The sequence below is a fragment of the Oncorhynchus mykiss genome, chromosome 18 (assembly GCF_013265735.2).
Source record: "Oncorhynchus mykiss isolate Arlee chromosome 18, USDA_OmykA_1.1, whole genome shotgun sequence".
NCBI classification, from domain to species: Eukaryota; Metazoa; Chordata; class Actinopteri; order Salmoniformes; family Salmonidae; genus Oncorhynchus; species Oncorhynchus mykiss.
This window is the reverse complement of record NC_048582.1, coordinates 33761179-33813532: the sequence shown is the minus strand read 5'-3', so window position 1 is coordinate 33813532 and position 52354 is coordinate 33761179. Positions and strand designations below refer to the sequence as shown.

The 52354-nt window shown below is 40.8% G+C and overlaps 1 protein-coding gene across 2 annotated transcripts; it reads left to right on the top strand.

The window, feature by feature from the left end:
• Nucleotides 1-231: 231 nt before the first annotated feature.
• Nucleotides 232-29599, top strand: vps72a (vacuolar protein sorting 72 homolog a). 2 transcript variants are annotated; one of them, XM_021571702.2, is made up of 6 exons: nt 232-532; nt 9557-9709; nt 11123-11237; nt 16934-17110; nt 17701-17845; nt 28482-29599. In XM_021571702.2, exons 1-6 carry the CDS (start codon nt 416-418, stop codon nt 28873-28875), a joined length of 1101 nt encoding a protein of 366 aa, XP_021427377.1. In that variant the 5' UTR covers nt 232-415; the 3' UTR covers nt 28876-29599. The 2 variants fall into 2 exon arrangements, with proteins under 2 accessions (XP_021427377.1, XP_021427375.1); XM_021571700.2 differs by lacking the exon at nt 232-532 and adding an exon at nt 1125-1539.
• The last annotated feature ends 22755 nt before the right edge of the window (nt 29600-52354 follow it).

Genomic DNA, 52354 nt, shown 5'->3' with positions numbered 1-52354 from the left:
CTTTCTCTAGGGACTCCATTTCCGCCGAGGCGTCCCGTATCGTCCTTGCCTAGGAACAAGCACAGCCTAGCTACGAGAGGTAATTCTCTGTTTTTTCAAATCACCGTCCGGATCTCATTTTGAACTTAGTTTGAATATGATGACGATGTATTTCATGGACGTCACTAATCCATCTGACTGACATCTGATTGACCAATAAACGCGACTTTGAAAAACCCATCTTGACACTTGGTCCCACCTACTAGGCTCACTTGCCTCCCATTGGAAACGACAGGATGTGCTATATTTTAGTAGAACATATTTGATATCGACGTCATTAGCTGCTGCATGGTCTTTTGTGGTAGCTAACAACAAACAAGTTATATTTTTCAGCTAGCTAGCACGTTCCCTATTAATCTAGCTGCGCTAGATCAACATGAGTTTAGCATTTAGCAAAGAGCCCCGTAAAACGGCGGGGAACCGCATGTCTAAGTTGTTAGATGCTGAAGAAGAAGATGAATTCTACAAGACCACATACGGCGGATTCAACGACGTAAGTAGCTAATTTAGCTAGCTGTCTTGGCAGATAGCTAGCTATTGAGTCGCAGTAGTGATTGGGAAACGAAGTTTCAAGTAATAATGTAGCTAGCGAACATTACACAGTACCCAGATCATAGGATTTGGAAGAGGTGGCCAGCTCTCTAAATTCAGGGGGTTTCTACTTTAGCTGCAGTGTTTTAATATCAAGGGAAAGAGAATAGAGTAGGGACGTCAAACGTTCAGCCTGCGCCTGGATAAGACCCCCAGGTTAAATTATGCTTAAAATATATATATTTTTTACATCTCTAAGTGGGTAAATTGAGTGCGGAATATGTGATTATTTAAAATAAATAAAAAATCGGGGTTGTCTTCATTTACTATCATAACATTTTCATTTCTGATTTTAAACTATTTAAGGATAGCTTCCTAAGATTGAGGTTAGTGGTGGGAGCTGCAGAGGGGCATTTGGGTGTGCGAGACTTCACATCAGAAGAGGTACAGGGTGTTAAGGGATGTCCCATCCTTTCAGGTTGTTGGCATGAGGTAGGACTAAATAGATTTAAATAGTGGAGTAGGGTGGTATTTTTATTTTTAGGGTAGTGTTAGATGGAATGGAATTTGTTTATTTATACATTTCTTTTTCAAGCAAAGTATAACGGAGTTGTACTCCAGTCTAGTAGGTGGCGGTAATGCAACATATTGGATGCCAACCGCCATTAAATCTCACCGAAGAAGGTTCTGTAGTGCCGTCAAACCTGAAGAAGAAAAAGCATGTCGCACCATATATACGTCATTAGCTGCCTGCATAGTATTTTGTGGTAGCTAAGGTTAACTAGAACTTGATTGTTGTTAGCTTTCAACAAGCTAGCACGTTCCCTATTAATCAAGCTGAGCTAGATCAACATGAGTTTAGCATTTAGCAAAGAGCCCCGTAAAACCGCGGGGAGCCGCATGTCTAAGTTGTTAGATGCTGAAGAGGAAGATGAATTCTACAAGACCACATACGGCGGATTCAACGACGTAAGTAGCTAATTTAGCGTCGCAGTAGTGTTTGGGAAACAAAGTGTACCGTAATAATGTAGTTAGCGAACAGTACCCAGATCTCTTCCAAGTCCTGTGGTGGTCAGCTCTCTAAATTCAGGGGGTTTCTACTTTAGCTGCAATGTTTTAATATCAAGGGACAGATAATAGAGTAGGTACGTCAAACGTTCAGCCTGCTGCTGCTGCACTGACCCCCTGGTTAAATTGTGCATAGGATCATTTTTTACATCTAAGTGATTCAATTTAGTGAGGAATATGTGATTATTGAAATCATCAGAGTTCTTTTTCATTTACTATAATCTTAAATTAAGATGATTAAATTATTTTTCAATTTCTGATTGAACAAAATTTAAGGACACCTTCCATTTTGCTGTCAGAACAGCCTCAATTCGTTGGAGTATAAATTACAAGGTGTTGAAAGTGTTCCACAGGGATGCTGGCCCATGTTTATTCCAGTGCTTTCCTCAGTAGTGTGAAGTTGGCTGGTGGACCGTTCTTGATCCACATGGGAAACTGTTGTGCAGTTGCAGCTCTTGACACAAACCGGTGCACCTACTACATACTCTGTTCAAACAAAGGCACTTAAAATAACGGTAAACAATGTATTTCTATCAGATAAGTTGACTGACACACTTTCTCAGTTACAGCAACGACCTGGGAAATAGAGGAGAGGAATGAGACAATTGGAAGCTGGGAATGATAAGGTGGCCATAATGGTATGAGGGCTGGATTGGGAATTTAGCTTCCAATTGGAGTGGGTTGTGTGTGAGAGATTTGGCATCTGACTAGGATGTCTATGTTGAAGACTCAAACTGAAGTTGAAACAACAATGTAAATAGCCAAGAAGCATGAGGACAGTCTCACTTTGTAGACTTTCGAGTAAATTAGACCAACTTTTAGGCCTGTGCCAAGTGCCTCAAAATTAATTTCAGCACTTTACTCATTGCACACAGCTCCCATGCCAGGCAGTGTTGCTGCGCTAAGTGGGATATGTATTTCTTTGTGCAATTAGCAGCTATGAAACAAAACTACAAAAAAAAAAACAGATTCTGCAGCATTTCTCTAACCAAAACTCACACATGTGCTCATACTTGACTTATCACTATTTGCAAATGTAATGCTCGCACCGTAGAGCCTTGCAAGTTGACCACATGCCAACGTGGCTGGTGAAATAGACATTCTTACCCACCAGTACCTAAATTGAACTGCATTTGGTGGGTGGCTGGTGTTAATTTTATGCCCTGTTTAGTGAACACAGAAAGTCAGGACACCTGTCTAACAATTCCATCTGAAAGACGGCACCCTACACAGGGAAATGTTGGGATTGGGATATATTTTTTTTTAGACCAGAGGAAAGAGTGCTTCCTACTGGCCTGCCATCACCACTTACAGCAGCATCTGGTCTCCCATCTAGGGACTGACCAAGACCAACCCTGCTTAGCTTCAGAGGCAAGCCAGCAGTGGGATCCAGGGTGCTATGCTGCACTGAATGGCACATACACAATCCTTGTCTTAAGGCTTAAATTCGGTCTCCATCCCTTCATCTACACGATTTGAAGTGGATTTACCAAGTGATATCAATAATGGATCATAGCTTTCACTTGGATTTACCTGGTCATATCTAAAGTGTCATCTAAAATAACCCTAATTTATAAGACAGTTCTTATTTGATTAATGGTGGTTGGACCCATCTATGTGAAGCTAGCCACAATAGTGGACTTTGCGGTTAGCCTTTAGAATTAAAGTAGACTTTTGGAATGTTATATAAAATCAGCAAAATACCATTTGTTAATTTGACAAAAAATCTGTTGAAATCACACTGGATGGATTATACTTTTGAATTGCATTGGGTGCGTACCTATTTCACTGTACAGCCTTACCTATGGATTGTGGATCAATGACATGGGGTATCAGTCTACTCAGTGACACCCAGAGAACATTAGCTCTTATTGCTGGACTCTGAAACAACTATGAATTGAGCCACATTTATTGTCAACCTATGTGTATTGAACATTATTCCAGCGTAAAAACAATGTTTTGGATGTTTTGGAGTCTAACTCTAAATATATTTGGTATTGAGCAGACAGATACCCCATTTCATTGATCCACAATCCTTAGGTAAAGCTGTACAGTGCAATATGAATGTCAATAGGCTGACTGGGGAGGTGATTTCACACAGTCACAGTCCCGCGATACGAGCTACAACACTAATATTTGCGTAAACTCTAAACAACTGTGTTCTGTGGGTGTCACCGAGTAGACTCATACCCCATTTCATTGCTTCACATTCCAACCTTGTTTAACATTATCTAGTCTAAATATGGCATGATTCTACCAATTGTAACCTTCTGCATCACTTTCAAAGAGGTACTTTGCCTTCAAAATAAAACTTCAAATTCCGCTATTGTGCCTAATCCTTATTGTGGCTAACTTCATAGCACATAACCCAGTCTGGTCGAGCGTCACTAGACAGATGAAGCTAGCTGGCTGCTTATAACGTTAGCTCTGAAGTTCAATTTCAATAAGCGAACAACAAGTGGCTACCTAGCTAATACTTACTCACAAGGATACTTACTCACAAGGATTGCTAAGAATAGTGAAAATGACTGCAGTTTCTACTGGTCATTGTTTTCATGCTGGTTGTATTGGTGCTAGCTAGGTACCAAGCTAAAGCTAACTAGCTACCCCTGAAGTTGCGGTCGAACAAATAATGCTTCATTACCAGCGCGGTATTGTATACACGTCTTGAGTGGCCGGTGGTTGCTTGTTTGCAGACTTTTTTGTACAGCTCTGACACTGATAGTAGTGGTGGTGCTTGGCTTGCACGTGCAAACTCAGAACACACATCATTCTATAATGGAACTGTGTTTGTGTCAAATTAAAAGATAATGTGTCAAATAGTGTTATTTGACACGTGTTTTTTGACACACAAAGACTCTGGCGATGCCATATGGCTGTGGGCTACACTCATTTAGCAGACAAGATTTGCTTAGAATTGCGTGGCATTGGGGCCTCCCGGGTGGCGCAGTGGTTAAGGGCGCAGTACTGCAGCGCCAGCTGTGCCATCAGAGTCCTGGGTTCGCGCCCAGGCTCTGTCGTAACCGGCCGCGACCGGGAGGTCCGTGGGGCGACGCATAATTGGCCTAGCGTCGCCCGGGTTAGGGAGGGCTTGGTCGGTAGGGGTGTCCCTGTCTCATCGCGCACCAGCGACTCCTGTGGCGGGCTGGGCGCAGTGTACGCTAGCCAAGGTGGCCAGGGCACAGTGTTTCCTCCGGCGCATTGGTGCGGCTGGCTTCCGGGTTGGATGTGCGCTGTGTTAAAGAAGCAGCGGCTTGGTTGGTTGTGTATCGGAGGACGCATGACTTTCAACCTTCGTCTCTCCCGAGCCCGTACGGGAGTTGTAGCGATGAGACAAGATAGTAGCTACTACAACAATTGGATAAAAAGGGGTAAAATTCAAAAAAAATATATATATAAGAATTGCGAGGCATTATTTTATAGTATGAAGAATACAATTTAACAAAGCTGATTTAAAATAGAAAGGATATTTTCTCCAAATAACTTTTGTGCTTATGCTTAATTTTAATTTTAATTTTAGTTATTTATGTAACTTTAGTTGTGATACGAACATTGGGCTATATGTTTTGATTTTTAATACATTCTACGGCTGCATGAAGTGATGATTTGAAAAAAGTTGCATAAAGTGTACACACTTCATCAGTTTCTCATTCACAATTTGACAAGCACTTGATAATGCCTTGAATTTCACGGTGGCATAATGTGTGGCCGTAATGCCCCCTAAAAAATCCATGCCTTTTGCAGACAGTGGCAGTTGTGCCCTTTGGCAGAAAATAATCATTTTAATTCCCTTCTCCCTGCATGCTGCGTGCTCAGAAGCACCTCTGTCACATGGCTCTCTGTCACGTGATTGGGTCTTTCTCACTGGCTACAAGTGAAGACAACTGCGGGGATGTAATTCCGAGGCGCATATTGAAGATATTGGAAGAACTGTCCACATTTATTTTTAGTCAGCCAACAAGATGAGTAGACCTAACGAACAGTAAAAGCACACGCCTATGTCAATCTACTATCCACCATAGTACAAAAGTTGTCTGGGACATTTGTGGGATGCGATAGATTGCAAATTAATACAACCACTAGCATCAAAAAAAAGTTTTTACACAATGAGGCTATGGATCAAGCAGTCAACAAGTCGAGACAACTCAAAAGGCAAAATCCATTAAAACCAAGATATTGGAATTCATTACCCTTAACAATCAACTGCTCTTTGTCATGGGTTATGTTGGCTTTCGCCGACTGGTTGAAGACCAGTACACACTACCAAGTGTGTTATTTTTCAGATGTTGCCCTACCGGAGTTACACAGTAATAGCTTCACGACATGAATATTATGGAACGCAAACACCGGCCACGTACGATGTGTTTACAATACCGTGTTGGTGATAAAGCATCATTTGTTCAACCGCAACTTCTGGGTTAGCTAGCTTTAGCTTGGTACCTAGCCAGCACCAATACAACCAGCCTGAAAACAATGACCAGTAGAAACTGCAGTCATTTTCATTATTCTTAGCAATGATTTAGTAATCCTTGTGAGTAAGTATTAGCTAGGTTTCCCCTTGTTGTTTGCCTATTGTAATTGAACTTCAGTTCATGAAAATAAATAGCTAGCCAGCTACTTAACCCTGTTGCCCAAAGCTAACATTATAAGCAGTCAGCTAGCTGTCATGTTGTCAAGCTAGCCACAATAAGGGTTAGGCACAATAGTGGAATTTGCGGTGTGCCTTCAAAATAAAAGTATGTCATTTGTATTTATTATGGATCCCCATTAGCTGCTTCCAAAGCAACAGCTACTCTTCTTGGGGTCCAGCGAAATGTAAGGCAGTTTATACAATTTTAAAAACATCACAATACATTCACAGATTTCCCAACACACTGTGTTCCCTCAGCCCGCTACTCGACCACTACCACATAACGTGTGTGTATGCATGTGTCTGTGCCCATGTTTGCGTTGCTTCACAGTCCCCGCTGTGTTTTAAAAAAATGTTCTGTTTTTTTAATCCAATTTTACTGCTTGTGTAAGTTACTTGATTTTGAATAGAGCTCCATGTATTCATGGTTCTATGTAGTACTGTGTGCCTCTCATAGTATGTTCTGGACTTGGGGACTGTGAAGAGACCTCTTGTGGCATGTCTTGTGGGGTATGCATGGGTGTCCCAGCTGTGTGCCAGTAGTTTAGCCAGACCGCTCGGTGCATTCAACATGTCAATACCTCTCATAAATACAAGTAGTGATGAAGTCTATCTCTCCTCCACTTTCAGCCAGGAGAGATTCACATGCATATTATTAATTTTAGGGCTAGCCCTTAGATGGACACAGAGCTAAGTCCCTCTTTGTGTCACCTGACCACATGACTGAACAGTAGTCAAGGTGTGACAACTAGAGCCTGTAGTACCTGCCTTGTTGATCGGGTTAGAAGGCAGAGCATCGCTTTTATTATAGACTTCTCCCCATCTTAACTACTACTGCATCAATATGTTTTGACCAGGACAGTTTACAATCTAGGGTTACTCCAAGCAATTTAGTCATCTCAATTTCCACATTATTTATTACAAGTTTTAGTTGAGTTTTAGGGTTTAGTGAGTGTTTTGTTCCAAATACAATGCTTAGAGCTTAAAAAATATTTAGTGCTAACCTATTCATTGCCACCCACTCTGAAACTAACTGTAGCTCTTTGTTGATTTGTTGCAGTCATTTCAGTCTCTGTAGTAGCTGACGTGTTGAGTCATCCGCATACATAGACACTCTGGCTGTACTCAAAGTCAGTGGTATGTCATTAGTAAAAATGGAATAAAGCAAGGGACCTAAACAGCTACTCTGGGGGATTCCTGATTCTAACTGGATTAAATGTGAGAGGCATCCATTAAAGAACACTGTGTAATAAATTAAATCCAAAAATACCGATTTCCGATTGGTATATGAACTTGAAATCGGCCCTAATTAATCGGCCATTCCGATTCATCGGTCGACCTCTAAACTGAATGCCTCGACGCCTTCTGTATATAGCAAGCCACGCCCATGTGACTCACTGTCTGTAGGAGCTATCTATTTTCATGAACAGGGTAGTGTACCTTTATAAACTGCCGTGTGTGTGATTATTTGTAATTATTTTTGTCGAACGAACAGCTGACTGAATGACCACAGTGCAGCAGCACACAGGCCAGGAACCTCTAACCCTGGCAATTTGTCTGGTAAACTCATGGTTACGCACTCAGTGGCTGACTGGTATTGTGATACAGTAATTTCCATGGTAATATAGAATGTTCATTCAAATGATAACTGATTTAGCTCATATATTTTTTGTAATGTGAATCAAGAAATCACAGCACATATTTTAGCACATTTTACTCCCTGTTTTGCTGTTATGGACACTCTCGCAAATGGCAAATTCTACACAGGGACACTCAAAGTCGATCTTAAATTAATAATTCTTTATTATCAGCGCCCTGGAGAGGTTCCAACCAACTCAATGCACCAAGTACACATGTCGATCAGGAGCTCTCCCAGGCCAGTCCAGTTCTCTTATATACTGCAGACAAGTTATATTTGCATGATTTAGCTTATTCGTCGTTCATAATTAATTTAGCATTAATGTTTGCTTCATGCATGTGACAGACCAATACCTCGCGAGGCTTCTTCTCTCTAAGCTGAGACGTTGAAACTGAGATCTTTCATTCTCAAATCAAGGGTCTGGGTGTATTGCCTAATTGCAGATACTGATAGTGAGGATTCGTTCAATCAGTCACTTGCATGAACACCGAAATTGGTTATTAGAAAAGCACAAACATTTTCCATCACACCATCATTGACGTGAGTGGGGAAGCCCGTTCTATTTCTATGACTGCAGATGCCGTCAGGAGAGGAGAACATTTCAAATAAATAAAAAATGCTATTTCGAAAGGTTTTTACGGTGACGTGGTCATTTTGCTGGCCAATTACATCATCCAAAATGCCATGACCGTCACAGCCCTACCTATTAAGATACTTTGTTGGTTTGTCCTTTATTTCAAAAAAAAATTCTGGTTGTTTATCAACGTTAGCCAACTAACTCCCCCCCCCCCCCCCCCCCCCCCATTGAGTCCTGCACGGCTTGTGTGCTTCATTATGCTTGTGTTCCTTGGAGTTTTAGCTTTTAAGAATAGCTAATAGCTCCAAACGTTCAAAAGTTAGACCCAAATTTGTAGGACCAAAACAGAAACTGCTCTTTGTCCCCACCGCGAATAGCAGATATCAAAGCTTACTCAAGTAAATGTGGTTCTATAACTAAGCTATGACCCCATTTTCAAATCAGGAAACTTTGTGTTTGTGAACCCTAATTTGGGAAATGCTGAAGTAGAGAAAATAAAGAGATTGGCAGATTTTTGTGTGTCCCCCACCATTTTAAAGTATATCGGGTTTGCCCAATTATTATTAAAAAATAATAATAATAATAATTGTAATGGATCAGTTTTACAATCAAATTGGCCTGTATCTTTGACTCTTCACTGTGTAGTCTTATGAGTAGGTACATTGCTGGCTCACATTTTCACACCACACTAAAAGTATTATTCGAACAGAAATCCCCATTCAAGTCCATGTTCTGTGGGGGACGGTGTTGTAGGGGCTACTAGCATTGAGTTAGTGATATTTCTCTCTTGAGCTTATTTCTACTAGCTGGCATGCATAAAGATGGCGGCTTCATTGCAGTTACTTGTTTGCTAACTTTGCCGGATTGTAGCTTGTCCTTTGGTTCTCTGTTTTTGAATTAGCAAAGTATGCATGGTCCCAATTCTAACTCCTGGACACCAGCAATTTTTATAAAGTAGACTGTGTTGCTTTATGGGTTTATTTGTTCCTTGTAAATAAAACATGTATTTGGCCATGCCCATTTGCTATTGACCATTATTAATATGTATGTTTGATTTGGACTCTCCCTCAAGGAATCAGGAGATGATGAGTACAGAGGGGAGCACTCAGACACAGAGGACGAGGTCGACAGTGACTTTGACATAGATGAGGGTGACGAGCCTGATAGTGACCAGGAGGATGATGCTCCTCGCAGGAAGAGTCGAGTTGTCACCAAAGCTTATAAGGTAACTTAATGAACTTGCATCCTCACTACTTCTACCAACAACCACAATGTGCACCCCTGGGGGACCGCGAACATAGGCGATCAACCACTAGACTACAACTCAGTTAATACTGGGTCATTCTATATTGAATTAATCACCCTTTTTGATTTGAAGAAAAAGTACCATGCACATTTACCCATGAGAGAACTGTTTTTATCAGGGCCACGTATATGCCTAACAGATTTTGGCAAACACATTGAAAGAACATCATCTTGGCACAACTCGCGTATGACCATCCATTCAAGAGCAGAAGGTGCTCAAAGTTAACCCATATTGGACCCCCTACCATGCGACATTGATATCCTCATTAATATGCATAATTAGATTTTGGTATCGTTTTTAGAGCCGACCCCATTTAGTCGACTGGTTGATTGTTTGGTCGATAGGCTATTGGTCGACCAAGATTTATTTTAGGTGAGCAGTAGCAACACAAAAAAACGAAATATCATGGTGTACAACACACCTGTCTGATGCGCGCCTGACTGTGTGGACTGATCCGTTGTGGAGGCTGTGGGGATGGCACATATTCAGACATCTTCTCTTTTTACACATTTTGTTATGTTCGACTTATTCTAAAATTGTTTACATGTTTTTCTCATCAATCTACACACAATAATGACAAGGCGCAAACATTATTTTTTTTAAACAAATGTATTAATAAAAAATGTTACAAAAAATAACATTTACAGAAGTATTCAGACCCTTTACTCAGTAATTTGTTGAAGGACCTTTTGGCAGTGATTACAACCTCGAGTCTTCTTGGGTATGATGCTATTTGCAGATCCTCTCAAGCTCTGTCAGATTGTCGCTGCACAACTATTTTCAGGTCTCTCCAGAGATGTTTGATCGGGTTCAAGTCCAGGCTCTGACTGGGCCACTCAAGGACATTCAGAGACTTGTCCCGAAGCCACACCTTCGTTGTCTTGGCTGTTTTCTTAGGGTCGTTGTCCTGTTGGAAGGTAAAACCTTCGCCCCAGTCTGAGGTCCTGAGCGCTAGTTTAGAAAGAATTCTAACGTTGCCATTATAGGGTATAGTATTTAGATTGATGAGAAATGTTTTATGTAATCCATTTTAGAATAAGGCTGTAACGTATCAAAATGTGGAAAAAGTGAAAGGGTCTGAATATTTTCCGAATGCACTGTATATGGAAAAATACAGGTTTTACTATTTGGCTAAAAGAAAAGACTCTTGGTCGACCAAGTTTTTTTTCTGTCCGGGACAGCCCTAATTGTTTTAGATAATGCCATTTATGAAAAGGGACATTTATCAAAGTATGAACTTCCAAGGTGTATGAATAAATCATGTGCGTTTTGCATGTGTTTTTCATACTGTATGCACATTTTTCACGCACATGTTGATTGTTTTATTCCAAGGAACCTCTGAAGGTGACCAAGCCTAAACCAAAGAGGCCTTCAGAGGAGCTGAAGAAGACGGAGAAAGCCAAAATGGAGAGGAGGGTGCCGCAGGAGTTTCAGGAGTTTGGAGAGAGTAAGGGGCCTCTATCTATACGGGCTCTATTTTCATCAAAGTATCTTATTGCCCAAACGCAAGTGGGTTTACAGTATTGGCTGTGGTATTTTCATACCATAACGTAAGGATTGGAAATTTAACATTAGCAAGCTTAGGCTGAGGTGGGAGCGGTGGCAATATCTGAGATGTGTCCTTTCAAATGCCCATATGCCCAGGGAAAATTGCACATTTCATTGAATATCTCATGTTTAAACGGAATTCTCTGTAAACAAACATGGGCGTTGCAGATATGCATGGTGGAAAGAGTCAATTAAAATAACTACGTCTAGGCTATCTCGTTGGAAAGCCTTTTTCTGATGACCGCATGGTAGGAATGTAATTTTGAGACCAAATTCTGAATCATTTTGGGCAAACATTTTGAGACACAGTAGCGATGAGTAATATCGCAACAATCGCAATTTAGTTTTTACTGTCAGAAGTTGCTTATTAAGCTAAAGTAGTCGTCAACTCCTAGTGCTGATACACACACGCTCAGCCTTCCTCATAATAACTGGATTCAAATTTGGGTGTCACCACCTGCACCATAGCTGGATCTACACAACCGATGTCTCAGAGATATTTATATATGGTATCATTTTTTATATATTTGTGTGTGTATGTGTGTATATATAGTTGAAGTTGGAAGTTACATACACTTAGGTTGGAGTCATTAAAACTCATTTTTCAGCCACTCCACAAGTTTCTTGTTAACAAACTATAGTTTTGGCAAGTGGGTTAGGACATTACTTTTGTGCATGACACAAGTAATATTACCAATAATTCTTTACAGACTTAACTTATAATTCACTGTATCACAATTCCAGTGGGTCAGAAGTTTACATACACTAATTTGACTGTGCCGTTAAACAGCTTAAAACATTTCAGAAAATTATGTCATGCCTTTAGAAGCTTCAGATAGGCTATTGACACAATTTGAGTCAATTGGAGGTGTACCTGTGGATATATTTCAAGGCCTACCTTCAAACTCAGTGCCTCTTTGCTTGACATCATGGGAAAATCAAAAGAAATCAGCCAAGACCTCAGCAAAAAAATTGTAGACCTTCACAAGTCTGGTTCATCCTTGGGAGCAATTTCCAAACGCCTGAAGGTACCACGTTCATCTGTACAAACAATAGTACCCAAGTATAAACACCATGGAACCACCCAGCTGTCCAACCACTTAGGAAGGAGACACGTTGTCTCCTAGAGATGAACGACTTTGCGAAAAGTGCAAATCAATCCTAGAACAACAGCAAAGGACCGTGTGACGATGCTGGAGGTAACAGGTACAAAAGTATCTATATCCACAGTAAAAACGAGTCCTATATCGACAACCTGAAAGGCCGCTCAGCAAGGAAGAAGCCACTGTTCCAAAACCGTCATAAAAAAAGCCAGACTATGGTTTGCAACTGCACATGGGGACAAAGATCATACTTTTTGGAGAAGTGTCCTCTGGTCTGAATAGAACTGTTTGGTCATAATGACCATCATTATGTTTGGAGGAAAAAGGGGGGTGCTTGCAAGCCGAAGAACACCATCCCAACCGTGAAGCACAATCCTATATAAAATTTGTGGGCAGAACTGAGAAAGTGTGTGCGAGCATGGAGGCCTTACAAACCTGACTTAGTTACACCAGCTGTCAGGAGAAATGGGCCACAATTCACCCAATGTGGGAAGCTTGTGGAAGGCTACCTGAAGCGTTTGAACCAAGTTAAACAATTTAAAGGCAATGCTACCAAATACTAATTGAGTGTATGTAAACTTCTGACCAACTGGAATGTGATGAAAGAAATACAAGCTGAAATAAATCATTCTCTCTACTATTATTCTGACATTTCACATTCTTAAAATAGTGGTGATCCTAATTTGACATAAAACAGAGAAATTTTACTCTGATTAAATGTCAGGAACTGTGAAACTGAGTTTAAATATATTTGGCTAAGTTGTACTTAAACTTCTTACTTCAACTGTGTGTGTGTGTGTGTGTGTGTATATGAGTCGAGTTATCACCAAAGCTTATAAGGTAACTTAACTTCTTGCTCCTACTTGAGACGCAGACGTCTCAAGTAGGCACCTGGAAATGCAAATGCGCTACGCTAAATGCTAAATGTACTCGTTAAAACTCAAACGTTCTTTAAAACACACATACAGGGTATTGAATTAAAGCTACACTCGTTGTGAATCTAGCCAACAAGTCAGATTTTTAAAATGCTTTTCGGCGAAAGCATGAGAAGCTATTATCTGATAGCATGCAACACCCCAAAATGCCTGAAGGCGACGTAAACAAAAGAATTAGCGTAGCCGGCGCTACACAAAAACGCAGAAATAAAATATAAAACATTCATTACCTTTGATGATATTCTTTGTTGGCACTCCTATATGTCCCATAAACATCACAAATTGGTCTTTTTCCCGATTAAATTCGTCCATGAATGCCCAAAATATCCATTTGTATAGCCTGTCTGCATCACGAAAAAAGCTCTCTTCCAACACGCAACGTCATGTTTAAAAATTATATAAGTTGCCTATATTCTTTTACAAAACACTTCAACCTACTTTTATAACCCAACTTTAGGTATTTGTAAACGTTAATAAGCGATCAAATTGATCACTGGGCGATCTGTATTCAATAGCAGCTACAAAAGAAGTGTCCATTTTTCAATCTTCCAAAATCGATTGAGGTAGGCTGGATGGAATCATGGATCTATTTGTAATGTCTCAAAGGATTTTTGTCAATGAAAATGACGTTTTTGGCGACATCGTGTGGAAGCTGTAGGAATTGCATCCGTCTCCATATTAAATTTGGTTTCCTTTTAAATAATCCATGAAAGGGGCGCATGGATACTTTTTTCAGATTTCAGTGACCAGTTTTTCTTGCGCTTTTCGATGAAACACACGCTCTGTTATAGTCACAGCCGTGATTTAACCAGTTTTAGAAACTTCAGAGTGTTTTCTATCCACACATACTAATCATATGCATATACTATATTCCTGGCATGAGTAGCAGGACGCTGAAATGTTGCGCGATTTTTAACAGAATGTTCAAAAAGGAGGGGGTAGGATAAAGAGGTTAATGAACTTGCATCCTCACTACTTCTACCCAACAACCACAATGTGCACCCCTGGGGGACCGCGAACATAGGCGATCAACCACTCGACTACAACTAAAAGTTGGGGGGGGGCCTCCCTCTCCTTTCTATTCTGGTTAGCGCCAGTTTGCCCTGTTCAGTGAAGGGAGTAGTACACAGCATTGTACGAGATCTTCAGTTTCTTGGCAATTTCTCACATTGAATAGCTTTCATTTCTCAGAACAAGAATAGACTGACAAGTTTCAGAAGAAAGTACTTTGTTTCGGGCCATTTTGAGCCTGTAATCAAAACCACAAATGCTAATGATTCTGATACTCAACCAGTCCATAGGCCAGTTTTATTGCTTCTTTAATCAGAACAACAGTTTTCAGCTGTGCAAACATAATTTGCAAAAGAGTTTTCTATTGATCAATTCTAGGGCATAAACTTGGATTAGCTAACACAGCGTGCTAATTGGAACACAGGAGTGATGGTTGCTGATAATGGGCATCTATACGCCTATGTAGATATTCCATAATAAATCAGCTGTTTCCAGCTACAATAGTAATTTACAACATTAACAATGTCTACACTGTATTTCTGATCCATTTTATGTTATTTTAATGGACAAAAAAATATGTGTATATATGTCTGTGCATTCGGAAAGTATACCAACCCCTTGACTTTTCCACATTTTATTACATTAACACCTTATTATAAAATGTATTTAAATATTTTCCTCATCAATCGACACACAATACACCATAAAAACAGTTTTTTCCCCCTAATTTTTGCAAATGTATTAAAATAAAAATTCGGTCCCTTTGCTATGAGACTCGAAATTGAGCTCCGGTTCATTCTGTTTCCATTGATCATCCTTGAGATGTTTCTGTAACTTGGAGTCCACCTGTGGTAATTTCAATTGATTGGACATGATTTGGAAAGGCACACACCTGTCTATATAAGGTCCCACAGTTGGCAGTGCATGTCAGAGCAAAAACCAACCCATGAGGTTGAAGGAATTGACCGTAGAGCTCTGAGACAGAATTGTGTCGCGGCACAGATCTGGAGAAGGGTACCAAAACATTTCTTCAGAATTGAAGGTCCCAAAGAACAGTGGCCTCCATCATTCTTAAATGAAAGAAGTTTGGCACCGCCAACTCTCTTCCTAGAGCTGGCCGCCTGACCAAACTGAGCAATCATTGGAGAACGGCCTTGGTCAGGGAGGTGAACAAGAACCCGATGGTCACTGACAGTTCTCCAGAGTTCCTCTGTGGAAATGGGGGAACCTTGCAGAAGGACAATCATCTCTGCAGCACTCCACCAATCAGGCCTTTATGGTAGAGTGGCCAGACGGATGCCACTCCTCAGTAAAAGGCACATGACAGCCCGCTTGGAGTTTGCCAAAAGGCACACAAAGGATTCTGACCATGAGAAACAATATTCTCTGGTCTGATGAAACCACAATTCAACTTGTTGACCTGAATGCCAAGCGTCACGTCTGGAGGAAACCTGGCACCATCTCTATGGTGAAGCATGGTAGTGGTAGCATCATGCTGTGGTCATGTTTTTCAGCGGCAGGGACTGGGAGACTAATCAGGATCGTGGGGAAAGATGAACGGAGCGAAGTACTGAAAGATTCTTAATGAATGCCTGCTCCAGAGCGCTCAGGACCTGACTGGGGCAACGGTTCACCTTCCAACAGGACAACAACCCTAAGCACACAGTCAAGACAAGGCAGGAGTGGCTTCGGGACAAGCATCAATGTCCTTGAGTGGCCCAGCCAGAGCCCGGACTTGAACCTGACCAAATATCTCTGGAGAGACCTGAAAATAGCTTTGCAGCGATGCTCCCAATCCAACCTGACAGAGCTTGAGAGGGTCTGCAGAGAAGAATGGCAGGAACTCCCCAAATACAGATGTGCCAAACTTGTAGCGTCATACCCAAGAAGACTCGCGTCTGTAATCGCTGCCAAAGGTGCTTCCACAAAGTACTCAGTAAACGGTCTGAATACTTATGTAAATGTTATATTTCCATTTATTTTTTATTTTTACATACATTAGCAAAGATTTTTTTTTTTTTAACAGTTTTTAATTGTATTACCATATGGCCCAAGGCCTAACAAACAGTCCAGTCCAACTTGTATTACAAAAGTATCCCTTTCTGAAAAATGTGCCAACATTACATTTGTGAAAATAGTTTATGTAAGAACACGTAGTATGAAAAGGTACAGGGCACACTGTTCAAATAACTTGCAACTGGGCAATGGGGATCACATAATTCCATCCAGGAGGGAACTACCAGTTAATTATACGCCTGAGCAACAGTCCAGGAAATCATTAACTTTGGCTTAATGCCCATTGAAACCCCAATTAACAACATTAAAAGGGAGATACCCACCCACAAGGTTACACATGCTGTCACAGAAGTGATTAATGGCAAAGATGGGAAGTGTCCTCTACCTTTTTTTTTTTTTTTACTCTGATTTAGCCAATAGTGTAAAATCTAATGCAGACACGTATTGGGGAATTGACTAGTTTAGTAATGTTATTGTATTTTGAGTGGACCATCCCTGTAAGCCTTGTCACTAACTGGCAACTTTCCCAGCTCGGAAGTCTGTGCGCCAGTCGACCAGCGAGCATACGCGGAAGACCAACCTGCGACTGCAAGAAAGACAGGATGCCCCCCGACGGCGGAGGGGAGCCCACCACGACCGACCCCTGACCCAGGAAGAGTTGCTGGCTGAGGCCAAAATAACTGCTGAGGTCAACCTCCGATCCCTAGGTAAGACGAAAGGGGGAATCTAAATGGTGAAGAGTTGCCCTGTTAATTCCCAACAACGACGACGTGGTTCAAGTTCAATTAAGTTTACTGATTCATAACATCACCGTCCACATAGGCACAGTGAAACGGTAACAAGAAACTTCAAAAATACGAGGGAATGCACACCATAATTGCAGGTGTTTAAACTACCTGAATCGTAATTACAGACATAGTGGCACTTGAATATACAAGTTAACAGCTCATGTTACCTGAATGGATTGCAATGAGTTCCTATTAGTCCCTATTACATGAGTTGATATTAATGAAGTTGGTGGGAAATAAACTGTCTAAACTCTATTTAGAATGGAGGTTTAAGGACAAAAGCAGGGAAAGAAAAATAAATGTCGCTCAGAATGAGACGGAGCGGAGATTTGTCCATGCACAAAGCCTTTTTATGGGTCTCTTGCCCATCCAGAATAATTGACAGAAAAAATACCTAGCGCTAAAAGATATGACACATGGCAGTGCATACTGAACAATGTGAGAAAATATGTCCAGAGCTTGGCCAGGGTCGTGTTAATTGACCATTTCTGTGTGTTCTTATTTTAAAGAGAACTACGAACGTCTTGAGGCTGACAAGAAAAAACAGGTCCATAAGAAGCGCCGATTTGAGGGCCCCACCATCCGCTACCACTCTGTCCTCATGCCCCTGGTGCCTCACTCCGTCTTAAAAGAAGAAAATGTGGATGTGGAAGGGTAAGGAGACACATTTTTAGGTGGAAGAGTTTTGTTTTGCTGAAAAAAATTGCTACATCTGCATTGAGTTTCAGAATTTTTTACAAGAATGTAGCAATGCTATTGGAAACGGTTTGTTAAAAGCCTTCTAGTATCTGGATAAATGCAGGGCCGGCAGCAAAATGAATCAGTTGGACAGGCATTTGATTTCCATAGACCGGCACGTTTTTTTCAAGGGTGTTGTCCAAAAGACAGGCAGTCATTGTCATGTGGTTAATCATAAAAATCAGAATAGAAAATTATACAAATCTGAACATTCTAATTCTAAGGCGAGAGCACCAGCCTCTGCCATATGGACACATTGATAGCCTACACTGTGATCCATTGGCGGCTAAAGAAATGAGCACATGGAACTCAGAGAAAGCCAATGCAGCAGTCTTCAACTAAATAAAATACATATGCCTAAAGCCGACAAATAAAAACACAACCTGATGAAAATGTTCCAATACCAACATGTTTCAAGCAGACCACCATAGTCCCTGTGCCCAAGAATGCTAAGGTAACCTTCCTAAATGACTACCGGCCCGTGCACGTCTGTGGCCATGAAGTGCTTTGAAAGGCTGGTCATGGCTCACATCAACACCATCATCCCAGAAGGAACACCTACGTGAGAAAGCTGTTCATTGACTACAGCTCAGGTTTCAACGCCATAGTGCCCTCAAAGCTCATTACTAAGCTAATAACCCTGGGACTAAACACTTCCCTTTGCAAATGGATCCTGGACTTCCTGACAGGCCTCCCCCAGGTGGTAAGGGTAGGTAAGAACTCTCTGATCCTCAATACGGGGGCGTGTGCTCAGTCCACTCCTGTACGCTCTGTTCACCCATGACTGCATGGCCAAGCACGATTCCAACACCATCATTAAGTTTGTCGACGACACAACATTGTTAGGTCTGATCACCGACAACGATGAGACGGCCTATAGGGAGGAGGTCCGAGACCTGGCCGTGTGGTGCCAGGTAAAATAGATGGTGTCATGAGGAAGGAAAATTTTGTGGATATATTGAAGCAATAATGTTTATAATATAAAACACACAAAAATACGAGCCTTAGGTCATTAATGTGGTTAAATCCGGAAACTATCATTTCAAATACAAAACGTTTATTCTTTCAGTGAAATACGGAATCGTTCCGTATTTTATCGAACGGGTGGCAACCTTAAGTCTAGTGCTGTTAGATGTCAGAATTATGTCAAATTCTGGCTAATTAATTACGGTCTTTGTTAGGAAGAAATGGTCTTCACACAGTTCGCAACGAGCCAGGCGGCCCAAACTGCTGCATATACCCTGACTCTGCTTGCACTGAACGCAAGAGAAGCGACACAATTTCCCTAGTTAATATTGCCTGCTAACACTAATATCTTAACTAAATATGCAGGTTTAAAAAAATATACTTGTGTATTGATTTTAAGAAAAGCATTGATGTTCATGGTTAGGTTCATTGGTGCAACGATTGTGCTTTTTTCGCGAATGCACTTTGTTAAATCATCACCAGTTGGCGAAGTAGGCTGTGATTCGATGATAAATTAACAGGCACCGGATTGATTATATGCAACGCAGGAGCTAGGTATACTAGTAATAGCAACCATGTGTAGTTAGTTTTTTTTTTTTATATGATAAGTTTAATGCTAGCTAACAACTTACCTTTGGCTCCTTGCTGCACTCGGGTAACAGGTGGTCAGCCTGCCACGCAGTCTCTTCATAGATTGTAATGTAATCGGCGTCCAAAAATGACCGATTTAAAACTTGAAATCGTCCCTAATTAATCAGCCATGCCGATTTAATCGGTCGACCTCCTTGTTTCCACTGGATATATGGGATCATCAGATCTTGATACATTTCTATTTTACATCGAGGCCGGGGGAGAGTTGGACATTTTTCAAGTACTGCGACTAACCATTATTATTCTCAAAGGATGTAAAAACAAAAAACCAGACTGGCTCAGTTTATTAGTGGTGGACTTTGAGTTAAGTCAGAGATCAGACATCCCAAATGGGCACTTTTCTACGTATGCACACAGCAGGCCAGGTAGGCCTACTTCTATGCGTACACAGGCACATGCACTCCCTCTGTATGTTTCTAGAGAGAAGGATTAACGGTACATTTACTAGGCCTACTTGTGACATAAATATACAAACAGCAAACAATTCACACAATGAATGAGCAGGAATTGGCGGCAGACAGCTGAGCGCTTTCTGGAGAGCTGAGTACACGTATTCTGGAGAAAGACGTGCCATATCTTCGCCACACATCCCTCCCCTTCTTGTTGCAACATTTGAAATTATACTCCAGACACATCTTCACACACATTTTAGATGCTTTTCACTGACAGCTGCAACTCAATCAGCTAGGACTATTGCCACACGCTGCCCAAATTGAGGGCTTCCCAAATAGGCATAGACCTACGCACTTGTGATTTTTAAACAATCCACTGCTATTTTTTTTTTTTCAAAACAATGATCCTCTTTGGCTAAATCATGCTCCCTGGTGAAGTATTTTGAAGTATTTTATTTAGATGGGTAATTTATATAGTTTTGGCAAAACATCAATTTACTTTAGTGGAAGCCAGCATCTGAACTGTGCAATCGATTTCTTTCCAATTCGTAAGAAGAAAAAAAACACACATCTGAATATAATGACGAGATGCTCTCATGTGTCCGTCCTAACAAGGAGAGTCATTGTCCCAAAGGCGGGAAGGTAGGCTTCAAGTTTAGGTCTGCATAATATGTCAATATAACCACTTTGGGCTTATTCTATACAGATTTTGGCGAGAGTGAGCCCTCTCGCTTCGCCTCTTCCTCTCTGCTGAAACTATCACCTGAGAGAGCGTCCGAGCGAGCCAATCAGCGCCCCTCTGTCTTACTATATGTAGCCCATGTAAATGATCCTGTCTGGCCAGAAATAGTATGGTCATACTCTTATTGTCCAGACAGCATCCGATACATGGTTTACACATACTGAGACAGAGGGGTGCATGCGGTACCTGTAAAACAAATCAACTCAATTATTTGGTTGACATTACTCCTCTCCTTTTCATTTGGCAAAAACATTATTTTTGTACCCCTTTTTCTCCCCAATTTGGTGGTATCCAATTGTTTTTAGTAAGCTACTAAATTGTCTCATCGCTACAACTCCCGTACGGGCTCGGGAGAGACGGAGGTTGAAAGTCATGCGTCCTCCGATACACAACCCAACCAAGCCGCACTACTTCTTAACACAGCGCACATCCAACCCGGAAGCCAGCCGCACCAATGTGTCGGAGGAAACACCGTTCACCTGGCAACCTTGGTTAGCGCGCACACTGCGCCCGGCCCGCCACAGGAGTCGCTGGTGCGCGATGAGAGAAGGATATCCCTACCGGCCAAACCCTCCCTAACCCGGACGACGCTAGGCCAATTGTGCGTCGCCCCACGGACCTCCCGATCGTGGCCGGTTACGACAGAGCCTGGGCGCGAACCCAGGGTCTCTGGTGGCACAGCTGGCACTGCAGTACAGCGCCCTTAACCACTGTGCCACCCGGGAGGCCTTGGCAAAAACATTTAACCAGGCATTTGATAGGGCTGTTGCGGTGACCGTATTGCCACCACACATGAGTCATGACTGCAGTGAAATTCTACGTGACCGCTGAGTCACGGTAATCTCTTATACACTCTAGACATGTTAGTAGTACCCAACTCACTATTGATCATCAGGTCGCTTATGGTCGCTCTATTGTCCTTCTAACCACTCTGACATCAGTGCAAATGCAATCAAAAATCACCTCAAACACTTATCAAAATAGTATGTGCTTTTGAAACTCACCTCACTGTGATTAATCAATTTGAAGAAAGAAGTTCAACATCAGGTTGTGGAAAACATGGTCGTTGTGGATGTTTCAAAGCCTAACCCAACGGCATGGACAGTGCTTTCTATATACAGTGCCTTGCGAAAGTATTCGGCCCCCTTGAACTTTGCGACCTTTTGCCACATTTCAGGCTTCAAACATAAAGATATAAAACTGTATTTTTTTGTGAAGAATCAACAACAAGTGGGACACAATCATGAAGTGGAATGACATTTATTAGATATTTCAAACTTTTTTAACAAATCAAAAACTGAAAAATTGGGCGTGCAAAATTATTCAGCCCCCTTAAGTTAATACTTTGTAGCGCCACCTTTTGCTGCGATTACAGCTGTAAGTCGCTTTGGGTATGTCTCGTATCAGTTTTGCACATCGAGAGACTGATTTTTTTTCCCATTCCTCCTTGCAAAACAGCTCGAGCTCAGTGAGGTTGGATGGAGAGCATTTGTGAACAGCAGTTTTCAGTTCTTTCCACAGATTCTCGATTGGATTCAGGTCTGGACTTTGACTTGGCCATTCTAACACCTGGATATGTTTATTTTTGAACCATTCCATTGTAGATTTTGCTTTATGTTTTGGATCATTGTCTTGTTGGAAGACAAATCTCCGTCCCAGTCTCAGGTCTTTTGCAGACTCCATCAGGTTTTCTTCCAGAATGGTCCTGTATTTGGCTCCATCCATCCACCCATCAATTTTAACCATCTTCCCTGTCCCTGCTGAAGAAAAGCAGGCCCAAACCATGATGCTGCCACCACCATGTTTGACAGTGGGGATGGTGTGTTCAGCTGTGTTGCTTTTACGCCAAACATAAAGTTTTGCATTGTTGCCAAAAAGTTCAATTTTGGTTTCATCTGACCAGAGCACCTTCTTCCACATGTTTGGTGTGTCTCCCAGGTGGCTTGTGGCAAACTTTAAACAACACTTTTTATGGATATCTTTAAGAAATGGCTTTCTTCTTGCCACTCTTCCATAAAGGCCAGATTTGTGCAATATACGACTGATTGTTGTCCTATGGACAGAGTCTCCCACCTCAGCTGTAGATCTCTGCAGTTCATCCAGAGTGATCATGGGCCTCTTGGCTGCATCTCTGATCAGTCTTCTCCTTGTATGAGCTGAAAGTTTAGAGGGACGGCCAGGTCTTGGTAGATTTGCAGTGGTCTGATACTCCTTCCATTTCAATATTATCGCTTGCACAGTGCTCCTTGGGATGTTTAAAGCTTGGGAAATCTTTTTGTATCCAAATCCGGCTTTAAACTTCTTCACAACAGTTTCTCGGACCTGCCTGGTGTGTTCCTTGTTCTTCATGATGCTCTCTGCGCTTTTGACGGACCTCTGAGACTATCACAGTGCAGGTGCATTTATACGGAGACTTGATTACACACAGATGGATTGTATTTATCATCATTAGTCATTTAGGTCAACATTGGATCATTCAGAGATCCTCACTGAACTTCTGGAGAGAGTTTGCTGCACTGAAAGTAAAGGGGCTGAATAATTTTGCACGCCCAATTTTTCAGTTTTTGATTTGTTAAAAAAGTTTGAAATATCCAATAAATGTCGTTCCACTTCATGATTGTGTCCCACTTGTTGTTGATTCTTCACAAAAAAAATACAGTTTTATATCTTTATGTTTGAAGCCTGAAATGTGGCAAAAGGTCGCAAAGTTCAAGGGGGCCGAATACTTTCGCAAGGCACTGTGTGTGTGTATATATATATATATATATATATATATATATATATATATATATATATATATATATATATATATAATTTTGAATAGCCTAGTAATTGGGCTTTTTGAATATTTTCATAATAGGCTGACACATTACCTTTTAGCTAAAAGTAATATCACCACTGTGCGTTTCCATCTCCTCTCCTTTTCATTCCTTTCTCCAGTGCGCAGAGAGAGGGGCTATTTGGGCTGAGATCCCACTGAGATCCCGCTAACGGGATCGATATGACAACAGCCAGTGAAAGTGCATGGAGCCAAATTCAAAACAACAGAAATCCCATAATTAAAATTCCTCAAACATACAAGTATTTTACACCATTTTAAAGATACACTTCTTAATCCCACCACAGTGTCCGATTTCAAAAAGGCTTTACAGCGAAAGCAAACCAAACGATTGTTAGGTCAGAGCCACATTTTTTTCCAGCCAAAGAGAGGAGTCACAAAAAGCAGAAATATAGATCAAATTAGTCACTAACCTTTGTTATAGGACTTCACTCATAGGACTTCATGTTACACAATACATGTATGTTTTGTTCGATAACGTTCATATTTATATCAAAAAATCTCAGTTTACATTGGCGCATTACGTTCAGTAGTTCCAAAACATCCGGTGATTTTGCAGAATGCCACATCAGTTTACAGAAATACTCATAATAAACATTGATAAAAGATACAACTATTATGCACGGAATTATAGATACACTTGCGAAAGCAATCCAAGCTTTTGTAAGTTTATCTATCGCACAATAAAACATTAAGTACACTTAGCATCAGGTAGCTTGGTCACGAAAGTCAGAAAAGCAATCAAATTAATCGTTTACCTTTGATCTTCGGATGTTTTCACTCACGAGACTCCCAGTTACACAACAAATGTTCCTTTTGTTCCATAAAGATTATTTTTATATCCAAAATACCTCCGTTTGTTTGTCGCGTTATGTTCAGAAATCTACAGGAAAGAGCGGTCACGACAACGCAGATGAAAATTCCAAATAGTTTCCATAATGTCCACAGAAACATGTGAAACGTTTTTATAATCAATCCTCAGGTTGTTTTTAAAATATATAATCGATAATATATGAACCGCAAATGTCTTTCACAGTAGGAGAGGGGAAAACAATGGCTGTCCAAATTCTGTTGCGCGAGCAAAACTCATGTGACCACTTGACGCGATGTTATCGTTCTGGCTCATTTTTCAAAATAAAAGCCTGAAAAAATGTCTGAAGACTGTTGGCACCTTGAGGAAGCGGTAGGAAAAGGAGTCTGGTTCATATCCCTTTAAATGGAGCAACGGGAGGCTATGGAACATGGAGTTTTCAAAATAGAAGCCACTTCCTGTTTTGATTTTCCTCAGGGTTTCGCCTGCAATATCAGTTCTGTTATACTCACAGACAATATTTTGTCAGTTTTGGAAACTTTAGTGTTTTCTATCCCATACTAATAATAATATGCATATATTAGCAACTGAGACTGAGGAGCTGGCCGTTTACAATGGGCACCTTTTCATCCAAGCTACTCAATACTGCCCCTGCAGCCATAAAAAGTTAATGCAACCGCTGTGTCAGATTTCAAAAAAACTTTGCGGAAAAAGCACCTTTTGCTATAATCTGAGTACGGCGCTCTGAGACCAAGACAACCCAAACAGATATCCGCCATGTTGTGTAGTCAACAGAAGTCAGAAATAGCATTATTAATATTCACTTACCTTTGATGATCTTGATCAGAATGCACTCCCAGGAATCCCAGTTCCACAATAAATGTTTGTTTTGTTCGATAATGTCCATTTATGTCCAAATACCTCCTTTTTGTCCGCGCGTTCAGCCCTGTAATCCAAATTTATGACGCGTGATCACTAGGAGCAGACAATGTCAAAAAGTTCCGTTACAGTCTGTAGAAACATGTGAAACGGTGTATAGAATCAATCTTTAGGATGTTTTTAACATAAATCTACAATAATGTTCCAACCGGAGAATTCCTTTTGTCTTCAGAAATACAATGGAACTCAAGCTAACTCTCATGTGAACGTGCGTCACCAGCTCGTGGCTCTCTGGCAGACCTCTGACTCATTCCCCTCTCATTCACCCCCACTTCACAGTAGAAGCATCAAACAAGGTTCTGAAGACTGTTGACATCTAGTGGAATCCTTAGGAAGTGCTATTTGACCCCATAGACACTGTGTATTCGATAGGCCAAGAGTTGAAAAACTACAGAAGTCAGATTTCCCACTTCCTGGTTGGATTTTTTTCTCAGGTTTTTGCCTGCCATATGAGTTCTATTATACTCACAGACATCATTCAAACATTTTATAAACTTCAGATTGTTTTCTATCCAAATCTACTAATATGCATATTAGCAACTGGGCCTGAGTTGCAGACAGTTTACTCTGGGCACCTTATTCATCCAAGCTACTCAATACTGCCCCCAGCCCAAAGAAGTTAATAGAATATGTTTCCTTGTGAAAACATCTTACTATCGATGTTCCCGAACAGCTTTCACTTGGTTTCCCAAATCAAGCACTTGGTAGCGTTAGGAACAGGGTTGGAGAGCCCATGGCATACAGAGTTTGGGCGGAATATCACCTGTTGCACCGAGAAATAACCAGAGTAGCCTACCCAACATGAGTGAAACGAACCAGCAGGAAAGTGGCCTCCATTCGCTATTCGAGTGCATACAGATTACATGCATGTTTTTCTCTTTCCCCTCTTCCTGCCCATTTGATAATGGGCCATTCTAAATCGAAACTAATTGTATTTATTAGTAAAGACTAGATGAAATTGAGTCTGGTCTGATGGGTGAAAATATGATCACTTGATGAAAGAACAGCTTGCTGCCTGAGGGAAGGAACAGAACGCAAGCTTTTTTTTTGCAACTTTCTCAAATGATCAACAGCCTATAGTCGCATCATGCAGCCCATATTTTTTGATTTCTAAGGCGTCTATGATTTGTATCATTCTCAACTAAAGTTGCCAAATAACTATAAATCTAGCATATAGGACCTGTTTCAAATTATCACCTTTACGCTCAACATAGCCACTTCAAATGGGCCTTCTCACGCCAGAATGGGAAAAATATCCTCCATTTTATTCAGCAAAATGTAATTATATTCTTCTTATTGTAAAATCATATAATATTAAATAATTGCACAATACATATTATCTTGTCAGCTTGAAGAACAAGCTTACAGCCTATGGCATGGCAGATAACATACTGTAGGCCAACTATTCTGTTCTTCTGAAATACATATCATGTTTCTTTAGACCTTCCTGAAATTAATACTGAATTTATTTGTGATGGTGTATTTTCAATTGATTTATTAGATATTGACTTGTATACGGCTTGTATGCATAGATGTGTTTAATGTTCATTAACGGTCACAATTACCGTGAGACCAGCAGTCTTTTACATGACAATAACCGTCTGACCAAATTTTATGACTGCCACAGCCCTAACTGCATACCTTATTTCCATTTGATTTTGGAACACCATATTTAGTATGAAAAGCAACGTTGCTATCTTAAATCAAATAAACACTGGGGTGGCAGGAGGGGTAGCCTAGTGCATTGGACTTGTAACCGAAAGGTTGCAAGATCGAATCCCAGAGCAGACAAGGTAAAAATCTGTCGTTCTGCCCCTGAACAAGGCAGTTAACCCACTGTTCCTAGGCCGTCATTGAAAATAAGAATTGGTTCTTAACTGACTTGCCTAGTTAACTTCTCTAGGGTAGGGGGCAGCATTTGGAATTTTGGATGAAAAGAGTGCCCAAATTAAACCGCCTTCTCCTCAGGCCCAGAAGATAGGATATGCATATAACTGGTAGATTTGGATAGAAAACACTAAAGTTTCCAAAGCTGTTAACATAGTGTCTGTGAGTATAACAGAACTGGTTTGGCAGGCGAAAACCTGAGAAATCCATTTAGGAAGTAGGATTTTTTTGGTTTGTTGTAGTTTTCTATTCAATGCCATTACAGTATCCGTTGACTTAGGACTCAAATTGCAGTTCCTATGCCTTCCACTAGATGTCAACAATCTTTAGAAATTGTTTCAGGCTTGTATTCTGAAAAAGGGAGTAAGAGCAGTCTGAATAAGTGGACCCTGCTGTGTCACAGAGCTTTTTCATGCGCGCGACCGAGAGAGTGCCTTTCTGGTTTACCTTTTATATTGACGACGTTATTGTCCAGTTGAAATATTATCGATTATTTAGGCTAAAAACAACCTGAGGATTGTTTATGAACATCGTTTGAAATGTTTCTATGAACTTTACGGATACTATTTGGATTTTTTTGTCTGCCTGTTGTGACTGCGTTTGAGCCTGTGGATTACTGAAGAAAATGCGCAAACAAAACGTTTTTTGGATGTAAAGAGACTTTATCGAATAATAGGAACATTTATTGAATAAATGTCTTCTGAGTGCAACCATATGAGATCATCAAAGGTAAGTGATTCATTTTTATCTCTATTTCTGACTTGTGTAACTCTTCTACTTGGCTGGTTACTGTTTGTAATGATTTGTCTGCTGGGCTATGTTCTCAAATAAGTGTAAGGTATGCTTTCGCCGTAAAGCATTTTTGAAATCTGACACCGTGGTTGGATTCACAAGTAGGTTATCTTTAAACCTATGTAAAATAGTTGCATCTTTCTGAATTATTATTAGTATTTCTGTATTTGAATTTGGTGCTCTGCAATCTCACTGGATGTTGGCCCTAGAGGTTAAATAAAAAATATTTAAAAAACACCCAGACAGGATGCAGCAGCCGTCTTACTGAAATCAAGTACTATTTGAATGTGAAATTAATATTGGATGCATTTTCTGTATAGTGTTTGTCTCCTTGTTATTTAAGCCCAAGTAGACACTGTAGCCTAGGCTACTTTGCAATGGCCACAGTTTGGACCTGGAGTAGAGTACAGCATTGTTTACAATAAAGCTATTATTGCCCTTTGTCGGTAGTCTGTTTTATTACATATTTAACCTTTATTTAGCCAGGTAGTCTATGAACCACTAACTAAAGTGTTTGTATTTGTTTTTTAAAGGTTAGACCAGGACACACCACTGCTCGTTGCTCCTGTGGCAGCAAGTCCAATGCCTTCCCAGCAACCCTTGGGAGGTCTTTGCTCCCGCACTTACATCACCTTTAGTGACGAGGAGGCCTTTGAGGCTGCCTTCCCCCAGGCTGTGCGGACCGGCTCCCAACCCCCCACCCAGGAAGTCTGTCCTGTCACCCACAAGGCTGCATTATACAGAGACCCAGTTACAGACATCCCCTATGCCAACACACGAGCCTTTCGCATTATTCGCGAAGCCTACCGCAAATATGTGGCAGCTCATGGATTCCCCAACTCTGCTGGGGGTTTCTCTGTGGTTGATGCCTCAGGTTCCAGGAGTGCACGCCAGAAAATGGTCAAGCAGAGCACAGTTGCAAGGTAGAGGCTTATATTCTCTCATAAGTCTGTCCTCCTTTTATTTAGAGCCCCTCATCTGTTCAAAGATTTAAATCTACAGTCTGGGATTAATCTTTCAGCGAAATGGCAGCCCCAGTACTTGTTTTGGTGTACAGCTGAAGCATAGGGCTATGGAAATTCTTGTTTGTAAACATTGGAGTAATAGAATTTACATTTAGGATAGAACGGGGCTTTCCAACCCTGTTCCTGGAGAGCTACTGTCCTGTAGGTATGTGAATAAAATTTTCAATAAATTTCCTTTAACATCCTGGGCCCTTTTTTGCCTGGAACTAAGTAGGCACAAGTGTCAAATTTAAGTTGGTTTGCAATTTCGTCATGGAAAAACAGGCGCACTGGCATTTTACAGACCTAACACCAGGTTTGGCAATTTACCTGTGGGACCAGTGGCAATATTTAAGACTCACAAAAGTAGGTGTTAACGGTAACGCAGTTGATAATGGATGGATTGTGAGAAGCACAGCCGATCCAGTCATGACGCACAGTGCTCATGGAAGGAGAGATGTGCCTTTTGTGCCGGTAATTCTCATATTTAGAAACGTAAATGGACACTCGGTCCCCCCCCATTTCATTTAACTTGATTAAAAACTAAGCACAACCTACCCTCTCCTTAATAGCAGAATCTCATCAGTGTGTATTTTTATGCTGGTTCATTAGCCAAGTAGCCTATGAATAAAGGAGTTTTAAATGGTCTACTGAAACTGCTTTGAAATATGAGGTTTTTGCCCTCATGCTTTTTCATTATTCAAAATTCACATAGCTGCATTTTACTTGTTCAAGTAGGCTATCATACTCATTTTCAAAGAGCGTTGCTCATCTGATTACCAAAGACATGCTCCTACAAACTATTCAGTCCTCCATATCAACTGCTGATTTTCTTTTGAGGATCTACACTTTACAGTTGTCCTAGGGCTATAGCATTCACACTGATATAGGGGCTATGTTTAACAATGCATTTCCATATTGAAGCAATGCTATTAGAACTATGTGGACTGCAAACATGTTCAACACATTTAGCAAATATGGGGCAGACTATTTAACGAACTAACATTCGAATTGGTCTTGATGACAACGCAATACATAAGACTGTAAATACACAACTTGAAGCAAACACATAGAGCGCCTTCTGAATGTATTCCCAACCCTTTACTTTTCAACATTTTGTTGTTACCGCCTGGATTTGAAATGGATTAGAGATTTTGTCACTGATCGACACACCCTACACAGTAATGTCAGTAGAATTGTGTTTGTAGAACATTTGACTAAATGAAAATCTGAAATGTCTTTAGTCAATAAGTATTCAACCTCTTTGTTATGGGAAGCCTAAATAAGTTCAGGGGTAACAATGTGCAAGTCACATGAGTTGCATGGAGTAGTGAATTTCAAGCACAGATTCAACCACAAAGACCAGGGAGCTTTTTCAATGCCTCGGTAGATGTGTTTAAAAACAATTATATTAAAATCAGATGGTGAATATCCCTTTGAGCACGGTGATGTTATTAATTAGGCTTTGGATGGTGGATCAATACACCCAGTCACTACAAAGATACCGGTTTCCTTCCTAACTCAGTTGCCAGAGAGTTAAGAAGAGGGACCTCGGGAAAACTACAATTGGCACAGAACAGCATAGTCCGCATGGCTGGCCCTTAAATGTACACGGAGAGCTAGCATTAATTCTATGCATGTAAATCTCTTTTGGCTCAAAGTGGAGGAGAGATTGACATCACTACTTGTTTTTTGTAAGAAGTGTTGACATGCTGAATGTACAGAGCTGTCTGTTTAAACTACTAGCACACAGCTCAGACACCCATCCATAACCCACAAGACATGCCACCCGAGGTCTCTTAATAACAAGTCCAGAACAGACTATGGGAGGCGCACATAGAACTCTATTCCACATCAGGTAACTGATGCAAGCAGTAGAATCAGATTTAATAAAACATGAAATTACAGCTTATGGAACAGCGAAGAGGCCCATGATAAGGGAAAGTGGGATACCTAGTCAGTTATACAACTGAATGCCTTCAACTGAAATGTCTTCTGCATTTAACCCAACCCCTCTGTATCAGAGAGGTGTGGGGGCTGCCATAATCGACATCCACGTCTTCAGCCCCCAGGGAACAGTGGGTTAACTCCCTTGCTCGGGGGCAGAACAACGGATTTGTACCTTGTCAGCTCGGGGATTCCATCCAGCAACCTTTCGGCTACTGGCCAACGCCCTAACCACTAGGCTACCTGCTGCCCCACGCACTCTAAGACACACACTCTTTACACACATACACATGGATTTTGTATTGTAGATATGTGGTGGTGGTCTAAGGGAACACACTGAATGTGTTGGGTACGGTGTTATGAAATGGAATGCCATGTATTTTTAACTATATGTCTTATGTTGCTGGACCCCAGGAAGAGTGCTTGGGTTTGGTCATTTGTAAGTCTAAATTCAATGAATGATGATCATAGGAAGTTTCTGCATGAGTGCTTTGTAGATCAACCCAAGAAAATGCTGCTTGCATTGTGTTTTTGCTACAAAACACAATGGTGAGTTCTATAACCATCACCAGTAATAAACCTAAGGGCACAATGGACAACAGCATCTAGTGGTTTAAGTGTTGATGCTGCGGCATGCATTTAGAAAATATCCTCATAATCTCACGTAGACAAGTGACCTGGGGAATTTCCTTCCTTTTAACAACAGTCAGACATGCTTTGTTTCTGTAAAAGAAACCAACCTTGAACTTCCAACTTCTTCACCAGCTTAGTGACGTTTTTTTTTTTTTTAAATGAGTCTCATCAAGCCAGATACAAAGATTTTTGTAGGATGGGACTCACTCAATTTGTGTGCTAGCCGAACTAGTCATTACTATTTAATTTAAATCTGTGTTACGGGACTTAGAAAACAGCATGCGTTCTGTTTGCATTTACCACTAACTTTAGATCCAATAGTGACCTCTGGAGTGCTTGAAAGTCAGACTTCGAATGTGAAAAGGCTTGTCCAATCAATGGAGCAATGGAATGCAACACTGTATCATCTGCATACAATTTACTCATTTTATTTTTACGTTATTACCTATGTCATTTATATAGATTGTAAACAGTAGTGGGCTGAGTATCGAACCTTGGGGCACCTTGTTATGTAACTCGAGGAACTCCGATTCGACCCCAACTACCTTGATGGTCTGAGTTCTGTCATTTGAGCTAATTATGAAACCATCAGTACCCAACCCTATGAAGAACCGAATGACATGGTTTACAGCAGTGTTACTCACTATTTTTTGTAAGGAAGCCACTTTGGGTTGAAATATCATTCAGAGGGCCGCACAGCATTTTCATTTGTAGTACTTTTTCTTCCAATATGATTAATCGAGTGCAATAGAGCACATCGCAAATATATACCTCACAAATATATACATGCGCACATTAAATAGGCTACATCATATGTATAAGACCCATATTAAGGGTTGCCTCAGTAGTTGGGTGGGTGAAAATGTCCCTTCTGCTCCTTGACTGAATTCATTCTAAATGTCTTGTTACTATCCTTGTGAGGCAGTCCAGGTGTGCATTGCTCAGTCTGTTTCTCTGTTTTTGTTTCACAATGTTCATTGTTGAAAATGTTGCTGACAAAAAAAATTCACATTTTGCACACACTGCTTCAGAAGTGGATACTCTGTGTCTGACACAAGGCTTCAAAAATGGGTAACACCTGATCTTAGTTCACCTTGCAATGTGTCATTTGCCTGCAGCTCCACGCGCACGACTTGCTGCATCACGTTCTGTAAGTCACAGTCTTTGAGTTTAGTCACAAGTGCGTCATGATGAATGATACAATGAAACGTAACTAATTCTGGAATATCCTCTTTCTCATCAGGCCTATGAGTCCCTTCTCCTTCCCTCGCGTGTTTGAGGCACTGTCAATGCACACAGATGTCAGATTAGACCAGTCAATATTATTATCAGCAACAAATGTAACTAGGGCTTTCAGAATATCCTATCCTTGTGTTTGTCCCTGAAGGGGCATAAAACACACAAGTTCCTCTCTGAACGACTCATTTTGATGGAAGCAGACCCAAACACATAATGTCACTTACATCAGCGCCTTCGTCAAGCGAAATACTAAAACACGGCGCCACGGAAATGTCAGTAATCAGTTGCTTACCGATGTCCTCGCCAATGTCTTATATGCGTTTTGTTATGGTCGAGTCAGCGTTTTAGTCCCGTAACTTGATTTAAAATAGCTTTCTTGTTTGTGAAATCATATATTTCGGCTGAAGCCGAAAAAACATTTTGACAATATCCGCGTCTGTGAAGGCGTTCTTTCTCATGAGTATCCAAGCAATGTCATATGTCGTGTCTCTGACTTATCATTAAATGTGAAGACTGTTCTTTTATCAAATCAATTCTCTGTAATTATTATTACGTGATTAAACTAATCATGTAAATTAACTAGGAAGTCAGCTTACAACGGACAATGTTGGTTTACAGAGTCATAATTTTCCGAATATAACTGTAAAGTTATTTTAATATCTGATCAATTAGTCTTCTATTAATTAATTATTATTATTATTACCGTCAGTCTCATCTGAACGTCGTAAAATTATTGGTTATCTGCACAAACCCAGCCTTTACTTATGAATCAACCATACACAAATTGGCTAAATTTTTTATTACTAACTAATTAAACAATGACAGAATATACAATACTTAACATTTATACAGTAAATACTGTCCCTAGTGGTTTAAACAAAAACAGTTTGGTTATAACACGATAGATTCAAAGAGAAGAAAAGTGGGTTTTGGAAGGAAGACTAAAGGAGCATGGGTCTCTATCGGACCTGGGAAGCTATTCTCACATAAATACATATGCACCTAATGATCGCTCATTCGAAAAAGCAATGCATTGTATTTACGTGAAGCTGGCTTCGATAGTTAAGCTGGTGATGTGAGGCTCTGGTTTGCCCAGTCGAGGTCACCATTGTCCTTTGTAGATTCTGCCGGGTCGTTGTGGAGTGAGATTCACGTGGTCTGAGAGGTTCATCTCACTCTGGAGATGCTTCCTCATCGGTCAGTGTTCTCTTACTAGATGTGTGCATATGTTCATCTGCAGTCTGATATATGCTAGTTTAGTATGGACTTCTTCAGGTGATCAAACCATTTTACGTATGGAGCAAGAGCTCATACGAGACCCCTCCAAGGATGGGTCTGGGTTGGGCATCGCCGTTCAGGACCTGTCGTCTGGTTGTCCAGGCTTGTAGATCTGGGCAGTAACTTAGGCAGATGTTGGCAATGCACACACACTCACAAAATACATAATTACATTTCTTTCCCAAACGAGTGGCATGGTGGTATTAAGTGATGTGTGTATGGGAACTTTGTTTATGGCTCTATCACTTCCTAAGTGTCAAGGGAACTGAATCGAAAAGGAATGAAAGCATAAACAAAAGATATACAAAATATAGTTATCACTCCTAAATCCTCTAATTGGACTGTATTCTATATACGTCCATGGTCTTGGCTAAATAACTCTATCATGGCATTGTCACTAATGTCATGTCTAGGGCGTTCCTAATTTGCGGTGTGTTGCTTTGGGCACTATCCTATAGTTTGACAGAAACCAGAAACTATTGGGAGTGCAGCTAGACAACTGCTTATCATGGTCGTCTCAAATAACTAATCTATGTAAAAAAAAAAAAAAGATATATTAAAACAGCATGCATGATCAGAAGGATAGCTAAATAGTTACCAGGAAAAATGATTCAGTAAATAACACAAGCATTAATTGAGAGTCCGGTGAACTACTGTTCTGTGGTCTGAGGAAATGCATCAATCATCAAGTGAAGTTAGGAGGCTGCAGAATGCACAGAACAAAGCAACAAGGGTTATTTTAAGGTGGAGATATGGTTCTTCTGTTGCAGTCATGCGCAGTGTTCTTGGTTGGTCATCAATCCACAAGATAATTGAAAAAAACATGCTTATTTTATTTTATAATATACATCATTTAAAACGGCCAAGTTCTATTCACAACGGTATTCAGTTGGTAAGAGACAAACATTCCATAAATACTAGGAATAGATTGTCCACCATCTATGCGTTATCCAGACAGAAAAGAGAAATAGGCAAAATAACATTTCTATTTAGAGCAATGAAGAAATTGAATAAATTAACTGAGCAAACCAGAAACCTTTCAATGTGTAAATTTCAACATTATTTTAAAACGATTTAAATATAATACATAGAAATGTTGTGGGACTACAGTTGATGAAGAATCAATATTTTTTAGATTGAGTATTTATTGGGTCATTATGTTAGTATTATGGAGCCAATATTATGTATGTTTGTAATAGTGTGTTATATGTGAAAATGTGTTTGTATTATAAATTGTATCTTAATGTTTAAGGACTCTTGGAAGATTAGTCCAAATGGTGACTAAAAGAGATCCAAATCAATCCTAAGTTCATAACTACATGATAAGTCTACAGCTGCAAGGCACCAGCTGCAAGGCAGTCTACAGGGATTACCTATGGACCTTTGTGGAGAAACTGGTGAGTACTGTAGCTGTAACACTCAAAGTAAAGTGTTCAACTTTACTAAGGCTGGTATTTTCCTTTGCCGGACTTCGGAGCAGACGGTTCTACTTACCCCGGCCTGCTAACTTTAAACGCTGTGTCTCCTGCGCGCTAGCGCAGCAACGCCTACTCCGCGGCTTCCCTGTTCCATCTATTGCTGTACACGGGACCCTATGATCACTTGGCTACATACAGTGCCTTGCGAAAGTATTCGGCCCCCTTGAACTTTGCGACCTTTTGCCACATTTCAGGCTTCAAACATAAAGATATAAAACTGTATGTTTTTGTGAAGAATCAACAACAAGTGGGACACATTCATGAAGTGGAACGACATTTATTGGATATTTCAAACTTTTTTAACAAATCAAAAACTGAAAAATTGGGCGTGCAAAATTATTCAGCCCCTTTACTTTCAGTGCAGCAAACTCTCTCCAGAAGTTCAGTGAGGATCTCTGAATGATCCAATGTTGACCTAAATGACTAATGATGATAAATACAATCCACCTGTGTGTAATCAAGTCTCCGTATAAATGCACCTGCACTGTGATAGTCTCAGAGGTCCGTTAAAAGCGCAGAGAGCATCATGAAGAACAAGGAACACACCAGGCAGGTCCGAGATACTGTTGTGAAGAAGTTTAAAGCCGGATTTGGATACAAAAAGATTTCCCAAGCTTTAAACATCCCAAGGAGCACTGTGCAAGCGATAATATTGAAATGGAAGGAGTATCAGACCACTGCAAATCTACCAAGACCTGGCCGTCCCTCTAAACTTTCAGCTCATACAAGGAGAAGACTGATCAGAGATGCAGCCAAGAGGCCCATGATCACTCTGGATGAACTGCAGAGATCTACAGCTGAGGTGGGAGACTCTGTCCATAGGACAACAATCAGTTGTATATTGCACAAATCTGGCCTTTATGGAAGAGTGGCAAGAAGAAAGCCATTTCTTAAAGATATCCATAAAAAGTGTCGGTTAAAGTTTGCCACAAGCCACCTGGGAGACACACCAAACATGTGGAAGAAGGTGCTCTGGTCAGATGAAACCAAAATTGAACTTTTTGGCAACAATGCAAAACGTTATGTTTGGCGTAAAAGCAACACAGCTCATCACCCTGAACACACCATCCCCACTGTCAAACATGGTGGTGGCAGCATCATGGTTTGGGCCTGCTTTTCTTCAGCAGGAACAGGGAAGATGGTTAAAATTGATGGGAAGATGGATGGAGCCAAATACAGGACCATTCTGGAAGAAAACCTGATGGAGTCTGCAAAAGACCTGAGACTGGGACGGAGATTTGTCTTCCAACAAGACAATGATCCAAAACATAAAGAAAAATCTACAATGGAATGGTTCAAAAATAAACACATCCAGGTGTTAGAATGGCCAAGTCAAAGTCCAGACCTGAATCCAATCGAGAATCTGTGGAAATAACTGAAAACTGCTGTTCACAAATGCTCTCCATCCAACCTCACTGAGCTCGAGCTGTTTTGCAAGGAGGAATGGGAAAAAATGTCAGTCTCTCGATGTGCAAAACTGATAGAGACATACCCCAAGCGACTTACAGCTGTAATCGCAGAAAAAGGTGGCGCTACAAAGTATTAACTTAAGGGGGCTGAATAATTTTGCACGCCCAATTTTTCAGTTTTTGATTTGTTAAAAAAGTTTGAAATATCCAATAAATGTCGTTCCACTTCATGATTGTGTCCCACTTGTTGTTGATTCTTCACAAAACATACAGTTTTATATCTTTGTTTGAAGCCTGAAATGTGGCAAAAGGTCGCAAAGTTCAAGGGGGCCGAATACTTTCGCAAGGCACTGTAGCTGATGCCTACTGGACTGTTCATTTATCACGGTACTCCACTTTGTTTACCTTTGTTTATCTGTTGGCCTTAGCCCCGAACTCAGGCCCTGTATGTAGTTAACCCCCCCCCCCCCCCCCGTCTCCGCACCTGCCCGCCCGACTAGCATTACTGCTCTGGACGGTTCTGACCTAGAATACGTGGACAACTACAAATACCTAGGTAAACTCTCCTTCCTGACTCATATCAAACATCTCCAATCCCAAATCAAATCTAGAATCGGCTTTCTATTTCGCAACAAAGCCTCCTTCACTCACACCGCCAAACTTACCCTAGTTAAACTGACTATCCTACCGATCCTCGACTTCGGCGATGTCATCAACAAAATAGCTTCCAATACTCTACTCAGCAAATTGGATGTAGTCTATCACAGTGCCATCCGTTTTGTTACCAAAGCCCCATATACTACCCACCACTGCGACCTGTATGCTCTTGTCGGCTGGCCCTCGCTACACATTCGTCGCCAGACCCACTGGCTCCAGGTCAACTATAAGTCGATGCTAGGTAAAGCTCCGCCTTATCTCAGCTCACTGGTCACGATAACAACACCCACCCATGGCACGCGCTCCACCAGGTATATCTCACTGGGCATCCCCAAAGCCAACACCTCCTTTGGCTGCCTTTCCTTCCAATTCTCTGCTGCCTGTGACTGGAACAAATTGCAAAAATCGCTGAAGCTGGAGACGTACATTTCCCTCACTAACTTTAAACAGCAGCTTTCTGAGCAGCTAACCGATCGCTGCATCTGTACATAGTCCATCTGTAAATAGCCCACCCAATCGACCTACCTCATCCCCATAATGTTTTTATTTACTGCTGCTCTTTTGCACACCAGTATCACAACTTACACACCATCATCTGCTCATCATCATCTGCTCATCTATCACTCCACTGTTAATCTGCTAAATTGTAATTGCTTTGCCACTATGGCCTATTTATTGCCTTACCACCTCATGCCATTTGCACACACTGTATATAGACTTACTTTTTTTTCTATTTTGTTATTGACTGTATGCTTGTGATAGGTGAGAATTGTCTGTTAATTGAATGATTTAGAATATTCTGCCCTGAAACATATAATTGTATGGAATTGATTAGAATGTATAAAATCATAATCGATAAATGTGTAGTCCTAGTCAGAATTAGGGTAAAACTATATGCCTTTATGGTATTTTAAACACAGACTGTCTGAGCTTGGTGCTGACCTGACTAGAGATTTGGGAGAGAACGGAGAGTACGTCTCAAGGACAAAGTCACTATCTCTGTCGGCTGGGAAGAGACACAGAGTGTGTGCGTAGCAGGACATTGTGTGTGTATGTTTGTGTGTATGTGTGGGCATGAGAAGTCAGTATAAAATTAATTGTTTGTATTCTTGACTTCAGAACGTTCCCGTGAATAAACATTTAACTGTGGTAGACTGGGCCTTTTGTCTGTTTCATTCAACCTGGATCTTACAAATTCCGGTTTGCAGACTGAGAGTAATATAATTTAATTGGGTGATGTACCTGGAGAACATAATTTGCATAATTCTCCTATCAGCTTGTTTATTCCATGTGTACCTCTGTGCTGTTGTTTCTGTCGCACTGCTTTGCTTTGTTTTATCTTGGCCAGGTCGCAGTTGTAAATGAGAACTTGTTCTCAGCTAGCTTACCTAGTTAAATAAAGGTGAAATTAAATAATAAAAGTGATCCTAGCCTAAATTCTAGTTGGATGTTCTGTTGTACATTTATGCTTACACACTCGCACATGTCAAGGGAATAAAACCAAGTATCCTGGTAGACTACAACTTGTTCAGAATGAGTCTGACATAATCAGATAATTTCCAGGTCAATGCCTGGAGGTCAGTCAGAATTGGTATCGAGGGAGTCTAGAGTGGTCTTACTACAGGTCACTGTGTCTTCCACTATTGTAATGGCAACAGGTATGAAGAAGTCTATTTAATAGCTATGTTATCCATGGAGGAGCTAACCTCACAATGGAAGTACTCTATAATCACTGGACCAGTTGTACGCGGTGTGATCATGATTCATGACTTCTAATAACTTTCTTTCTGATTAGAGGGTTCTATTTATTAGTGGCATGTGTGTTAACCATTGGAAGAGTGCTCTGGAGACTTCCTTCTCAGAGTGACTCCTAACTACTCTGTCGCTGTTGTCAAGGGTAATTTGATTTGTTAGGTCTCTAACCTTTTTACTGACTGTAGCTGGACTGATTGTTGCTGGCATTGGTACTGGTAATCAAGGGGACCAGTTATCCTACCGATTTATTCTGAAATATTATCTTACTGGAACACACGATTAGAGCATTTTAGAAGTTGTATTGTAGTTGAACCTACACATGGCAAGGCATGACTATTTTTGCCATTGGACTTGTTCTATGACTAGTGTGGTACACCTCAGTAGTATCTTAGATGTATTCTAAGATTATCCCTGTCTAGGGGCCTGTCTGCTCCTCACTGTTCTCATAGGGTAGTTTACAACTAGATTTGGATTTGTTTTCTGCTCTGGCGTTCTCATACAGTATTGCACGTTGTCTCGACCTCCCACCGGCATAATCATAGGTATGGGCTACTATTGCCCCCCTTTGTGGCTCGGGAACGCCCCACCAGCGGGGATTTTCTGCTTTATCAAATACTTGTGGGATGCAATAAAATGCAAATTAATTACTTAAAAATCATACAATGTGATTTTCTGGATTTTTGTTTTGGATTCCGTCTCTCACAGTTGACGTGTACCTATGATAAAAATTACAGACCTCTACATGCTTTGTAAGTGGGAAACACTGCAGATTTTGCAGGTTATCAAATACTTGTTCTCCCCACTGTATATCTAATTCAAGTCTCGTCCTATCTTAGACTCCATAAATGTTGTGTCCCTGACTTATCATTAAATGTGAAGACTCTGTTATTTATCAAATCAATTCTCTAATTATTATTACGTGATTAAACTAATCATGTAAATTAAATTCACTAGGAAGTCGTGACACCATGGAAAATGTTGGTTCAGTCATATTTTTTCGAATATAACTCTTAGTCTTCTATTAAATAATAATAATTATTACCTTCAGTCAGTCTCATCTGATGGTTCTGCATGAACCCAGCCTTTATTACGAATCATCCATACATAAATTGGCTCAATTATTTAATTACTAACTAATTTAACAATGACAGAATATACAATACATAATAACATTATACAGTAAATACTGTCCCTAGTGGACTAAACAAAAACATTTTGGTTATAACACATTAGAGAGAGAGAAAAAAGTGGGTTTTGGAAAGCAGACGAATGGAACATGGTTCTCTATCGGACCTGGGAAGCTATTCTCACATAAATACATATGCTACTAACATTTGCTCATTCGGAAAAGCAATGCATTGTATTTACGTGAAGCTGGCTTCGATAGCTGAGCTGGTGATGTGAGGCTCTGGTTTGCCCTGTCGAGGTCACCATTGTCTGAGAGTTTCATCTCACTCTGGAGATGCTTCCTCATCGATCAGTGTTCTCGTACTAGATGTGTGCATATGTTCAGCTGCAGTCTGATATATGCTAGTTTAGTATGCACTTCTTCAGGTGATCAAACCATTTCACGTGTGGAGCAAGCTCTCACATTTCCTGGTCTGTAGAGTTGAAGTTAGAATTAGCCCAAATCCTCACGGTGTTTGGAACTGAGTTGAATTTTCGTGGAGTCTTTTATTCAAGAGTGGAAAAGGGGTTGGTTCATAATTTCCAACCAATGTCTATTCACTTGGGTGTGGCTACTGACTTAGTCAAACTAAGGCCAATTCTCTAATTTAAAAGGTTAACGACACATTCCAAAATTTCGCAAATAGTTTAATCTTTAATCATTCATTTTATACAAGAATTAGATGCAAGCCTCATAACTGAGGAACCTGTATAAACAGAGTTAGGGTAATGAGCCTGTATTGTCTTTCATCAGGTCACACAAAACGGACTGGGTCGTAGCTGGCTTCTCCACCGACCGTTTACATATTTTCCAAAATTAGGAAGATTGTTCAATTCTCAAATTCTGGGATGTAGTAGAATTTGGCGGGAGAGTTCCTTTTGTTCTACTGTGACCCTCTCTCTCCCATACGTCATGGTCAGGGAGACGAGAGTCTCTGCAGGGAATTTACTACGTGGTTGTAAAGTCATAAAACTACTTTAATAATGTTTACATGTCTTGCATTACTAATCTCACATGTATATACTGTATTCTACTGTATCTTAGTCTAAGCCGCTCTGACTTTGCTCATCCATACATTTATATATTCTTAATTCCTTTACTTAGATTTCTGTATTAGGTAATTGTTAGATATTACCCTGTCTTTCAAAGATAATTCGTAATGTGAGACGCCTAAGACGGCGCTACAGGGAGACAGGATGGACATTTGATCGTCCTCGCAGTGGCAGACCGCATGTAGCAACACCTGCACAGGATCAGTACATCCGAACATCACACCTGCGGGACAGGTACAGGATGGCAACAACAACTGCCCGAGTTACACCAGGAACGCACAATCCCTTCATCTGTGCTCAGACTGTCCACAATAGACTGAGAGAGGCTGGACTGAGGGCTTGTAGGCCTGTTGTAAGGCAGGTCCTCACCAGACATCACCGGCCTCAACGTCGCCTATGGGCACAAACCCACCGTCGCTGGACCAGAGAGGACTGGCAAAAAGTGCTCTTCACTGACGAGTCGCAGTTTTGTCTCACCAGGGGTGATGGTCGGATTCGGGTTTATCATTGAAGGAATGAGCGTTACACCGAGGCCTGTACCCTGGAGCGGGATCGATTTGGAGGTGGAGGGTCCATTATGGTCTGGGGCGGTGTGTCACAGCAGGCAACCTCAATGCTGTGCATTACAGGGAAGACATCCTCCTCCCTTATGTGGTAACCTTCCTGCAGGCTCATCCTGACATGACCCTCCAGCATGACAATGCCACCAGCCACACTGCTCGTTCTGTGTGCGATTTTCCTGCAAGACAGGAATGTCAGTGTTCTGCCATGACCAGCGAAGAGCCCAGATCTCAATCACATTGAGCACGTCTGGGACCTGTTTACATTATTCCATTTCTGTTAATCACTTGTCGGTGGAACTTCTTCAGTTTATGTCTGTTGTTGAATCTTGTTATGTTCATACAAATATTTACACACAAAATAAACGCAATTCCCCGTGAAAGGACGTTTATTTTTTTTGCTGAGTTTACTATAATGATTTTTTTCATTGGCAAGATTAGCGAACTTAGCGTTTGTTGATGGCATGTCATGCCTGACACTACACATCCAAGTATATCTGACCAAATTGTGAAAGGCAACCATTTTAATTTTGAATTTCGTAAAGTGACTGTGGAAGAGGTGAAAAACGTCTTGTCTATCAACAACGACAAGCCACTGGGGTCTGACCACTTGGACTTGCCACTCCTATTTGCCATATTTAAGCCTACTAGAAAGTGTGTGCCCTCAGGCTTGGAGGGAAGCAAAAGTAATTTCCGCTACCTAAGAATAGTAAAGCCCCCTTTTATTGTCTCAAAGAGCTGACCAATCACCCTGTTACCAACCCTTAGTAAACTATTGGAAAAAATAGTTTGGGCCAAATACAATGCTATTTTACAGTAAACGAATTAACGACAAACTTTCAGTATGCTTATTGGAAAGGACATTCAAAAAGCACATCACTGACACAAATGACTGATTGGCTGAGAGAAACTGATGATGATAAATATATTTGGGTGGCTGGTTTGTTAGACTTCAGTGCAGCTTTTGACATTATTGATCATAGTTTGCAGGTAGAAAAACTTGTGTTATGGTTTAACACCCCCTGCTTTATTGTGGATAAAGAGTTAAATATCTAACAGAACACAGAGGGTGTTCTTGAATGGAAGAATCAGGAATTCCCCAGGGCAGGTGTCTTGGCCCCTTACTTTTTAAAATCTTCACTAATGACATGCCATTATCTTTTAATTAAGCCTATTCCGTCATGTGGTCAGGTGCTCAAATGGACAGCACAGCTGACCTTTTTGGATGTACACTACTGGTCAAAGGTATTAGAACACCTACTCATTAAAGGGTTTTTCTTTATTTTTACAATTTTCTACATTGCAGAACAATAGTGAAGACACAAACTATGAAATAACACACCATTTCAATTTGATTGAGGTTGGGGGATTGTGGAGGCCAGGTCATCTGATGCAGCACTCCATCACTCTCCTTCTTGGTAAAATAGCCCTTACACAGCCTGGAGATGTGTTGGGTCATTGTCCTGTTGAAAAACAAGTGGGACTAAGCCCAAACTAGATGGTATGGCGTATCACTGCAGAATGCTGTGGTAGCCATGCTGGTTAACTTCTTGACGCTACCAATCCCTGTAGCGGGATAATTTACGTCTGCAACCGCTGAATAGCATAGCGCAACAGTCAAATAGTATTACTAGAAAATATTCATATTCATGAAATCACAAGTACAATATTTTGAAACACAGCTTAGACTTTTATTAATCACCCTGTCGTCTCAAATTTTGAAATTATGCTTTACAGCGAAAGCAATCCAAGCGTTTGTGTAAATTTATCGATAGCCTAGCATAGCATTATGTACACTTAGCATCAGGAAGCTTGGTCACGAAAATCAGAAAAGCAATCAAATTAACCGTTTACCTTTGATCTTCGGATGTTTTCACTCACGAGACTCCCAGTTGCACAACAAATGTTCCTTTTGTTCCAAAAAGATTATTCTTATATCGTAGCGGTGACCAACATCCCGTCATTTCATGCAGACCACCTTTTCACAGGTGTCTGCTAGGTGGCCATGTTCAAACATGGCCCCTGTTCTCTATGAGGACGATGGTAGATGGGATGGCTTTCAAGCCCCTGGGGTCCTCCCTCTGCTGGACAGTGACCCTCCAGGCCCCTGTCCAGAACCCATAATACATATATAACAACCATATGAACATACCTTTGTCTTATTTTATTGAGGCTTCCGAACCCCAAAGTCAGTGAACCATGTCCAAATGGCATTTATACTGACCAATGATATATATATCACTATGTTAACATCTCTAGGGTATGTGGGACGTCCCATCTGGCCAACATCCAGTGAGATTGCAGAGCGCCAAATACAGAAATGCTCATTATAAAAATTCAGAAAACAAAACATATTTGTTCATCCAACCACGGTGTCAGATTTATAAAATGCTTTTCGGCGAAAGCATACCTAGCCCAGAACATACCTAGCCCAGAACATCGCCCAGTTGACAAATTATTACAAACAGTAACCAGCCAAGCAGAAGCGTTACAAAACTCCGAAATAGAGAAAATTAATCCCTTTGATGATCTTCATATGGTGGCAATCAGAAGACATTAATTTACTCAATAAATGTTCCTTTTGTTCGATAAAAAGTCTCTTTATATCCAAAAACCTCAGTTTTGTTCGCGTTTTCTTCAGTAATCCACAGGCTCAAACGCAGTCAAAACAGGCAGACAAAAAATCTAAATTGTATCAGTAAAGTTCATAGAAACAAACAATGTTTATATTCAATCCTCAGGTTGTTTTTGGCCTAAATTATCCATAATATTTCACCCGGACAATAACGTTGTCAATATAAAAGGTAAACAAGAAATGCACTCTCTCGGGATTGCGCATGAAAAAGCTCTGCGACACGGTAGGGTCCACTCATTCAGACTGGCCTCATTTATAAGAATACAAGCCTGAAACAATTTCTAAAGACTGTTGACATCTAGTGGAAGCATAGGAACTGCACATTGAGTCCTAAGTCAATGGATACTGTAATTAAAAATGTGCTCCTGGTAACCAGTTCAGGTAACCAGCTGCACGGGTGTCCATTTGCAATGTCTTTCAATGGGCATTTACCATCATGAATTTGACATGCTCTAATATACTGCAGAAATGCCCAATTGACTGGCCTGTTGAACTCGGGATGGCCGAGCAGTGATAGTGGTTCCTCTCCATCGCTCGTTGGTGTTGATTTCTGCATGTCAATTTGGTGATGGTTTATCACTGTTTAAACTTTTTGATACAGTTTGATATGGCATTTATAACCCACATAGGCTTCAGATTGAAGTTAGAGGAGCAGGCAATGTATTCACCCTGTTTTCACTGTTAAGGGTTAATGCCACACGGTCAAGGTTAGGCTTGCACAGATCGGGAGGACCTTAGGAACATTCCTGTGGTTGAATTGTGTTTCTAACCCTAACGCCTCTGCCGCTGTCACCCAAAAGCACCTGAAATTTAGGCCAGGCTTAATTTTGGGCCACATTTTTTTGCACAGTTGCTACGGTCAGATCGAGCAAGCTACGATCAAGTAGGGCGTCTCTCGGCACGGCCTAGAGATTATGGTGATGCCATTGCAGGCTCTGTGTGTCTTTAAGCCCCACACTGTGTCACTCCATCCTAGCTGTGTGTGTGTGAGTTTTTTCTTGGACATCTGTTGGGAGAAATGGCTGATTTACAGTTCATGAGGGTTTCCTAATCACACATATGAAGTTTTAGAAAGATGTGACCTTTTTAATCCTTCGAAACAGCCCCTATGACCCCAATGTAAGGCACTTTCAGTTGGCACAGGAAGCTTAACGTGAACACATCCTCATTGGGTTAGTTTCTTACAGACTCCTGAGTTTTAAGTTTTTACGTTAAGAACTGACTGATTTACAGAGGGTTGAATGCAGTGTTTTTCACAAACTGCAGGTTGGGTACATCAAAACATTTTTAGGGTGAACTTAACCACTTCCGTTTGCTCCAGGAAGCTTAGCATCAACGCAGGTAGTCCTCATAGTGGCCTGATGGACTGTCATCGAAGACAGTTTGATATGACATTCATAACCCACATAGGCTTCAGGTTGAAGTTAGGGGAGCAGGCAATGTATTCCAATGGGGAGAGATGTCATTGTAAACTGTCAGAAGAAAACACCCTGTTTTCACTGTTAAGGGTTAATGCCACACGGTCAAAGTTAGGCTTGCACAGATCGGGAGGACCTTAGGAACGTTCCTGTGGTTAAATTGTCCATCTAACCCTAACGGTTCTGCCGCCGTCACCCAAAAGCACCTGAAATTTAGACCAGGCTTCATTTTGGCCTACTCTTTTGCACGGTCGCTGCGGTCAGGCAGAGCAAGTTTCGGTCAAGTGGGGCATCTCCTTGAACCCGGCACGGCCTAGAGACTATAGTGATGCCATTTTCCAACACTTTTAGTGTTGATTTCAGTCTGTCATTTTGGTGATGGTTCATCACTGTTTAAACAGCCAGCAAGTCAGAGTCCATCAGTAAATAACATATCATTCTGACACCAAACTGACACCAAACCCACTTTGTCCAACTCGTTTAGAAGCCAACTATCACATATTTCGGAGCAGGCCCAAAATTTTTACTGGATCTGTAACTTTTTTGAAAAAGAAAACCATCATCGTTTGTACATTGTACGATTTCTCGTAAATTACGATAGATAAATGGCTGTTTTTTTTTTCCTGACACCGTAGGTTCATATACTTGACTTGAAGCGGTCAAATTAGCACTCTATTTTAGTTTCTGACTTCTTACGGCTGAGATCCCGTTAACGGGATCGATATGACAACAGCCAGTGAAAGTGCAGGGCGCCAAATTCAAACAACAGAAATCTCATAATTAAAATTCCTCAAACATACAAGTATTTTACATCATTTTAAAGAAAAACTTGTTGTTAATCCCACCACAGTGTCCGATTTCAAAAAGGCTTTACGACAAAAGCACACCATCTGATTATGTTAGGTCAGTACCTAGTCACAGAAAAAAACTGCCATTTTTCCAGCCAAAGAGAGGAGTCACAAAAAGCAGAAATATAGATCAAATTAATGACTAACCTTTGATGATCTTCATTAGATGACACTCATAGGACTTCATGTTACACAATACATGTATGTTTTGTTCGATAAAGTTCATATTTATATTAAAAAATCTGTTTACATTGTTGCGAATTACAAATTCATACTCATGTCATAATGTTTTGTCAGCCATCTTTGCTGAAGAAAGTCACCAGGGACAGGTGGCTCGTGTCAAATTCGTCATTGGAACCACTCGATATGATTGGTCATATAGAAACCTTGGGACCCAAATGCATAATGAGTGCTCTAACTCCCCCTTGCGTTGGTCTGGAGAAATCAAACTTGATGGACATCAGAAATAGAGGAAGGCCAGGACTAAAAATAAACAAAATATAACTATTGTAAAATAGATTGTCTGTAAAATGTGTATAGTATGTATAAGCTGGAAGTAGAAGCCTAAGTGTTGTTATTGTGGTGGTAGGGTTTGCGGTGAATAATAAAGGAAGGTATATTCTAAAAACAAGTGTGTATGTATATAGGTATGAATGTTTACACTACTGATCAAAAGTTTGGGTCACTTAGAAATGTCTTTGTTTTTGAAAGAAAAGCACTTTTTTTTGTCCATTTAAAATAACAAAATGTATCAGAAATACAGTGTAGACATTGTTAATGTTGTAAATGACTAGTAGCTGGAAACGGCTGATCTGTACTTCAAAGCACATATGGTGTGCATTATAAAGAAAGAGGAGGTTGGGAGAGAGATGTTGAAGACAGAAAAGGAAAGAGGTAAAACAGGAGCAGGGAAGACAGCATATGACTAATGAATTACAGTGCTACCCTAATATTATCTCAGTTCATCACAATTACATATGGTCTCTAGCGGTGCCTCTTAACCAGCCTTGGGCTCCCAGTCGGCCCAAAGGTTATCGTAAGAGCGGGTGAGGTGGCGATGACGGGACTGGCTTCCTTTCTCACGTCAAAACATACCTGCAGACGAGAGACAGATGGATAGAGAGAGAGCATGATTAAGCTTTTTTTTTTCTTTTTCTAACACGGTCAGTCATAATCATCAGGAGGTGAAATGCAAAACTGAACTTGGATCCTTAACTCTGGGACTACTACATCTATCTGTATTTCAATGTATAGCATCTCTTTAATATAACTTCCTGTATAATATAAGTATAATATCCCTTATAACAAATCATGATAACATTGGATGGATGGATAGATAGATAGATAGATAGATAGAAACATGTGCAGCGTGTGACAATAACAGGATCATATCAAGGATAGCATCACAAATGAATACATACAGTGCCTTGCGAAAGTATTCGGCCCCCTTGAACTTTGCGACCTTTTGCCACATTTCAAGCTTCAAACATAAAGATATAAAACTGTATTTTTTGTGAAGAATCAACAACAAGTGGGACACAATCATGAAGTGGAACCACATTTATTGGATATTTCAAACTTTTTTAACAAATCAAAAACTGAAAAATTGGGCATGCAAAATTATTCAGCCCCTTTACTTTCAGTGCAGCAAACTCTCTCCAGAAGTTCAGTGAGGATCTCTGAATGATCCAATGTTGACCTAAATGACTAATGATGATAAATACAATCCACCTGTGTGTAATCAAGTCTCCGTATAAATGCACCTGCACTGTGATAGTCTCAGAGGTCCGTTAAAAGCGCAGAGAGCATCATGAAGAACAAGGAACACACCAGGCAGGTCCGAGATACTGTTGTGAAGAAGTTTAAAGCCGGATTTGGATACAAAAAGATTTCCCAAGCTTTAAACATCCCAAGGAGCACTGTGCAAGCGATAATATTGAAATGGAAGGAGTATCAGACCACTGCAAATCTACCAAGACCTGGCCGTCCCTCTAAACTTTCAGCTCATACAAGGAGAAGACTGATCAGAGATGCAGCCAAGAGGCCCATGATCACTCTAGATGAACTGCAGAGATCTACAGCTGAGGTGGGAGACTCTGTCCATAGGACAACAATCAGTCGTATATTGCACAAATCTGGCCTTTATGGAAGAGTGGCAAGAAGAAAGCCATTTCTTAAAGATATCCATAAAAAGTGTCGTTTAAGGTTTGCCACAAGCCACCTGGGAGACACACCAAACATGTGGAAGAAGGTGCTCTGGTCAGATGAAACCAAAATTGAACTTTTTGGCCACAATGCAAAACGTTATGTTTGGCGTAAAAGCAATACAGCTCATCACCCTGAACACACCATCCCCACTGTCAAACATGGTGGTGGCAGCATCATGGTTTGGGCCTGCTTTTCTTCAGCAGGGACAGGGAAGATGGTTAAAATTGATGGGAAGATGGATGGAGCCAAATATAGGACCATTCTGGAAGAGAACCTGATGGAGTCTGCAAAAGACCTGAGACTGGGACGGAGATTTGTCTTCCAACAAGACAATGATCCAAAACATAAAGCAAAATCTACAATGGAATGGTTCAAAAATAAACATATCCAGGTGTTAGACTGGCCAAGTCAAAGTCCAGACCTGAATCCAATCGAGAATCTGTGGAAAGAACTGAAAACTGCTGTTCACAAATGCTCTCCATCCAACCTCACTGAGCTCGAGCTGTTTTGCAAGGAGGAATGGGAAAAAATGTCAGTCTCTCGATGTGCAAAACTGATAGAGACATACCCCAAGCGACTTACAGCTGTAATCACAGCAAAAGGTGGCGCTACAAAGTATTAACTTAAGGGGGCTGAATAATTTTGCACGCACAATTTTTCAGTTTTTGATTTGTTAAAAAAGTTTGAAATATCCAATAAATGTCGTTCCACTTCATGATTGTGTCCCACTTGTTGTTGATTCTTCACAAAAAAATACAGTTTTATATCTTTATGTTTGAAGCCTGAAATGTGGCAAAAGGTCACAAAGTTCAAGGAGACCGAATACTTTCGCAAGGCACTGTAAATACCACTTGAAGCTTGATGATGAGTTGAGCATTTGAATCAGCAGTGCAGTGCTAAGGCAAAAACTAAAATGTGCACCCCTTTGAGCCCCCAGAACCAGGACTGGGAACCGCTGCTTTTATTGGGACCTCTTAATCTGCAGACAGGCTTTAACAGCTCTCTACATCTGAGGACAGAAAACCTCACAAGAAATAGACTACTGCTCTATCCAGAATAGCCTACTCTCTCTTTGACAGCTGGGCCTGCTATCTTTTCACCTTCCTCCAAAAAAAATCAAAATTGTTGCCATTATCAAGAGTGGAACTGGGGCTAAAACAACATCCTACATAGTGTGGCAGGACTGCACCTAAAAAGGCTGGAGATGCATAAATAATCGAAGAGCATGCATGTATATGTCTTCACCAAAGGATGAGGAGTCAGTGGTAGTGTTCACTTGATGTTGCAGCACAGTAAGATTCTCAGTGGACATGGGATGTCAGGAACAACGACCCCACTGTCAGAATGTACAGATTATCCTCCCGATAAAGCATGTCCTCCACCTGTTGTAGTACTGACATATCACAGCACTCCAAACATCTCTCCATAAGCTTTCCACTCTAACAGAGAGAAAGAAAAGGTTTTGTGGGGGGGGGGGGGCTCATCTCTGTGGTCCTGCTCTGAGGTGGGTCAGAGGTTAAAGAAATGCAAGTTGTATGTGCCTCTGTGAGTGGTTACTAACTGTATGTGACGCAGACACCTATTGGAGTGTACCTGAAACATTTAAATATAGAGGGCTATGTGTCTCACCACTTGGTTATTGCAAGGCTAACCTCCAAGGAAATCATGACTTGGCAGCAACAGGCTTGACAGTCCAGTGAAAATGGCTGAGTGTTTATGTGGTGTACATTTTTTAATTAGCAGCTGACATCTGAAGTTTTTTTTAATTGATGCATGTTTGACATGTTCCATGTACAACAAGACAGGCAGAGAGGAAGATAGACAGAGAACAGTTTAATTACCTCTGGTTATGGACACTTTTGCCAGCAATAAAGCATCCACGGCCTGGTCCTCAGACAGTGAACATCTGGCAAAATCTACATTTTCGACCCTTGATCAGCTCGCACTCTGAAAGTAAATAAAATAGCTTATTTTTTGTAGATATGAAAACAATAACTGAGATATGGCCGTTCAATCTAAAGCAGCAGATGTTATTTTCAGGATACGTCAGTAAAGCACAGAAAGCAATCTTACGAGGTTTGATTAGGAAGATGTCAAGGGTTTTTATACAGAAAGTAACTCCTCACAAAATGTTACAATATGCATAATATAAGTGTATATTTTTTTCATTCTACTGTAACAATATTTACCTTGAAATTCATTCATTTCTGCCGACTCCATCTATAAAGTACCCAAAAGCAGTTGCTGCTTTGTTATTGGTCGCAGTGTCCAGATAGGACATCTATACAAGAGGTAGCCTACGATTCACACCAGGCTGGTATTGTGCTTGTTCATTAGGTGATGGGAAATGGGAAATATGCAATATGCATACAAAATAATATACTTACCTTCCTTGAAAATCCATCTATACCGCCAAAGATGACAATGTTGTGTCTTTAAAAAAAGCATTGGAATTTAGAGTGAAATGTTAAACCTATTAATCTGCTTCATTATTTATGTATTACCAGTTGATGAAGAACAATATCAATTTCATACATAATTGAACATTTGTCTTTGAATAAGTAATAATAAAAACGTTTAAATAACTTCTTAGATTTGATGGAGACATTATACATCTTAGTACCTTATCAATTTATGATTTGTATCAATGTGGACTAGAGACAGCGGAGCAGGAACAGAGCATCTTTGCCTAGCAATGCAACGAAGCTGGATCACTATGGCAATGATACCTGTACCATCTACACCAGGGCTGCCCAACCCTCTTCCTGGAGAACTACCGTTCTGTGGGTTTTCAGTCCAACCCTAATTTAACACCTGATTCTACTAATTAGCTGCTCAATAAGACCTTAACTAGCTGAATCAGAATTGCTAAATTAGGGTTGGACTGAAAACCTACAGGACCGTAGATCTCCAGGAAGAGGGTTGGGCAGCCCTGATCTACACGCTGCAAAGACTCCCTAACTCTTCGCCATTGTACACGATGGTCCATTGCTTGGAGACTTCCTTTGATCATTCTAAAGCCCGCATGGGGCATCCTTGCCTTAATGGCCCTGACTTTCTGGTCTAACTCTTCAGCTGACATATCAGAATTGCATTCCCTGACAGACATATTGTGTT

Bases quoted from the DNA above. Each gene is read 5' to 3' on its own strand.
- vps72a (XM_021571702.2), top strand. From the start codon at position 416: ATGAGTTTAGCATTTAGCAAAGAGCCCCGTAAAACGGCGGGGAACCGC. The intron at 9,710-11,122 runs GTAACTTAATGA...TTTTATTCCAAG, and splicing joins TTGTCACCAAAGCTTATAAG to GAACCTCTGAAGGTGACCAA. The intron at 17,111-17,700 runs GTAAGACGAAAG...CTTATTTTAAAG, and splicing joins GGTCAACCTCCGATCCCTAG to AGAACTACGAACGTCTTGAG.